Raw genomic sequence first — 72,089 nt, forward strand, 5'->3', positions numbered from 1 at the left:
TGCCGATTTTAAACAAGTATGTTCTGAGGTGGAAACATATTATTTGAAATGGTAGAATAAGTGAAGTTTATTATTTTCATCTGCCGCTTTGCCGTAAGCCAAAAATTTGTTTTATATTTTTTGAGTACATAATTTTTTTTGAGTACATGTATTTTTGGTACGTATAATTTTTTTGAGTACATGTATTTTTGGTACGTATATCTGAATACGTGCTGTACCCCTCCAAGTGTTCGTTATTTTTCCGTGCATGTGCGGATAAAATGACGAGCACTTCAGGATAAAATTTGGCGAGCAGAGAGGTTCAGCGCCCAGGCTGGGGCGCTAAAGATATCGGCGCCCAGCTGTGGGCGCTGAAAATTATTTCTGGGCGGATCTTTTTTGGTGCGCTAAATGCTCCTTTTTTCTTTTTAGACTAACTTTAGAGGCGCTTTGCAAAGTTCCCTTTTTATTTTTTATTACTTTTTTGTACTTTTCATTTGTCTTCATTTTTTTATTGGTGACTCAAGACGGTTTGAAAGATGGGTTGAATGCGATAGGATAATTTGTACAGGTATTGGTCAAGCATGAGGATTACATCCGCTAGGACTCACAATTTGCAGCCTCGAGCTAGTGTCATGAATTTACATCAACCAAGGCTAATGAGTAGCATGGGGACGGCTCAAGGGTATATCAACAGGGTGTATTCAAACAAGTTATATGGTCATTATGCTAATGGTGATGTAAGAGACGGTTTTGGAAATAATGGGTATGACGCACGTGTCAATTGCCGTGCGTGGTTTGCGGTTGACAACAAGTTCAGGAACAAGAGTCAAGGTAATGGTTTCTTGGTTTATGGCAATGAAAGCATGGATGGGTTAAATGAGCTGAACAGGGACCCCAGAGCGAAGGCGTCTAAGAACATAAGGATTGGAAAGGGTAGACATCGTAGAACTTTATGATTTGGATTGGTTGACTCAATTCTCTTCCTTCGTTTTACTTGTGTAAATTTCGCACTTTGGGAGGTACGGGCTAAGTATTTCATGGTTTGCTCTTTTCGCTCTCCCTTTTCTCTTTCTATTTTTTCCTTTTTTGCTCGGGATTTCCCCACTCAACATAAAAAATTTTATTTGGGCTAAAAGGTAGATGGTTGTGGTCTTTGAGTCACGAGGCGAGACTGAGTGAGCCTCGTTTGGTAGGCCTATAGTGGGCCTTTAACTTTAGTAGGCCTAGGGTGGACCTTTTAAATTGTCTTACTTTGCAAGCGTATTTAGTCGTTTCTTAAAATGTTCAAATAGCGTTGATTCAAAATGTTGTTTTTACCTTATTGAAATTTAACGAAAGAATTACATCGAAAATAATTGTTCGCTTCTTTTCAGGTTCCAATTTTCGGGATTTAATTAGGAGTTGTGATTTAGACTCGAACTTTCATTAATCTTTCTGATTATAACCCGTGTATGAATACAAGGAGGTGGCCTAGACTCAAAATAATGACGTGGCGTAAGCCTATAATACTTGACCAAGCAACTCTCAGACTTAGGCTAATTGGACCATAACTTTCGTTGGTTGACACTTTAGATTTTAACCCTTGGGTGTTCATTTGTCATGCGCCATTTTGCTTAATGTTGGCAAGGTAGTTAATTGGGGAGATCGAATTTTTATTTTTGCAAGACTAGAATCATTAGTGCGGCTTCTCTCTTAGTGTGTATTGCTTTACCCCAATGGTAGCCCTATTGGTATGCCGATTTGGGTATTTTCATGGTTGGTCACGTTGCATTCATGGAAAATCTTTTAGTCCGTACTTAATAGTATTTCAAGGAGTGAGTGACTCGAGAGGACTATGATAGTCGTGACCCCATGTGATTATAGGCCTTGAGGCCATTAATTTTGTGCTAATGGTATTGACACCTTAGGTTCACTTTGGGGTTGTGCGACTATGGGGGATGATTTCCAGAATGTGACTGTTTCCATTTTGCAAATACTATAGTATATTCTTTTTATTGGTGAGAGAGTATTGAGGCCGTGAATTCTTAGCAAGGGATGACAATTACATATGGGTGCTCATTGATTTAAATGTTAGGAAGGGAGGCTTAATATGGTTTAACCTTTTAACTTGCAGAACGACACCAAGCATTAGGACCGATTCTATGGATAAGACAACTAAGACTTAGGATTTAGATTGTACTTTGGCATAGCCTAGTCTAGACTCGGATTTATTTTTTTATTCGAACATTATTTTTCTTGAATACTCTATTTGAACATTATTTTTTGAATACTTTGCCCATGTGATATTCATAGTTATTAGCATGTTCGGTTTTGGTGCCGAGCATTGTTGTCGTAGGAGGCCTAACAACGACACAAAGAGTTATTTATTTTTATTTTTTAGTCGCTTTTAGAATCGAGCGCCTTTTCATACGCCCTCGCAGCAATTTTTTTCGAAAAGTTTTTTTGCTACGTATATTTTTTTTATGCGCGGGCACTAAGGCTGCTGTGCCTGACCAAAACGCCAGCGCCCAGCCAGGGGCGTTGATAATGCGTCCCTGGCTGGTTCTCGTTTTCTGTTTGCGTCTACTTTTGTTTATGCGACTTCGATTTTGCGTGCTTGCCTAATAACGTCCTTACACGTTGTGCAGCGTTTGTGGGATTCGTTACAAGCCATCCCGAGCGTCGCTTATTTTTGTGGCGATCGTTCGGGTTTGTGGAACACGTATTTTGGTATAACTCTTTGGCCAATTGGTTTATGAATGTTTGGGTAATTTTTAAGGTCGTTGGTTTTTCTAGGATTATTTGTCTAGCATTATTCGTATGCACAATCATAACATAGTCACATAGTTCGCTACACATAACTACATTACAAACATGGATTTGAAAATTTAAATATGTCACGTAGTTTATGATAGGCTTCTATGGGTAGTTATTTGCGCCTGGCTTGGTACCGCTTCTATCGTAGATCCAACACATGCCCCGGTCGAGGTAGTGTCTTCAACAGACGAATTTCGCTCAAGAGGCCAACCCGCAAGTGCAAGCCAAGGGGGCATGCAGGCGAGAGGGACCTAATGGACGAGCGATTGGGTTCGGGATAGGTGTACTACCTGTACAAGTACCGAGTGGGCAACATGCGCGGCGTATGCACCCCCCTATTGGCGGAAAAAGGTATCCTTAGTCCCAACTCCCGAGGGAGCCGAGATTCGTTATGATGTTCTGTCCGTTCACATTAACATGCTGATTTTCAGGTCGTCCCAACTTGATGGGAAAATAAACGCGGGGTAGGATCGTTTCACCCTTCGGCTATTTTGATTACCTACAAGCACGAGTATTTCCTTCACTATCCCTAGTGGAGTCGCCACTGTGAGGGGGTCGAAAAAGCGCGAGGCTAATGCGTGACCTTGTCCCTCGTGGGTGTGACGATTCTTTTTATTCAATCAAGTGTAATTGGATTTCCTGTGAGTATACACCCAATTGACTAGTAATATAGGAGTCGCCATTCAGTTTTTAACGACAATGAGAAAAACTGACAAAACCCGGTTATCGTGACATAAAGGGTGTGCAATTATGTTTGACCACGACGGCCGTAGGTTCCCTTGTGATCCCTGGTGTGGGGATCTCTCAATATACACCCGCAAGGTAGAGATTGAGGGTTCGGGGGACTGTAACTACCGAGAGGAGTAATTCGCTCGTCGATAACTCCAGAGGCAGGATATCCTTACTAGCTCAGCATAAATAATTGAAGGGACATGCGTTAACTATTAAACTAATCTGAATTGATTTTAGCAATATGCAACATATAATACTAATTCGATCGTGATTATCTGATTTAAGTAGTATTAAGGGACCTAGCATGATAATCCGATTCCCCCAAAAATATTATATTTGTTAGGCGTGATAGAACAATCAGATTAGGTTAGTTTAACAGTTCATAAAAAGGGCGAGGAAAGCAGTTAAATCATCGAAAAGGGACACACTACGACGCACCCTTGAGAGGTGCGTCACGGTTCTCAGAAAACTAACCACTTTGACTTTGCTATTTCTCCTTTTTATTTAACGAATCTCAATTATGGGACAGGATACGTTCTGTTCGATTTATGGATCGATTGCGATAGAACGCGTGAACAGTTTCGCAGCGAGAGGCTTAGGCTGAGGGTTGGAGTCAATACTCAGAGTATATTGTGTGTTGTTGTGTTGTTGTGTTGTGTTCTTTTCACGTCGAACTTAGGGGTCTATTTATAGGAAAAAGTGGCGTAGAAAGATAGTTTTTCAGGAATTTGAATACGAAACGGATTAGGAAAAGAATCCGTCCCAGGTACTTTCGGCGCCCAGTTCTGGGCGCTGGAATTTTCGGCGCCCAGGGCTGGGCGTTTAAAATAGGGTCTGGCAGAATTCTTTGGTCAGATTCGGATTCCTGAAATCCGTAGAGTTTGAGACTTAATCGAGTCTTTTAGCGCGTATCAATTTTATGACGGAATGCGTCTGGGCCCGTTACGAACTCTAGGCTCGTTAGGATTTTAATTAATACGTAACTCTTATTTCCGAATCATATTAGGAATAGGATTCTCGCGGCTTTCTATCTCATTTAGGATTTATGTTGGAATGCAACACCTAATTCTGACAGGTTTCTATCCTTTATGATTTGCCACTTTTAGAAGCTACCTTTTACGGCAGTTACTATTTTTAGCAGGTTTCCATAAATAGCAGGTTTCGGGTGAAATAAAATGGGGAATCAAGATTCGTTTATTGTATAGGAGATGCGTTGTCAAGTGGAGATTTACGCTTTCTTCATCGAACCTTTCCCTTGCGGGAACGGGGACAAAAGTAGGTGTCTACACTTGTTTTTCTTTCTTTCTCTCTCAATTATCGATTACTCTCCCCTTGATCTTGTTGTTCTTGCCTTGTCCATGTAAGTATTTCATGTTTTGTTGATGAAATAACTTCTAGGTTTGCATGTGGTTTAGATTTTTGTACTTTGAAATGTTTTGTTGATATGATGCTTGTATTGTAGTAGGCTTCTTGTATCTTATAGGAAGAAAATTGTTTGGTAGCCACTTGAACTTGAACTGTTGGAACTTTGTAGAATTTTGAACCTTTCTTTGAATTTTGTGCTTGGCATTTGTAGATAGTGACCCCATTGGTGATTTTGTTATGTCTCTTGTAAGAGAGTAGGTTAGGATGGCCTAGACGTTGTTGTAGAATTTTGAATGTCTGCTTCGGCATGGATAGCCTAGGCGTTGGTGTAGAACTTGAATACCTGCTTCGGCATGGATAGCCTAGGCGTTGGGTAGAACTTGAACACCTGGTTCGGCATAGATAACCTAGGCGTTGGTGTAGAAATTTTGTTCGAAGTAGAGGTCCCTGGCTAAACTTGTATTGCCACTGGGGATTTTTGGAATCTTGATTTTTATACGGGCTAGTATAAGATAGCCCCCAGGCTTGAATGTTGATTCTTGTATTTCGAATGCTTTAGCATGCCTCGCCATACTCGGAGGAAGTTCGCCGAACATTCAAAATTCCGAGCGGCTATTGAATCTTTCCTTGGGTTGATCTTTTCCCTTGCCTTTCCCTTTTTCATTTTCCCAGTGAGGGCAGTCTTTGATTTGATGGTCAGAATCATCGCACTTGAAACATCCTTGGTCAGACTTGGAACCGCTTGGTTTTCTCATTGAGTTCCTTCCTCTTTGATTTCCAGATTTAGAGTTCCTGTAAAATCTTTTCATTCTTCTGATCAACATAGCAGCTTCTTCATCAAGTTCTGAGTCCTCTTGTTCCTCATCCTTAATAAGAGCAAGGCCTCGGTTCTCGGGTTTCTCAGGAACCGCTGCTCCTAGATGTAATTCATGAATCATCAAGGATCCCGCCAATTGTTCAATGTTGAATTTGGTGAAGTCCTTTGTTTTAAACAATGCAGTGACCTTGGGTCTCCATCTATCATCCTGAGGCATGCTCCTTGGGATCTTCCTAACCTTTTCATCAGAGGGAATAATTATTCCAAGAGAAACTAGCTCATTAGCAATGTTAATGAAACGAGTAAAAATTTCCTGGATTGTTTCTCTTGGTTGCATTTCGAAGCATTCATATTTAGACATTAATAAATAAATTTTAGAACGTTTAACCTCGTTAGTTCCTTCATGAGTTATTTGAAGGAGATCCCAAATTTGCTTTGCACTCTTGCACCCCATAACTTTGTTATGTTCATGAGGTCCAAGGCCGCAATGCAAGATTTTCACAGCCATTGCATTGATTCATATTTCTCAAAATCTTCTTTAGTAAATTCAGACATATGTTTAGGAACTACCTCATTTTGAGCATTAATTGGTCGTTGTTACCTCGAAATCGCCAACTTCTATGACTTTTCAGACTTGATAATTCCCTACCTTGATATTGATCTCCATCTTGTTCTTCCAATAGGTGTAGAATTTTCCATTGAACATTGGTGGTCTTTGAGTGGAATAACCTTCCTCGAGTCACTAGTAGAAAAAACCCTTGTTGCAGCGGGCTTTTAGACCCCTGTTGCAGCGTACATCGTATGCTGCAACTGGGGGGCCTGCAACAAGTATTGACTTGTTGCAGCGTACAATGTACGCTGCGAAAAGTACTTTTTTGCAGCGTACATTTGCATGTACGCTGCAACAAGTGTGTAAAATTAGGCAAAAATCAAGACTTGTTGCAGCGTACAAAATGATGTACGCTGCAACAGACTGGTTTGTTGCAGCGGGCTTTTATTTGTACGCTGCAACAAACCAGTCTGTTGCAGCGTACATCATTTTGTTCGCTGCAACAAACCAGTCTGTTGCAGCGTACATCATTTTGTACGCTGCAACAAGTCTTGAATTTTGCCTAATTTTACACACTTGTTGCAGCGAACAAGTATATGCCCCCTGCAACAAAGCTGTGCTTTTGGCGGGAAAATTTTAGTTTTATTTATCTATACCTAGGGTGTCTTGCACCAAATATAGGAACCTGTCAACAACAATAAATAAAATATCGCAACCTGTAGAACAAATATAAAAAATAATAACTGGTGTTTTGTATACATATATATATATCCCAAAACCAAAGTGCACGTACTACATTCAAATATACGTTCCAATTTCAATGTACGCATACATTTTAATGTAAACGATTGTTCTATAACAACTAAACCACCTCGATCAAGCGCGCTCAAGCCAATAGTAAATACTTGCGGGTAAAACACTTAGCCCGTTGCTCACGAACCACATCAATTTCCTCACTAGTATAGGCGCATTCCTCGGAGTGTAGACCTTTACAAAAACAGAAATTTCAACTAAGCATTAGATTAAATTCAAATTAAATATCACACTTTAACATTCAAGCAACTAATAACAATGTCCTAATAGTCTTGGAAACTTAAAGCTAAGCATATTAATCATGTAAAAGGTATAAAATGAATTCTTAGGTTATGTAGCTCAAATTTGGGAGCGAAAATGTCATTTTAGCCTAAATAAAACCTATAACGACCCAATGAGCCTTAAATGTGCGTAAATAGATTGGAATGAGTCTTAGAAAGTTAAAATTATGCATATTAAACATGTAAAAAGTTTAAAATGAGTCATTAGGTTCTTTAGTTCAAAGTTGGGAGCGAAAATGTCAATCCAGCCTAAATAAGACCTATAACGACTTAGTGAGACAGGTGAGATCTTAGAGATAGGTTACCCATACAATATTTTATATCAAATTGCATTCACTTTATCTCTGTTGTTGAATGTAACGTATTTAAACAAATTCAGTTTTTGAGTGGCAACTTCCATAAACTTTACCATAATTCCATCCCAAGATGACAGTTATAAACTTGTAATGAGATGCTACTATAAGTTCCCATTTTGCACGCATCACTTTTACTACAGTTTACCAAGAGAAAAGATCTTACCTCCTGTGACATCTAAGGGTGTAACTCTTGCTTCATGTCCTGACAATGTCCTGATAAGCTTGAAGTCTCGAGATGACCATACCTGATGAAATAGGGCAAAATGAGACAAAACACTCCTTGTAACTTAACAAAACAGACTACTGAGAGTAATTGAGTGCCAAGTCTCATACCTTAACAGTTGTATCATATGAAGCAGTGACCAAATAATATCCCTCCTGAGGCTCAAATTTGACCTGTGAAATAAGCTTTGAATGGGCAGGAATTATGTACAATGACTTTTTCTTTCTCAAGTCCCAAATCCGACAAGTGTTATCCTCAGAACCAGTGGCCAAATGATAGCCATTAGGAGAGAAATCAACTCCATAAACCTGAGAGGAAAAAGAAAAAACCTGAGTCAACAATCAGAGTTAGCATCACAAAAATAAATGTTAATGACAAGAGAAGAAATTTACAGGTTTGATGTGGCCTTCCAAAGCAAGAATACTTCTCCCTGTTCGAAGATCCCAGACACGTGTAAGAGAATCCAGTCCACATGATGCTAACAATGATCCAATCGGATGGAAAGATATGGCATAAACACTCCTGCTATGGCCTTCTTGAAGAAGCAACTCAGCACCACTTTCGATATCCCACAAACGCCAAGTTTTGTCAAAACTTGTAGTGCCCAAGTACTTCCCAGATGGATGGAAGGCAATACGAGCTAGGCGGTCTAAATGACCTTCAAATGTTCTCAATAAAGTGCCATATGTGTTCCACAACTTTGCAGTACGATCAGCTGAGGCAGTTGCTACATTGTCACTTACAGGAGAAAATGCAACATATACTCCATATCTTGGCAACCCCACTAACAGAGCTAAAGAAACAAAACAAGCAATAAACATACCATTAGTACTCGCCTTCAAAAATGACAAACCAGTCTCATAATTTAGGGCAATGGCCCCGCAATCATGGCTAATTGAATGCACAGTTAAGCACCATGCTCTCCATATCTTGACAGATACAACAGATTAGTCAGCTCAATTGTCAATCTAACTCTCATAATTTATAAATCAAGTTGGACAAATCAACATACACGAATCTCATAATAGCATAACAGGAGACATAATCAGAAGATGGATCTAGTGTTGCTGGACTCAAAACACTCAATCCACCCCCACCCCGCCCCGGCCCCGGCCAGAACAAAAACAAAAAAGACAAAGACAAAGGAAATACACTGCATATCGTGTGCACATGAAGAAGTAAACAAACCACCAATCAGCTACCAAGCTCATCATACAACAAAACAGTAATCAAGAAATGCCAAAACAAACAAAAAATTTGACAAAATGCAAAGTTAAAACAGGTAGAATGGAAAAAGGCTAAATAAAGTTTGACAAAATGCTCAACAACAATAGATAATCTAGAATGGAAAAAGGCTAAATAAAGTTTGACAAAATGCTCAACCTAAAACAGGTAGAAGCAGCATTCGCTGCAGTTGCGTACCATTCTTCTCAAAAATGGATAACGCCAAATAAAAATTGGAATTTTCAACATACAGGTCTACCAGGAAATAGCAGCTTCAATCTTCCCCCATGAACAACTTGCCACAAAAAAAAAATTAATATAAATGAACAAACCCTAATTCTGAAAACGAAAATCAAGAGGGAAAGGGAAGAAAGTTACTTGCAGCGGTGAGGATTGACGGAGAAGAGGGTTCGCGAGCAACAATATCACTTGGAACCACCGGCCGAGGAAAGTAGCTTCGTTTTTCGAGCAAGCACCACTTCATTGGTGGTTTTTCGAGCAGGGAAGGTGGTTTTTTGAGAAAGGGACCACCGGTGAGGAGGCGAGGAAACAGACCCTTGCTGGAGTACCACCGGCAAAGGGAGAGACCCAGAGGCGACGGTGACTGGCGAGAACCACCAGCGACGGGCGAGATGCAGGGAACGCTGAGGGAAGAAGAAGGGAGTGGGCGCGTTTGAGATGAAATATTTGGTCTGAATTAACTTTGAAGCCGAAGAAAATTACTAACATGTTATTGCAGGGGGATTTTACACGTATGCTGCAAAATAAAGGGGTTATTGCAGGGGGGCTTTTACTTTGTACGCTGCAAAAAACTCTTTTGCAGAGGGCAATTCATTTGTACGCTGCAACAACCCTTTAAAGGGTTTGACCCGCGTTGACCTACTGGTTGTTGAAGCGTATTAATACATGTACGCTGCAACAAGGGGGCTGCAACAGGGGTTTTTTCTACTAGTGAGTTTCTCGTGAGTGTTCATACTTTCCAGGAACTTTTTCTCAAATGGGTTTCCTGTATTTTTGTGAGATCCTGCTCTGATACTAACTGATAGTTCAGTAGGAACACTTGACAAGAGGGGGGGGGGGGTGAATTGTTTCTTGGGAGCTTGGGTAAGTTTCTTGCGGAATTTAAACAATAAAGAAACTGTAATCAATAAGCGAGGAAAGATATTAAACTGAGGGATCTTCTTGACCCTAATCAAGAAGAACCTCACAACACTTTTATATTACAAATACGCTCTTTAACTCGAGTTCCTCTCGAACACGAGTTCCCCATAGCAATCCCCGTCGATTATTGTGCTCCTCTTTCTCATTCTTTCTCTCTCTGACTTGACTCTAAGTCACTCAAGGATCACTCAACCCTTAAACCCAAAATACAATTTGATAGAAAACTCTAGTACGTAATAAAGCTTATAGCAATAAGGAACTCAAGGAACACTCTTTTGTAAACTGATTCTCTTTAAAACGTTTAAGCTCTCTTAAGATATATTTTTTAAAGATCAGTTGTGTATTTGAAAAAGCAAAAGCTCTTTTCCTTTTATAGAGGATTTTTACCTAAGGTTGGATACCCATGTTTCCCTCAACTACCCACTAACTGTTACTACTCAGTAACATGGCCATAGTTTGAGAGAAACAGGGGAGACCAAATCAAACACTAATTTCACGTTTAATTGAAAAGTACTGGGGAGAGTTTTAAGGATCATGGGAAAACCTTTTGCTTGGAAAACAAGGAAAATGTAATTTAGAATTCTATGTTTTTATTTATTAAATTCATTTTATTTATTAACAAAATATTTTCTAGTTTAAAAACTCTTTTATAATTACAGTTAATATTATTCAATTAAAACGTACAAAAATACTTATGTTCCTTTCGTTCCAAACTACGTATAAACAATATTAAATACTTACATAAATCATAAACATAATCTCATATGTTATAGTCTTCATGCTTGCACCTTTAGGAAGCTTCACTTGAAGTCTTCACAATTTGTTCCTTCTCTGGAACATCGAGGATCCACATAATATATGAGGATCTCTCCTTAGGAACTCGCCTAAGGATCTCGCCTTTGTAAACTTGCTAAATGATTAATTCTTCAACGTAGTGTCTGGCATGGATAAAATACTTGCATATATTCCACGTTGCTTAGTTTATCCAACTCAGGATCTCCCTAACTTAGCATTATCCCTCAAAGGATCTTGGAACCTAATTTGCAACATAACTTAATCAATAGTCAGGAGTTTGCTTCGTCATCATCAAAACTTTAGGGTCAACAAGCTAGATGTTTGACTTGTCTGAAAGTCAAGATAGAGCATAGGAGACCTCAAGGAAAGATTCAACCATTGGAAATTCCGAGTTGGAAGTGGGACTGTATTGTAATGGACTTTGTCACTTGTTTACCCAAGTCGAAAAGCGGAAATGATACCATTTGGGTTGTGGTAGATAGATTGACCAAGTCAGCAGTGTTCATACCAGTGAAGGAGACCTGGAAGATGGAACAACTTGCTAAGGCTTAAATTAAACATGTTGTGAGACTACATGGAGTTCCTAAGGATATTGTATCAGATAGGGATTCAAGGTTCCTTTCAAACTTCTGGAAAAGTGTGCAGCAAAGATTTGGTACAACATTGAAAATGAGTACAGCATTCCATCCAGCCACAGATGCACAGACTGAGAGAACCATCCAAACACTTGAGGATACGCTTCGTGCATGTATAATTGACTTCCAAGGAAGATGGTAGGATAGCCTAGATTTGATTGATTTTTCTTACAACAATAGCTATCATGCCAGCATAGGAAAGGCACCATTTGAGGCCTTGTATGGAAGAAAATGTAGAAGTCCACTGTGTTGGAGCGACATTAGTGAGATAATTGTGTTAGGACCTCAAATGATAGAGGACACCATGAACCAAATTAAAACTATTCAATCCAATATTCAAGTAGCGCAAGATCGACAAAAGAGTTATGCAAACTTGAAACGTAAGGATAAAGAAATCCAAGTAGGTGACAAGGTGTTACTCAAGGTTTCGTCAATGGAAGGTGTGATGAGATTTGGAAAGAAGGGAAAGTTAAGCCCAACGTACATAGGCCCCAATGAGATCCTAGAACGGATAGGAAAGGTAGCTTATAGACTAGTCTTACCTATGGACTTGCATAGAGTGCATAATGTGTTCCACATATCTCAATTGAGGAAGTGTGTCACGTATAAGTCGCATGTGTTGCAACCGGAGACCATTGAATTAGACCAAAGTTTATCTTTCTAGGAAAGACCAGTCAAAATCCTATATAATAAAGTTCGTAGTACACGAACCAAGGATGTTAAGATTGTTAAGGTGATGATCTAATCAAGAATCAGAAGAAGCAACCAGGGAAGCCGAGGACAAAATGAGAAAGAAATATCCCGAGCTTTTCACAGAGGTTAGTTGAGTTACGGGGCCGTAACTCATGTCTTTTAAGGGGGTAGAGTGCGGTATAATTTTGCGCTCTTTACCTTATTTTCCCTTATTTTATGCTTGATTTAGTGCTTTCTGTTGAATTTGCACCCCAAGTTATCATGTCTAATCATTTAAAGAGTACAACAACTTAATTCTTTTTCTAAGTAATTAAGCAATAAAGTCTCAAGTTTTGAGCTTCAAGTTTGAGTTATCGTGCCCAAGTTTCGGGAGGAAACTTTTGTTAAGGAGGGTAGATTGTAATACCTCGTATTTTTCAAGTAATTATAAATGTATTTTATTATACATGTGAAGCATTTTGTGATTTTGTGAATTTAAATCCCATTTAAATAATCTATTTAAATGTATTTAATTAATTAAAAGTATTAATTATTTTAATTAATTATAAAGCGAATTTATTTTTCAAGGTTGAGTAGTTATTAGGGTTTTGAAATTAGAAATCAAGAAGCATAACTCAAAGCCCAATCCAAAAGCCCAAACTCCAAGTGTAGGAATTTCCAAGAAGATTCCTTGATCGTATCCTCAAGGACACCTCACTAGGATTAAGGAAACTCAACCTTAGTCAATTGAAATTTCTAGGAAACATCCTTAACCTCAATTCTTAAGATTCCTCTCACTATAAATACCCTTGGGAATCCCTTATTTTTCCTCACATTTTGGGATCATTTTCTCTCTATTCAATTTTATTTCTTCTCTCCCAAGTTTCCTCTATTCTCCCTCTCTTTCTATCTTCTTTTCCTTTCCTTCGGTGCAGCTGCTAGCGAGCTGCCCAATCCTCGCCCAACTTGCCTCTCGTGCCTCGCCTGTCGTCGTGGGCGTTGTTGCTGCCAACCTCGCGCGTGCGACCCTCGGCTTCCGCACCAGCGCTGCGCGCCCAGCCACCGCAAGCAAGCAAGGCATCGCTGCCCTATCACTTCTGTGTATTAGGGTCATACTCACCACCCCTGTCACTCCTAACTCTCTTGATATTTCTATCAAGTTGGTTTTCCACTTATGCCTTGTATTTGAGGAACATCTCCTCAACTTCATCTTTTGACCTGAGAAGATAAACCATGATAAATCTTGAGCAGTCATCAACAAAAGTAATATAATACCTTTTACCACCCTTGCTCTCATAAATTTAAAATCCCCCAAGTCACTATGAACAAGCTCTAGTACTTCAGTTTGTCTATCTATTTATTTAAATGACTTCTTTGCAAACTTGGCCTCAACACATACTTCACATTTTGCAAAATAGTTTTAAAAAAATTTGGAATCAAGTTAAGTTGTTTAAGTTCTTTAATTGAAGTAATTTTGAGATAACCCAACGTTGCATGCGAAAAATCAATAGACTCGAGAATATAAATAGAGGAAGTACTAGCATTCCTATTCATAATTTCAAGTTTGACTTCACGAGTAAATAAACCCCCATTACAAAAACCCTTTCCCGCAAATTCTCTATTGCGAGTAATAACAAGCTTATTGGAATCAAATGAAAGCTTCAGTCCAGCCTTCATGAGCAAGCTACCAGAAATCAAGTTCCTACACATTTCTTTAACATGCAACACATTTGTAATAGTAATAAGTTTTCCAGAAGTAAGAGTGAGAATGATCTTTCCTTTTCCTTGAACAGTTGCAGAAGCTGAATTAGCAATGAAAACATTTTCACCATCAATTTTTTCGTAGGTAGTGAACATGTCTTTGTTGGTGCAGATGTATCTCGTTGGTCCAGTATCAACGATCCATTCAGAAACATTACCTGTCGAGTTAGCTTCTGAAACAACATCAACAAAATGGTTAGGATCAGAAACTTCATTAGCTTCATTAAGGTTTGCTTGCACTCTGATTAGGCTTCTTCTTGGATCTGCAATCCTTAGACTTGTGACCAGCCTTCCCACATTCAAAACAATTCCCCTTGAACTTATGCTTCTGAATTTTCCCTTGGGGCTTGAAAGGACTGCCCTTTCCCTTGAACTTATCAGAATATGAATTAGGTTTGGTTCTACAAGGTTAGCCTTAGCGGAACCAAAAAACACAAAATAACCCTTATCCTTAATACGGTTCTCCTCCTCAATTTTTAGGTGACCTATAAGCTCCTCTAAGGTAAGGTCCTTTTTTATTAAGCATGAACTGATTACGAAAGTCTTTCCATGATGTGGGGAGTTTCTCAATCAACACAATAGCAAGAGTAATATCACAGATTTGAAGGCCTTCAATAGCCATAGCAATGCACACATTCTCATAATAAGTATGAATCTGATCTATAATTGGATTATCATCCTCAACTTGAAAGTCTAACCACTTACTAACACAATAACATTAGTACCAACATCATAATTTTCATACTTCTTATCTAATGCATCCCAAATATCCCTAGCATGATTATAACCCATATAGATATCAAGCAATGCATCCGACATATGATGCAGCAACATGCCCTTACATGTCCTATCATCTTTAGCAAATTTTAACTCAAAATCATGCAATTTAGTTTCATCAATAGGTTCGAAAACATCACCAATCACATAAGCAACGTCAATTTGTTCCAAATAAAATCACATCCTAACAGCCCAACGTATATAATTCTTGCCATCAAGAGGTTCTAACTTAGACATATCAAGAATTATGAATTTTGAATTCATACCCATAATAATCGCCTTTTAGATTGTTGCGATTAAACCAAAATTACAACAAACTTAGCTGATTTGATGAACAAATTGAAGGACAATTGAAGTGTGGTGGACACCCACTATCCTAAAAGACAATTCCGCACTACCTCTCGGTGCAGTAGAACATAATGCAGTCGCCCTCCATGACTAGCGCAACGCCGACTTTGTGTGCACTCACTAAACCGGATGGAACCAGAACATGCCGAAAACTAAGAGCAATTTTGTGAGAGAGAAATAGAATTTCTGGAAGTATGTTTGTTTGTATTGTGTGTTTTTGAATTGGACCGAAATTCTGATTAAGTAATCAGAATTTAGGAAAGCCAACTGTCATAAACGGCTGGAACAATAAAGATTGTAAAGGACAAAAAACGGACATAAAAAATACATGTTGTAACGGGCGTCATTAAGGTTAATTAATCTCACGGTTACGTAATCGATACAGATTCCCGTAGCAAGGAATTAACCAAAGCAGCCCGGTACCAAAAAGAATAGGCAAGGCCTGCAAAACTCACCCCCTGAGCCCGGCCTGGCCCGATACGCGCGTGTGTATTATGTGTCCACCCATACTATTGTCACACTTTCTCAAACGATAGTTACACTCACACCCCAATTAGTAAACAAAGAAAATATGAAGAGTTTTTTATAATGCGGGACTCTCTTATTTTACACTATTTTCTTTGTGTTTTCCAATGAGAACTTGCAACAAATAGTATAAAGTATTCAAACGTTGCTAGTAAAAATAAACTGAGGAAGTATAAGTTTAAATTTGCAAAGAAACCAAATCAAGATTAATGGATTGGCATGACGACTGACTAGTGACGACTACCATAAATTTTGGCATCAAGGATAATAATAAAACATAAAAAATAAACAACAAAAACCAAAGTTTGCCCTTGCTTTGCACGGGGCGATAGGAAGAGCCACGTGAGTCGTGAAATGGAGCGGGACAATTGCATTTGCGATTTTTTTCAATTATTATGGTTAATCTTTAATATCGACCATTAAAGTTGATGACAAAATAAAACCAGTTCGTACGACAAAGAGTGAAAAAAATCGACTATTGACTCCTAATTGTAACAGATGCGCACTTTTTGCTTATATAGATCTATACTGGTTGCATAATGTACTGTTAATGATTTAACGAAAATGTCGATGTTTGATAACAAAATGAAAAATAAACACCTAGTTATTTGAATCCATAAAAGTGCTATTAATATTCGTTCAACGTAGTAGAATTTAAATTGTCTTAACAAAATTTGTAGCAAATATGCTTTATTTAAATTGTCTTAACAAAATTTGTAGCAAATATGCTTTTAAATATCTCCATCTTTGGATATAATTTTTAATTTCATTTTTTGTAATGAACGTGTTAGATGAAGTGTTTAAATCTAGGATGATGTTCCTTTTCTTAAGAAAATATAAATTAAAATTAAACCTAGAACGTGTCACGTTCATTTATTTTACTAGTAGCTTTATGCAATTTTTTTTTTTAAAGTGGTCCTGTTATAAAATACAAAGTAGTTAAAAAACACAAATTAATGAAATGAAATCCGATTAACATTCCAACTAATTCCAAAGAGTTATAATTAATGTAATAATTTTTTTTATTGAAGAGTGCATAACTCAGTCGACAACTAGTCCGTACATGATAGCCTTGTTCTACAATATTTTTAACAAAAGTATGTTATTAGAATAAATCTATAGATTAGTTGGAATCTATGTTATTCCTAATCTTAAAAATAAAAAAATAAAAAAAATTGTGGAGGAATATATTGTTTTATTATTAAAGCTACCTATATAACAAGAAAGGGAGATACCCGTACGCCTCACCGCTCCCCATTCTCTTATATTCTTATTTTTAGCTTCAGTAGGTACTACTCCTTAGTTCTTCCCTTTTCTTATTTGTGATATCTGTAATTCTCATTTTTTTTTAGTGATCTAACTCTTAATTGGTTTCATAGCTTGCAGAAAAGGATCGAAGAGTGAAAACAAACCGGTAGATTTAAGATGGAAGCATGCCGAGTAAGTTTTATTTGGTTTCAGTTCCGATTATTATTAGTTTACAAGGAAGTCATTCTTAAGTCACGCTCTCCTTCTGGATTTAATGTTTACGTTGATAATATACTAGGACATATATATCAACGTGACAACTGAATTCGGGTGGAGGGAGTATTAATTTGTTTATGATCTGTTCATTCTATTGCATGTTCAACATATGTAAAGTTGGCCCCTTGATTCTTTTCTATTCCTTTTTGTTGTGAAATCTTTTTTGTTATTATATGAATTCGTTAATTAAGCATACTGAACTTCTAGATTTTACATATTGTTTTTACTATTAGATAATACTAATATTCTTTACTTATTCAGTTTCTTAAGGACTCGTTCGGTATTGTTTTTAGTTTCCAGTTCCTATTTTTTACCAAATTAAAAAACAAAATATGAAAATAAAGTAATTTTCTGTTTTTTGTTGTCAATTTTCAAAATCAATATGATTACTATAAAAATGACTATTTTTTAGTTCATGATTCAATTTAAATCACATAACTTTTAACAATTAACCGATGAGTGATCAATTAATTGTTAAAACACTCATCTATCTCGTGTGGATGATCATCTAATGCTTATTTCGAGGGAATAGGTTGGCCCTTGATGAATCATAAATAAAGTCACAGAAATTTTCTTCTTTAATTTCCTGTTCAGAATACAAACAATCGAGTCTTAATTGTTGCCCTAGTATATCAGAAGACCGAGGGGGACTAGCAGAGGAACAATACGGAAATATCAGCCCCGAATTTTGAAAGTTTTCCAACTCCCAAGACTTCAGGGAAATTATTTAACAGATCTTAGGTAGAGAATTAAAGTGCAAACGGAAGAGATTTCAGAAAGGGATGAATTCGATGTATTCCATAGAGTTTTTTTTATCTACTTTTTCCTTCATATCTGTTTCTGCGAAGAAAATGCTAAGTGTGAAAATAGGGGAAGCCTCTTCAACCAGGCTGTCGTTTTCCTCCAATCGGTTGTGGTTTGTCCTACAAAAACGGCAAACGTAAACTGGCTCGGGGGGGTTCCCGTGAAAACCCCCTCCGACGCTCAAGTCAGTTCTTGTAGAGAGAGAAAGTAGTGAGAGAGTCAGTGTGGGAATAATTGCATACCTGAGTAATGATTAGGTGAAGCATATTTATAGTAATGCAAGATGGCATTATTAGTAAATATAGGCAAGTGTAGGGGTATGGAATCTTGGGCCTGTAGGGGGCTGAGATATGGGCCCCTAACTTCTGATCTGAGCCCATCAAGAGGTTTGTGTTTGAGGGTATTTTCAGTAATTTCCCCTGAAAGGGTATCTTGGTAATTGGTGTAGAAAGTGGGTCCCACAGGGGGGGGCCCGAACATTAGCCCCACGCCAAATTTGCGAGTTCTGGCCAAAGACTCGGGAGTTTGGCGGAATGAACTCAGCCCTCCGGCTTTTGTTATGTATACATGGGTTCCTTGCCCGGCTGGCTAGCAATGTTTGTGAGCTTGGCGAAGGTCATGCCTAGTTGAGACATTCTACATTGGGCGGTTGCTTCAAATTTGTGCTGAGAGAGGTATGGGTGTGACGCGCGCGGCTTGGCTTTTGTTTTCCGCCACAAGGGCGCGGGCACAAGGCTAGGCTTGGCTTTTGTTTTTCGCCCCAAGGGCGCGGGCACAAGGCAGGGCTTGGCTTTTGTTTTCCGCCCCAAGGGCGCGGGCACAAGGCAGAGATTGGCTTTTGTTTTCCGCCCCAAGGGCGCGCGCACAAGGCTGAGCTTGGCTTTTGTTTTCCGCCCCAAGGGCGCGGGCACAAGGCTGGGCTTTGGCTTTTGTTTTCCGCCCCAAGGGCGTGTGCACAAGGCTGAGCTTGGCTTTTGTTTTCCGCCCCTAGGGCACGGGCACAAGGTTGGGCTTGACTTTTGTTTTCCGTCCCAAGGGCGACGGCACAAGGCTCGGCTTGGCTTTTGTTTTCCGCACCAAGGGCGCGGGCACAAGGCTCGGCTTGGCTTTTGTTTTCCGCCCCAAGAGCGCCGGCACAAGGCTCGGCTTGGCTTTTATTTTCCACCCCAAGGGCGCGGGCACAAGGCTCGGCTTGGCTTTTGTTTTCCGCCCCTAGGGCACGGGCACAAGGCTGGGCTTGGCTTTTGTTTTCCGCCCCAAGGGCGCCGACTCAAGGCTGGGCTTGGCTTTTGTTTTCCGCACCAAGGGCGTGGGCACAAGGATCGGCTTGGCTTTTGTTTTCCGCCCCAAGGGCGCTGGCACAAGGCTGAGCTTGGCTTTTGTTTTCCGCCCCTAGGGCACGGGCACAAGGTTGGGCTTGACTTTTGTTTTCCACCCCAAGGGCGCGGGCACAAGGCTCTGCTTGGCTTTTGTTTTTCGCCCCAAGGGCGCGGGCACAAGGCTGGGCTTGGCTTTTGTTTTCCGCCCCAAGGGCGCCGGCACAAGGTTCGGCTTGGCTTTTGTTTTCCACCCAAGGGCGCGGGCACAAGGCTCGGCTTGGTTTTTGTTTTCCGCCACAGGGCGCGGGCACAAGGCTGGGCTTGACTTTTGTTTTCCGCCCCAAGGGCGCGGGCATGGTTGAGCGGCGTGGCTGCTGTTATGACTCGACGTGGCTGCTCTTTGTTAATCGGGCAAGAGGCGCCGATTGGCGTGGCTGCTCCTTCTTTTTTTTTTTTTTTTTTTTTTTTTTGTTTTTGGCGAAGGCTGGCGGAGGAAGGGCATGCCAGGCGTGGCTGTTCCTTTCTCGGCGTGGCTGCTCCTGTTTTTTTTTTTTTTTTTTTCGACGTATGTACGTGGGTAGGGTGATGGCTGATGCTTTCTCTTGGCGTGGCTGTTGTTTTGTCGCCCGATGTCGGGTGCGGTGCGTGAGAGAGAGTCGCACATGATGGTGCCATGGCTTCTACTTTCCGCACATGATGGTGTCAAGGCTTCTACTTATGGTGCCATGGCTTCTCTTTGCCGCACATGATGGTGTCGTGGCTTTTACTTATGGTGCCATGGCTTCTACTTGCGCACATGATGGTGACAAGGCTTCTACTTATGGTGCCATGGCTTCTCCTTGCCGCACATGATGGTGTCGTGGCTTTTACTCGCCGCACATGATGGTGCCATGGCTTCTACTTATGGTGCCATGGCTTCTACTTGCCGCACATGATGGTGTCAAGGCTTATACTTATGGTGCCATGGCTTCTCCTTGCCGCACATGATGGTGTCGTGGCTTTTACTCGCCGCACATGATTGTGCCATGGCTTCTGCTTCTACTTGTCATACACATGACGGTGCCATGGCTTCTACTTATGGTGCCATGGCTTCTACTTTCCGCACATGACTTAGATAAATTTTGATAAGTATGGGAATGAGTTGTTGTTCTCCAAAGGAGCTAATGAGCCCCATGCTTGGACGAACGATGATGCGCCATTCTTGAAAATGACTTAGATTATTTTGCTAAGTATGGGAATGGGATTCTGTTCTCCAAAGGGGCTAATGAGCCCCATGTTTGGGCGAACGATGATGCACCATTCTTGAAAATGACTTAGATTATTTTGCTAAGTATGGGAATGGGCTGCTGTTCTCCAAAGGGACTAATGAGCCCCATGCTTGGGCGAACGATGATGCACCATTCTTGAAAATGACTTAGATTATTTTGCTAAGTATGGGAATGAGTTGTTGTTCTCCAAAGGAGCTAATGAGCCCCATGCTTGGGCGAACGATGATGCGCCATTCTTGAAAATGACTTAGATTATTTTGCTAAGTATGGGAATGGGCTTCTGTTCTCCAAAGGGGCTAATGAGCCCCATGTTTGTGCGAACGATGATGCACCATTCTTGAAAATGACTTAGATTATTTTGCTAATTATGGGAATGGGCTGCTGTTCTCCAAAGGGACTAATGAGCCCCATGCTTGGTCGAACGATGATGCGCCATTCTTGAAAATGACTTAGATTATTTTGCTAAGTATGGGAATGGGCTGTTGTTCTCCAAAGGAGCTAATGAGCCCCATGCTTGGGCGAACGATGACACGTCATTCTTGAAAATGACTTAGATTATTTTGCTAAGTATGGGAATGGGCTGTTGTTCTCCAAAAGGACTAATGAGCCCCATGATTGGGCGAACGATGAAGCACCAAAAATGACTTAGATTATTTCACTAAGTATGAGTTCATGTGCTTGACGTGTGCTTTCCTTTTGACGTGTGCTGCGCTTGCATGGCCAATGTTTGGCTTCTACTTACAACATTCTAGAAACAAAATTTGCTAAGTAATATTACTGGTCGAGTTCTTTACTATTGCCATGAAGATATAAAGCTTTGTTTACAATGATGAGATGTTATTTAGCCTATGGCGGGCTTACATGTATCTTACCCCCACTTTCATCGTTGAAAACTATGGATGTGAGCTATAAAGCTAAGTACTTTTGAGAAAGGGAGAAATTCTTAGGAGATTGAACATAAAACCTTCTAAGGTTGTCGGTGTTCCATGGGCGAGGGAGGGGCTTGCCTTCAGGAGTTTCGAGTCCCTTCTGGCTTGGCTTTCTTGGCCAGTGGCTGGGGGTACTTGTCCCTCTCTTGAGGCTGTTAACATAGCATCGCCTGCCCACTTGTTGATCCCCAAAGATTTTTCCCACGGAGCCATCTTCCAACTCAAACTGCATGAGAAGTTGGTACACCGAGATTGCGGATTTTATTTTGCTTAGTAGAGGTCGGCCTAAGATGATGTTGTATGGCAGGGAGATGTCCACGATAAGAAAGTCTACCAACAACCGTCTTCCCTTGTTTTTAGGACCCAACCTGACAGGTAGCTTGATGGTGCCTTGAGGATGGACGCCTTGACCTCCAAATCCAATGAGTGGCTGGGAGATGGTTTTCAGATCATCTTTGGAATACTTGAGCCCTTCTAGATACTTTAGAGTAATGATGTCGGCGGATGATCCACTATCCACTAACACTCGCCTTACCGTTGAGTTAGCGACTTTCATCTCGATGACCAGCGGATCGTCATGGGACTCTTGAATTGGATGACTAGTGTTCCCACCAAATGTCATCACCGGGGCTGTTTGAGAAGCCGATGCCACTTTTAGGACTTGATGTTCCAGTGCCCACAAGCTCTCCTTCGCCTTGCTCACAGAACCGCCTGTTGCCAAGCCTCCGGCTATCACTCCAATGTAGTCTCCCGTATCATCACTAAGAGACTCCTTTTCTTTGGCTTTTTCTTTTGGGGGATTCTTCCTTAAGTAATTATTCAGCTTGCCCTTGTCAGCCAAGTGATCCAGTGCCTTTTTCAGCTCCCTACAGTTCTTTGTGGTGTGCCCGCACTCGTGGTGAAACTCACACCAAAGTGACTTGTCTCGCTTTGCTTCGGGCGTACGGATTGCAGGTGGCTTAGGGAGGATGTCTTTTCCTTTGAGATCAAGGTAAATCTCCCGCCTATTGCGGTTATACCTCGGATCCTCACCATGGTCATCAACCATAACCGACTTTTTGAGGGAGGGCTGAGTTTGGTCGTGGCTGCCGTTAGGTCTTAGCTTTTGTTTTTGCCTTGTTCCACTCTCACCACCCCAATTGATCTTACAAATATCTGTGGCTTGAATGTGCATTTGGGCCTTCTCCATTGCTTCCTCGAGGTTGGATACCCCGGACTTGACCAATTCAAACTTGAAGTCATCTGGCTGAAGACCTGCCAAGAGGGCTGCGAACTTGGTCTCGTCCTTGAGATTGTGTATCTTTAGGACTTCTTCATTGAATCTCTTAATATAATTGCGAAGGGTCTCCGTCTCTTCCTGTCTGACTGCCATTAAGTTGACACTTGTCCTTTGGTGCCTCCGACCCGCCGCGAATTGGCTGATGAAAACCTTTTCAAGCTCACTGTAGCTCTTGATGCTTCCCTTCGGTACGTGCTTGTTGAATCATATAAGGGCAAGACCCTTCAAGGTGGTTGGAAAGTACCTGCACCAAGTAGCTCCGCATCCAGTCTGAACGTTCATTTGAGCCGCATAGGCGGCCATGTGTTCTTCTCGTTCCGTAGTTCCATCGAAAGGCTCGATGGTAGGGACCTTCACTTTGTCTCGGCGGGGGGTGTTCATTATTTCTTGGGAGAAGGGAGTGAGAGCCTCTTGCAATGACGAGGTATGTCTGTGCCTATCAGTTCTTGGTGGAGGGGAGTCCCATCTTCCTCTTGGGGAGGTATGTCTACAGTAGCGGATCCAGAATTTTGAGATAGTGGGGTCACTATTTAAAAATTGATGAAACTTTCACTAAAATTATTTATTTTTTAAAAAAAAATTGAAATTTTAACAATAAAAAAAAAATTCAAGTGGGGTCAAGGACCCCACTGAGGGCACCGTGGCTCCGCCACTGTATGTCTACCTCTACTCTCTGGGAGAGGCGAGTATGTTCGCTCACGGCGTGGAGGGATCCTTCCTATTCTTGAGGGTGAGTGATGCCTTGGGCGATGAGAAGATGAATGAGCCCCTAGCTGTTGATCGAGGGGTGAAACCCTTGTCCTGGGGGAACGGCCTCTAGCCCGGCTAGAGGGTGAGTGACATCTCCTTATAGGAGAAGGTGAGTGCCTCCTGAGAGATGTCCTTCGAGAGATGACCTCGATCGGTCTGACTTGTCTTGAAGGAGTGGGGTGGTCTCGTGCGAAGGCCGTAGTCTTAGCACTAGAGGGGGATAGACCTCGGGTGATCCTATCATTCCTGATGGCTTCTCTGGCTTGTTCGAGGCGCCTTCTGTGCAAGAGGTCTCGAGCATCAAGGTCTCATCTGTGCAATTGTCGATCTTCAATTACCCGGCGTGCATCTTGGCTGGCCCTTGATTGGCGAGGGCGAGGCTGTGCCCCACCCCTGTCACCTAGCCTGTCCTTCACACTTCGGGGCTGTGCCCTGTGGATGGTATGAGATGTTGTGCTCACCTTTGAGTTGGTAAGGTGGTTTGGATGTTTCCTTGAAGGTCTTTCTCCCATTCCTTGGAGGTTGTGGATAGCCTCATTGACTTGAGCAGCCAAATACTCTAAATCCTTTCGGGTGACCAAGTTCTCAGGGTGACCCTCAACATGGGGATGTTGATTCTCATGGTCCTGATCACCATCGTGATCATCTCCGTTCCTCGAAGTAGGCATCAACACGTAATTGGGATGGGACTCTGATCGATGAGAGGAGGAGTGTTGCCTGGTTCGTCGAGTGTTAACCATGGCTTGTAGTTGACTTCCCCACAGACGGCGCCAACTGTTTCTGCGAAGAAAATGCTAAGTGTGAAAATAGGGGAAGCCTCTTCAACCAGGCTGTCGTTTTCCTCCAATCGGTTGTGGTTTGTCCTACAAAAACGGCAAACGTAAACTGGCTCGGGGGGGTTCCCGTGAAAACCCCCTCCGACGCTCAAGTCAGTTCTTGTAGAGAGAGAAAGTAGTGAGAGAGTCAGTGTGGGAATAATTGCATACCTGAGTAATGATTAGGTGAAGCATATTTATAGTAATGCAAGATGGCATTATTAGTAAAAATAGGCAAGTGTAGGGGTATGGAATCTTGGGCCTGTAGGGGGCTGAGATATGGGCCCCTAACTTCTGATCTGAGCCCATCAAGAGGTTTGTGTTTGAGGGTATTTTCAGTAATTTCCCCTGAAAGGGTATCTTGGTAATTGGTGTAGAAAGTGGGTCCCACAGGGGGGGGCCCGAACAATATCTATACACCAATAGTACCCTCAGGTATACCCAATGCATAACATAAAGCACAGATAAGGAGTATATTTGACCAAAAGCATGTCAAGTTTCAACAAAGATTTCTCAGGTCCGGTCCTGACATTTTATAGGCCTTAGGCGAAACAAGGAAAAGGCCCCTTATTTAAAAATATTTACTAAATTTACAAGAATTAATTGCTACCGGAGATCATTTCCTTTAAAAATAACTAATTTTCCAATAAAAATATTTTGTACTATGATTAATTATGTTAATTAACCAAATAATAGGAAGTACGATCCCCTCAAAAGACATTAATAGAAATAACGAAGTACTGATTAAAAAATGTAGGCAATATTTTTTTTTTACAATCAATTTACTCTTAGTATATTGGTTGAGTCTCTTCTATTAACACAATCGTATCAAGTTAAAAGAGTAGAAAACAACAAATGTAGTAATAATATTTTATTCAAGAAAAATATTTACTAGTATATATTTTGATATTTTTATAATGTTTGAAATCTATGCACAAGAAAATTAAAATTAAAATAAGTGTGTTAAATGGGACACACATATCTTATAGGTAAGAAACACTAAGAAATTGTCATAAAAGACATACAAAGAAGTTAAAAAAAAACACTCAATTATCAAAGCTCAAACCTAGATTGCTGGGGAATCTGCTAGCAAAAGCAACCACTACGCCTCATTAGTCTTAACATCTACATATGTGCGGATTACTTTATATTATAGAAACGGGTGTGGATCAGTCAGTTATTTGGGCCCCTCCCGGCCTTGGGCCCTAGGCGATCGCACTCCTGGCATATGCCCAGGGTCGGGCTTTTCTCGATGACAATAATTTAGGTATATTCTCCTTATAATTTTTGGTTGCATCTCCCCACAAAATGCTTCTGGTTATCCCTTCACTAGAAGTATATATTTAAAACAATTTCACGTTAGTATAAACATTACCTCTTTTATGTCAAGCATCAACACAAATTTTGTCAGGCCATGACTAACTTAACCTTATGTTCCAGTTCTTTTTAAAAAAAATAGAAATAGGAAATATATTATAGGAGGTAGCTAAGACCTCATAAACCTTATGTTCCAGTTCTTATTGTTTCTTCTTAATTAGCTTCATTTTCCTTTCTCAAATGTAGCTCGCATCGTGTTGTTCTCATTTTAGAGTTTCTCTAATTAGCTTCCAACTCAACCCTTGCTTTCTTCCCGTGTTTGGTCAATACCGGGTGACCTTTACCTAACCCTGTGTATAACCTGGACGATGTCCAAACACTTATTTATAGGCCAGATCTACAGTAACATTGTCAACCGATTTCTCTCCGGCTTTTTTCTCATGCAACGTACTGTTTAAATACATTGTACTTAATTTCAGCCTCGTCATCGAATTTTCTATTTTTTTCCTATTGATAATAAAAGTCAGAAGAGGAAAATTTACAAATAACGGAAAGGAATATTGATTCTATGTAATGCATTTGACAATATTACCTCCTTTACTTGTCCCATAGCTTCAAATAGATATGTCACTATTAGCTTCTATTGACGTAGTTACATTTGAACTAGAATCATTCAATTCAATGACCTCATGCTCCAGATTCTCTTTCTGTGCTTCTGCCTCAAGCTATAGGAAATATACCACAAGAACATGATAATCATAGTACGTAAAAGTGTGATAGGACAACAATCATATTGTTCATTCTCTTAGTGTAAATATGTACTCTAAAGCTCACCAATTATCATAGATATTGATTTGGCACCATATGCTGATAAAATCTTCTTTGAAAAAGCATTTTCCCGATCGTTTTCCTCAGAATTACAACTTGGATATATTCGATTACTGAAGCGATAACAATGCAGAGATTAGCATTGTAATTACAAGTACATTCACAATACTTCCCCTCGGTTTAGGGAGGTTCGAATAGCTATATATAATTAAGTCGCCTCCATGAGAAAAGTCTATTATCACTAATAGAAATTGTACTGTTAACGACGGGAAATCTCGTCGCTAAAGACCAATAATTGGTAATTAACGACGAGATTTTCCGCCGCGAACCCGTCATAAAAGGGTGCCGTCGTTAATGGAAAATCCCGTCGTTAACCCGTCGTAAAAGACATTTGTGACGGTCGTTCCCGTCTTTATTGGGTTGTTATTCCCGGGATTTTTACCTGTCGTTATTAGGTTGTCATAAAAGATACAATTTTTTGTAGTGTATTGCAGGCCAGACACACTCCACCTCTTTTATATTTTTGCTCTTTGAAAAATAGTATGCCTTCAACCTTTCTCTCCAATGCCAATAAAAGGTAGACCATCGAGTAGACGTTGGGTGCTACAACTTTTTATTTTTTCTGGTAGAATAAAGCTTGATATCCGTCGGGATGTGGAGCTTTAAGAGACCCCATGAGCATCATGACTTGATCCATCTAACTTCTGGTGTACTGTATATCTAACTTCCTCTAGTTATCATCAGAAAACTTCGTACATATGTCACAATCTTGGTTCTCACCTTCATGTGTGAACAAATGTTCAAAATAACTAACCAGAAGATTTTTCACTTGATCCTTTTCATGTACCCATTGGTTTTCGCATCTTTTATAGCCATTGTTTTATTTCTCCATCGTCTAACAACCGTGCTAAGTTTGACGAAAGTGGTGTTTCGATCCCCATCCTTAATTCAGTCAACACGAGCTTTTCGAAACTACTGCAATTCCTCCTGATTCAATACTATATCAAATTCTTCGATGTTTATTTTCTAATTTGCGAAGACTCGAATTAAGAGATCTTGACATAACTGCTTGAATTAATGCCTGATGTTAATATTCATTCTTATATTCTGTAAAGATAGATTTTGTGTAATTATATAAATTATTGTTCTCCTAGAATTAGGGTTGTACACCTATAAATATTCATTAATGAGAACATCCCAAATCAGGGAGAATTACACTATTCTACAAGGTACCACATCCTATGAAATACTCTAGTTTTCTCTGATCCTACCCCTGTATTCCTTCGTGCACCATACTCCCTTCTCTCGCAGATATGGTGCAGTCCTCAAAGTCTTTGACCACTTCTGATGACGACTCTACAATTACCCCCCTCTTCCTCCTCCAACCACCTTTCACCTAACCTTTTCCGTCAACCATATCAAGAACGCAATACCCACGGTTCTGGACCAAGAAACTTGTCAATATGCAACATGGGTGGAGTACTTCCAAATTCATGTGTGTGCGTTCAACATCATTGATCACATCGACAATTCTGTTCCCCACCCTCCTGATGTCGATGATCTTGCATGGAAAAGGTTAGTCGCCATTGTTAAACAATGGATGTACGGAACAATCACTCAAGACCTTGCCTATACGGTCATGAAACCCATAGCTATGACACGAATTATGGAAACGACTGGAGGAATTGATTCACGACAATAAGACAACCAAAGCAGTTTACTTGGAGGATCAATATACAAACACTCGACTTGCAGGTTTTGCCAATATTCTTGAGTATTGTCAACAAATTAAATTGCTTTCCCATCAATTAGTGGATGTTGATAACCCGATCTCGGACAAACTTATGGTTCTGCAGATGGTTAAGAGACTCACCAAGGGTTAGTATGACATAATGGCCACCATGATAAAACGATCCAAGCCCCTACCAACCTTCTCCGAAGCTCGCTCATCGTTGCAGATGGAGGAGCAGCGCCGAAAAAATCAACATGACCATCTGGACACCACTCTTACTACTCCACAACTTGCGTCTTCTGGTAGCGGGGCACCACCGCAGACCCACCAACGTCAGCCCTCCCACAACAGAGGAAGCAACCGCAGTGGCAGGTCTAGGCACGGCTGTGATAATGTTCGTGGTGGCAAAGGAAAAGGGAGAGGAGGAGGGTGTGGTAACAATAATAATAACAACCACCAACCCTCCAACAATAAAAATAGCCAACCTCAACAGGCCCAAACATCAAACTCCATAGGCCTAATGGAAGCCACAATGGAAACAACAAGTAGCCTGTCCCAGACCAACTCAACAATGGGTTGAACAACCTTAATGGGTCATAGCCCCTTGCCCATATCCTTCTGCAGGCCCTACGACTCAGATCAAGCCAACTGCAGGTCTCCTTGGGCCTGGTCCGCGAGGCCTAACTCAACAACATGCTTATTCTTCCCAAGCCAACGAGTATGAGCAACCTATGTCCCTCAGCGATCTCGGAGCCGCATTTAACTCCGTGACTCTGCAACCACCCGATGATCAATCGTACATGGACACGGGGGCTCATCTCACCTCACTAGAAACTCTGGTAATCTCTCTAACATGTTGCATTCTAATAATTTTCAGTTTGTTCCAGTAAAAGGAATTGACACTACCACTATACCCCCACCACACCGACCCTTCATCACTAATCTTATTTCCGTTGGAAAATTTGCACCCAATATCATCACTAATCTTATTTCCGTTAGAAAATTTGCTAGTGACAATAATGTATCCATTGAGTTTGACCCTTTTGGCTTTTCTGTGAAGGATCTGAATACGAGGACAACTCTTACGAAATGCAATAGCGTGGGGGGATCTCTATCCATTAACAAAGTCTTCCAATTTCGACCAACCAATATCACTCTCTACTCTGTCTCCTTCCATTTGGCACAGTCGTCTTGGGCATCCTGGTGCTCCAATTTTTAGTGTACTTAGGAATAACAATTCTATTTCCTTTAATAAAAGACTCGATCATAAATCGTGTCCCTCTTGTCCCTTGGGGAAACATGTTAGACTTCCTTTTCATATTTCAATGAATAATATTGTTAGTGCCTTTCATATTATTCCATCGGATTTGTGGACATCTCCTATTTCAAGTAAATATGGTCACAATTACTATTTGTTGCTTCTCGATGACTTTACTCATTTCACGTGGGTTTTTCCACCCAAAATTAAATCTCAAGCATTCTCTTATTTCCTTAGCTTTCGAAATTATGTGAAAACTCAATTTGAAAAAGATCTAAAAGCCTTTCAATGTGACAACGGACAAGAGTTTTACAAAAAATCATTCTTTAAATTTGCATTTGATCATGGAATGATTTTCCGTTTCTCTTTCCTAAAAAATTCCTCCAATAACGGAAAGTAGAGAGCTTAATTCGAACCACAAATAATATTGTTCGGACTATTCTTATCCATGCAAATTTACATCCGTCTTTTTAGGTTCATGGTTTAGATATGGCCAGCTACCTCCTTAACATCTTGCCCCCTAGAACTCTAAGTAACAAAACTCCTATGAAAGTTTTATTCCGTAAAATGCCTTCTTATAATCTGCTAAGGTTCTTTGGTTGCTTTTGTTACCCAAATCTCACCTCTACCACTAAACACAAACTCGCACCACGGTCCACACCATGTATTTTTCTAGGATTTGCAACTAGTCACCGGGGTACAAGTGTTATGATCTTTCCACAAGTAAAATTATTCTATAGAGGCACATTACATTTGTGGAGAATGAATTCTCTTTCCGGAATTTGGCCACAATCAGCCCCTTTAACTTCCCAAAAGATTATGGATCATCCCCCCTTATCTCCCACTTGTCGGCCTAGTCCAATCCCACGTTACAGCCTGGCCCAGTGCCTCAAGCCCAACCGACCAATACCATTCTCTCCCCTACTGATGGTCTGTGAACTCCCCCTCCAAATCGCGGCCCACCAGCAATCCCTACGGCCCAACCGCAACAACCCCTACCCCTCTCCATTAGAAGCCTGTCCACACCAATGGTTCAGAGGCCTGGGCCAAAAAAGCTAATCAAGCCCAATTCAATATGGTCCCTCCCTCCCAATATTCCAATCTCTCAAATAAATCCCATGACTACACCACTACAACCGATCCAACTTATGGAAATCCTTGCAAGCGACGTGATTTTCAAACCCAAACAAATTTTCAACCTTTCCTCTGCAGCTTATCATTCCCCGTCTATCTCACTATTACCCAAATATCCCAAACTAGCCATGCTACACCTTAAGTGGAATGTGTCCATGACTGAGGAATATAATGCTACTATGTCACAACATAATTGGGATCTTGTCCCAAGACCGCTGGAAAGGGTCAATATTATTCGTTGCATGTGGTTGTATCATTATAAGTACATGGAAAATAAAGTTTTTGAATGACACAAGGCACACCTTATGGTGAATGGTAACTCTCAACAGGTGGGCATAGATTGTGATGAAATATTTAGCCTGGTCGTGAAACTGGCTACCATTCGCACTATTTTGAGTTTTGCTATGGGGAAGAATTGTCGTATTCATCACCTAGATGTGAAGAATTCTTTTCTTCACGGGGATTTAAAAGAAAATAGTTTACATGCATGAACCACCAGGGTTTGTAAATCGAGCAACACCAACTCATGTTTGCAGACTACGCAAAGCTCTTTATGGTCTCAAATAAGCTCCAAGAGCCAGGTACCAGCGGTTTTGCAAACTATATTCTTGGCATTGGGTTTGTCGATGCAAAAACAAACACTTCCTTATTTATTTATCGTCGGGGAAACGATACAGCTTATTTATTGTTTTATGTGGATGATATTGTTCTAACTACTTCTTCTGAGATTTTGAAAACACAATTTATCGATCTACTCTAATCCGAACTCGCCATGATCGACTTGGGACAGTTAAGCTATTTTTTGGGGATATTAGTCACTCGTACTCGCAAGAGTATGTTCCTTTTCCAACAAAAATGTGTTGAGGAGATAATTCATCAGGTGAAAATGGATAACTGCAAGCCCATGCCCACTCCCGTTGACGCCAAATCCAAACTCAGTGATAGTGATGGTGATCCTGTTCTTGATCCATCACTTGGAGTGTTGCAGGTGCTTTACAGTACCTCAGATCACTTTCACTCGCTTTGATATTGCATACACCGTGCAACAATGTTGCTTATTCATGCACGCACCACAAGAACAACACTTGAATGCTCTCAAACGCATCCTTCGTTACGTTAAAGGCACTCTTGATCTTGGATTACATCTTTATCCATCTGCACCTACCGGGTTAATCACTTATACAGACACCGATTGGGGCGGTTGTCTGGGCTATGAAGGGTCGATTAATAACAGTCAATGGCGCAAAACCATTAGTTGTGATCAATAGTCGACAATGATCCGATTGAATAGACGGTAAGTGCTTAAGTCGAGCCTTTTCAAATATCAATCCCCACTTTATATTGCACAACACTTGACCAAGTCTTGCACTACGTCTCGTTTCTACCGTTGTTCCTCCAGCCCAAGTGTGATCGACTTAGCTAGATAGTTCCACTTCTAGTAGTAGGTTACATTCAACCCAATGGTTAAACTGATTGCTTCATCTCGTGGTTTCATCAAAGCTAGCTTGAGTTTCTTTTCCAGCTAAACCTTGTCTTACTAAAGTCCCTTGCTAATAGCCAAGGTTTTTTGTTTCTATTTGCAAGCCGTGCATGGCACGAGTTCAATACTAATTTTTTTTCTTAATCTTAGGGTATAATGTTTTTTGATTTTCTTTTTCTTTTTGGGTTGGTTTTTACCGTTTATTAGATTGTAAATGATTTAAGTGTGATTTAGGGTAATTATAATGTCACAAGTCGATCAGTATAATTGGACAAGAAATGGACTAAGGTAGCAATAGCAATCACGTGATAGAAAACTAGGTACGTAGTAAATGATAATATTTTTTCAAAATCTACTACGTATGTCGTAATTAACAAAATCTTTTAGAGCAACTCCAACAACAATCTAATTGTCAAATTAGCTTGTCATACCACCTACGATTTTAAGCTAATTAACTTTCTAGCTAGTTTGATATTACAATGGTAAGATAATTTTACTATACTAGCTTAATATTTAAATAAGTCCACTCTTATAAATAACCATTCAGTTTTAGTTTATTTTAATTATTACCTAACTTTCTATTGGACCAAATTTTTACAAGCAAATTAGCTTGACTAAGCTAATTTATTAAAATCACTACAATAGTTAAACTAGTAGCTTGAAACTTTTGTAATCTGCAACCAAGTTATTATCTATAACCACTGGAGTTGCTCTTATAAGCTAGATAGTTCAAATTTTCCTTTTTCCGTGATATTCACAATTCACTCCACCCTTTATTTATTTTTTTTAAAAAAATTCTCACCCTTTCTAATGACCGTACTTTTGTCAGAGGAAGCAATTATTGTACCGAAATGTGTTGGGTAAATTGGGGATACATCGCGTTAGCTGATCGGAGAAGTTTTAATTCAGTTTTGAGAACAATTTTTAATTTTTAATTTTTAATTTTTAATCAGTTTTGATTTTTTTTGTTTTTTTTTTGTTTTTTTTACATAGGCTTAATTTTGCATAAATAAATGAAGTTTACAAATTACAATAACTAACTTACATAACAAACTAAAAATAAACTACTTAACATTACAAGGATAGTTAATTCTTCTCCGATGGCCCCCCGGTTGTTGACTTGACTTTGTTTACATTGCGAAAATACTAGGAGCATGCCAAAGCTATTCTTGATCGTTTCCTTGTAGAAACCGGAGATGATGGGAAAAAAACTGGAGGTTCCCTTAAGAACCTGAAACACTTGAGACCCAAAGAAAGAAGTAGAAGAGTAGTAATGACACGACCCGGTTGCAAGGGATCGGACTTGTGATTTGCTCACAAGCGGCATGAATCACTAAACGTGACTCAAAAAGCATGCTATGAATCCCCATAAAATGGGGAGCCACGTTAAAATATAAGGTTATGAAAGCGACAAACACAGTTATCGCTAACTTAAAATGAGAATTAACGTTAGTTAACCCCATAAATGACCTGACAACCATGACAACAGTAAACTCAAACCCCCTCCCACACATATCCCCTTCCCTTGACATGGCACCCAAAACATAACCTCCAGCTTTGCTTACACCACAGAAGGACAATCGTCCACCTAATGAACAAAATTGACCAAACCAGGAAATGCTATTAACAAGCATTACCTCCACAAACTTAACAACTAATCCCAACATTCCTATCCCAGGCTTCTGAATTAGGAACTCCCACATAAGAGTCCCTGAAACTTTAACCAATCCTTCAACAACCTCATATGGGGAAACAACCAAACTAAACACAGAGAAACAACACCAAGCTACCCAAAACAAGTTGACCCAAAACATACATACCAATGATCCAACAACTAAGATAATGAACAAACTAAGCAGGGACATAACAACTATGGTCATCCCTAAACCCAAAACCAACAAATTAAACTAATTAACTCAACAAATTAGAAGGTCAGAAAAAAGAGGAAAAGGTACACCACTTACAGCCACGCAATTTGACAGACATCCGTGACAAAGATCAGTGAAACCCTCAACTTGACTACTCCAAAACCAGAAGTAGAACCTCAACTCATCTTTCACCTTTTATTGTCAAGATCGGCGTTTTTCCAATACCACAAGACAACGGTGACCAGGTTGGCTCCAATTGATTCCCCTCCTCTCCTTTATCGTCAAGACCAGGGTTTTTCCTGATACCACGAGACGACGGCGACGAGAGTAGCTCCAATTTTTAGTGGCCGGAATCCCCTCCAAATCAGATCTGAATGCCGATAACCCCTAATATTCCCAAAATAGAAACCCTAGCTCGTACTTTACCTTTACCGGCGATTCCGACAGCGGCGTACGAGGTAGATTCGAGATTAGAGAGCCCACGACAACTGAAAACCAGATCGAAATTGATCTCCACCCTCTAAGTGCTAAGAACTATCCCCAAGCAAAGCTAAGCTTGGTTGAACACCTACCTACTTGAAAGAAAACCGGCTAGAGAGAAAACACTAAGAGAAATTGAAGATTCGATTATACAAACCTTGTTTTCCTCTTCTTCTTCTTTGCCGGAGACAACCTCACCAATCACTTCTACACTATGACAGCGGCAAGACGAACACCTGCGAGGACGAGCTCGCCCGCGACCCGAGGTGAGCGGTGCTCAGGCCGCCGACGAGCTAAGGCGACGGACTTAGGGTTTGGGAGAATGGGTTTCCTTCTTTGAGAGATTCTTAATTGTGTAATTTGTTTTTAAAAGTTAGTCCATGCGTTTCGATGTAATGGTTATATTTTACGTTTTCACACTCCCAATGTAAATGTTCGACCATTAATATTTCTTATTTTGTATTCTTAAAATTTATAAAAAATTAATATCCCGAAAGCATGTATATGTTGAGACGAATCAAATAAAATCCCACACGACTATATTTTCCTTACCCATAAATTACAAATGACAGTGAAATTGTATTTGTGAATAGTGTGAAAAGTTATCATTACTCCCTTCATATTTATTTAAGAGATACACTTGGACCAACACGTAGTTTTAGGAGGTTGAATTAAATTTAATAAAATAAGATGAAAGCGAGGTATTGAATTATTATTTATGGTAAGAAAGTGATAGTGGATAAATTATTTATTTTAGTAAAAAGAGAATGTGAGTAAATGTGGAGATTACAAGAGGGAGAGAAAGATTAATACAATTGGAATTGGTATGTATGTTTCTCTTAATAGAAAGTGAATCTCTTAATAATATACTGCCGAACAAGGAAAGTATATCTCTTAAATAAATACGGTAGGAGTAATATGAAATGGAGGGACTATATTGTTAGACGTTCCCCAAGATTTCCCCATGTTGTTGTCGTTGATATCATGCTAAATTAATCTCAACTCATAACTATATATCGGATCCGGATCCTCTAGAGTTTTAATAAAACTCTACAAGGTACAATTTTATCTAAACCATACACATTAAAATCAATGGCTCATATTAGTGAGAAGGGGAAACCAGATGATGGATATTGATGAGAAAAAATAGGGGGAATTTTGGAAAGATAATATATGAGCTATTGATTTTTCATTCAAGGGTTGATATTGCTCAAACTCTACCTTGTAGAGTTATTTTTCGACTCTAGAGGATCCAAACCATATATCTCATATGATACATCTCCATTTATGTTACAAATTAGATGTGCTACACATCGTAGGTTTCTTAAGTGTTATAAACTTCTATCACATATCATATACTCCCTCCGTCCCGGAATACTCGACCCGGTTTGACCGGCACAGAGTTTAAGGGACTTGAATTGACTTATTTAATTTAATAGGTAGTAGTTGATAGTGGGGTATTATTTTAATGTAGTTAGTGGGAAATGTGTAAAGGGGTGGGGTTGGGGGAGAGTAGGGGTTGAATTTTTAATTATTTTTTGTATGGAGTAGGGGGTAGGTGGGTTAATAGGGGTGGAGTGAGAAATAATATAATATTGTTAGAATATTTCCATTTTCAGAAACAGGTCAAGTATTAAGGGACGACCCGATAAGGAAAACAGGTCAAGTATTCCGGGACGGAGGGAGTAACACAACTTTATCTTATATTATATTATATCATTTAGGGTAACTAAGTTGTCCTCAACATGTCTGGTTACCTTGACACATCATAAGTAGTTTTTAAGATGTTAATATTTTATGTTGTAAACACATATTTATGATACGAATTTTTATTTTATGCTAGAGAAGCTTTTGATCATTTTTGGATAATTTTACATCCGTCTTCTAATATTTATTGTGCACCTACCTTATTTAAGAATTTGTGTTACTGTATTCGTAACATTTCTATATATAGAATGTAGCCTTAATTGTGAGAGCTGGTTTTAGATGACGTGATTTCTTTTTATGTTTTTGATATAAATAATTTTTTTTTTTGTTCCGTATAGTTTGTTATAAGAGGTAAAGGAAATGTTGAAGATGATACAGCCACCAGCAACGTTGGCGGTACGATTCTTAGTAATTCACTTCCAGAAATTGTGTTTAAGGTAGTCGATAAGACGATCCTCTTAAACATATATTGTGAGAAACAAAAAGGGACTTTGACGACAATACTTGAAGAGGTCGAGAATCATGATTTGAGTGTTGTTAATTGTAGCATGATTCCATTTGATAATTTTGCCTTGGACATTACAATTGTTGCACAGGTAAACTGTCTTCCATTTTTTTTAATTTTAAAATTAAAATCTAACCAAACTTCTAGCTCAACTTAACTAGACATTGTGGAACAGAAGATTTGAATCCAACATATAAAACCGTACAAACCCTAAACTTTCTATTTTAATTTATGCAGATGGAAAAGGGTTTCAACCTGAATCAGAAGAATGATCTTATGAAAACTCTTCGTTCGGCTCTTGTTGTGGCCAGCTCCGAACACTAAGAACTGTTATTGCTAGGACAAATCCATGGTTGATGAGTCATTATCTTCTTAATGACATCTTAGTTGTTGCATCCTAGTGAAAGTATGATAATTGTATTAGCTATATGTATAATAATGTATTCTGCAGTAGCAACTCTTTGAACGAAGTAATTTATAAAGAGTCTTGAACTTTGAAACCTATTTCTAAATCTAAATGATTTTCCGCGCCTAGAATGTAAGTATAATCAAATGTACGTTGTACGAGGTTGTACAATGACTATACACAGAGCTAAATCACATCACCCATGCCAGTCATGTTGGAAGTAAAGCTGGAAAAGGGGTCGTCCGATGAGACCGGGTGGAGGCGCTCGACCGGGCGCGAATGTGAAGAAAAACTGGGAGGTTAATTCGCCCGATAAGGCGGGCTTGCCTGACCGGGCGAATATACACGCTAATTTTTCGCACTCGCGCCCGACCGGGCAAATTTGGTGAAGTTTTGGTGAGTTGCACTCGCGTCCGACCGGGTGGGCTCGCCCGTTCCGATCAGGCGAAGGCCAAAAGTCACGATTGTTCTTTGCTTCCTTTGGATTCCTTTTGTAACAGACTTATTAAGTACGTTTTAAGGATGATAATCCTTTTGATTATGATGAGTTGAAGTAGTTTATGTTCCTCTTGATTATGGAGGTGGGAGGGGGGGGGGGGGGTTACTAACTCTAACTTCATTATCAAGGGTAATTGTGATGATTATGGCCATTGGATCTCATTAAATCTTTTGGCTTTCATGGTTGTTTTGATTCATCCACTAATCTTATATATATGCTTCATTTTTCTGGCTTGGTTGGTACAAAATCATTCTCTCTTCTTCTCCTCTTCCTTTCTCTCGTTTGGGTATAAGTTCTAGTAACTCAATCTCACACTCAAGATTGCCATTATGTGTTGAGAGTTTTGTAAATCTGAAGGAACAAAATGTTGAATAAAATTGTGCAACCCACTTGCACCGAATCTCGTTTACAATGGAGTGGTTGGTTACCACGGTACAAAAAGTTCCGTAAGTATTTCATATTTTATTGTTCTACATTTTTTCTTTGAAAGCACCCAAATAAAAAATTTGAAAACGAGATTCGGTCTATTGCCATGGATAACTCAGTGTTGAACAAGTCTATTCCCGACCTCTCTAAGTTGGAGCCCGTTGATGGAAAAAACTATAAGAGATGGTCACAAATGCGATTTATGTTTTTTGAGCAACTTGAAATAGATTATGCCCTCTATGAGGATGTGATCGAAGAAATTGAAGCAAGCAAGGCGATAGCTCCAGATTCCTCTGTAACCGCGGAGATATTGGGAAGGCGGCTGAAGCATTGACCAAGAAGGAGAAGACAACAAATTTGTTCGGATTCAGCTCACATTTTCCATCCTAATCACCAACCGGTCAAGCAAGTCCATTTGGGACACCTTGCAAAAGAAGTATGGAGCCGATGACGCCAGTAAGAAGAAGTAGTGGTTGGTAATTAGTGGTCAATTTCAAGATGACGGATGAGAAATCCATTATGGATCAAGTCCATGATTAAAGAAAATCGTTACCGACATCTTGGGTGAAGGAACGAAATATGTTAAACCCTTCAAGCCAATGTGCTCTTGGAGAAATTTCCAACATCATGGAATGACTACCGCAATCCATTGTCGCACAAGAAGAAGGATATGATCCTTCAAGAGCTCATTGCCAATATGAGGACCGAAGAGGCTAATATGGCTCAAGGATAAGTTTGAATCTCTCTCTTTGAATTCTTCTAAAGCTGACTTGGTTGAATCTAGTACTCCTTTGGCTAAAAATAGGTTCAAGGGAAAGAAGAAGAATCACTCAACCAAATGAAACTTCACTAATAACAACAAGACTCAAAAGACCAACAATGCTTTCTATGTGTGTGAGAAGATACGACACAAAGACTATCAATGTGACCATCGTCACAAAAGCAACTCCAATGGTAACTCACAAGCCAACCTCGTAGAAAAGAATAATGTGATAGCCGCGGTGGTGATACTGTAGGGGAGACACTTATTTAAAATGATTTAGGCATAGATATGTTCAATACAAGGATCTTTTTTCATGTAGAAAATCCTAGCATGATACTGTAGGGGAATACAGTTAAACATACATAACATGTGCGGAACATCCCCAAAGCCAGGAAACATGTATAAAGCACAGTTTAAGCATACTTACATTTGAAGCGTGTTTTCCCGAGTATAGTATCAACGAACACAAACAAAGAACTCCACTTGTCGTTCCCCTATTTGGTTCACCAACACGTTCAGATCCGTCTTGATTATTGTAGCTTAGACAATGCACAAGATAGTTTGCTTTTCGGGATGAACAATTTTTAAGTAGAGAGAAAAACTGAACAACGTAATTTAGGAATTAGGTTTAGGTTACTGGAATAAACTGAATGTATTGTGTGTGGCAAAAATATAACATAATTGTTATATTAAGTGTAACCGGCCAAGACGAAGGAGCCTTGACCGGCCACACTCCACACGCTCGCGCACAGCCCGCGCACAACACATGCACTGCAGGCCGAAGCCCAAAGCGCAGCCGAGCAGCATGGGTTGTGGGCCTTGCTTTGCTCGTTGCTGTGTTGCTGCGCCTTTGTGCATGCTGCCACGCCCACGCGGGCTGGCTTGCTTGCTGCGTTGCGAGCTCGCTGGCTCGTTGGGCCTTGCGCGCATGCGCGCTTGGCTCGACGGGTCGGCAGCTCCGATGCGGCTCGTATTCGCGACGAATGCGTTACGGCTATTATTTATCGTATCGTAGACGACGAATCACCGTCGTACGAAACGATTATTCGTTTCGCCCAGCTTACGAACATTCGCGATACGATATACGATTCCGACGCAAGGTCGTATCGTATAATAAATTTTTCCAAACTAATTCCCGAAAAGCTATTAAATGAATTTCCGATTCATTTAATCCAGTGGCCTGTTACATGTCATTGGTGTGACCTTATTGTTAGGTTATGATACATATGACAATTCATAAATCATGCGGAAAAACCATTTAGCCAGGAATACATATTATTTACACATAATCATATAGCATAGTTTAGATGCATACTCTTTGTTGCGTGCCTTCCCTAGCTACGCCCGAACCAAACAAGAACAAGTCTTTAGGACTCCAAGTGTCGTCCCTCCGTAGATAGTCCACAGCACGTCCGGATCCGCCTTAAGATTGACCAACTAGAATCGCCCTTAAGGTACTACAAATTTCGGCACTTTTGAGCAAGGAATGTGTCTGAATTTTTCTTTCAAAAACTCACTTTGAATACTTGAAAAACTTGTTATAAATTGTGAACCCAGGCCACATATTTATAGGGGTATGGAAAGAGAATTGGAATCCTATTAGGATACGAATTAATTAAATTAGAATCCTAATGAAACTCTTATTTAATTAATTTATCAAATAGAATTAGGAATTTAATCATTAAACGAATCCTGTACGTTTTAGGTTTCGTATGTGAACACAAACATCCACGCACGCACAGCAGCCCACGAGGGGCGCCATGCGCGCGCGCGCACAGCCCGAGCATCGCAGCCCACGACTGCCGCAGCCTTGGGCGCGCGCTGGGCCTGCCTTGTGGTGGGCCTGGCACAGCCTTGGGCTGGCGTGTTGTGGCGCGCGTTTCCCTTGCTGGACGTGGGCCTGGCTTCGTGCTGGGCCTTCGTCTAGAAAGCTCGTCCGATGCTAATTCGTACGACGCGCTTCCGATTAATTTTCCGATTCCGGAATTCATTTCCGATACGAACAATATTTAACATTTCCGATTCCGGAATTAATTTCCGTTTCGAACAAATATTTAATATTTCCGTTTCCGGAATTATTTTCCGATTTCGATAATATTTCCGATTCAGACAATATTTCCGTTTCCGGCAATATTTCCGATTCCGGTAATATTTCCGATTCAGACAATATTTCCGTTTCCGGCAATATTTCCGATTTCGGCAATATTTCCATTTCCGATAATATTTTCCGATACGTAATATGTTTCCGTTTCCGGTAACATCTACGACTTGGATAATATTTATATTTCCGATACGATCCATATTTCCGTTTCCGGCAATATCATCGTTTCTGGAGTATTCATTTCTTGCCTGTGACGATCTCAGCTCCCACTGAAACCAAGATCCTTCGATTCCGAATATCCATAGATGGAGTATTTAATGCCATTAAATACTTGATCCGTTTACGTACTATTTGTGTGACCCTACGGGTTCAGTCAAGAGTAAGCTGTGGATTAATATCATTAATTCCACTTGAGCTGAAGCGACCTCTAGCTAGGCATTCAGCTCACTTGATCTCACTGAATTATTAACTTGTTAATTAATACTGAACCGCATTTATTAGACTTATCATTGAATGCATACTTGGACCAAGGGCATTATTTCCTTCAGTCTCCCACTTGTCCTTAGGGACAAGTGTGCATTTCCTAATTCCTTTGTCGCTCGATGCTTGCTCTTGAACATAAGGTAAGAGTTGTCATCCTTATTATGTCCAGAGGTGTTTCTCGGTTTCAGAGTTCAACTGATCAAATAAACAGATAATCATAGCCTATGTTTCATCCGAACACGGCCATGTATTTCACAGTTTCTAGCTCTCCGAGTGGCCTTGTACAACTTTTAAGCATCTCATCCCGATTTATGGGAGGACAATCCCAATCTTGCGATCTTGAGATTAGACTTCGTTTGATAGGTGATTACCTGAGCGTTGCCTTTATAGCCTCCTTTTACGGTGCGACGGTTGGTCAACGTCAAAGCAACCAGTTCTCAAACAAGTAATCTCAAATCACTCAGGTATTGAGGATTTAGTGTCTAATAATTTTAATGAAATTTACTTATGACAGATTTTCATCTCTTACAGTAAAGTTTCATAGGTCTTGTCCGATACTAGTCTTCACAAAGTAAGTATCTATGCAAATGATTATGACATTGCCATGTCCACATAGTTCAAGAAACAGAACTACTAGTCATCTTGCATTCTAATCGTCTAACATTTTCTATGCGTCCAATTTTATAGAAAACTCCGACTAGGGACCATTTTCAACCTTTGACATTCAAGTTCACTTGATAGACATTTCTTAGTCACAGGACTGGTCCTGACAGTCTATCTTGAATATATCGTCAAATTGAAGGGACTCATCATTTAATAAACCACAAATTAAATGGAAAAATGAATTCTCTTCATTTATTGTGAATGATTAACCAATAATGTTTTACAAAGATTTAAACTCTAAAACTTTAAAACATTAAACAGAGACATCAAAGCCATTCTCCAATATGCTTGATTCCCATAGCTGCAGTGTGCGAGTTGTGCTTCGCCTGCGGCAGAGGTTTAGTCAATGGATCTGATATGTTGTCATGAGTTCCAATTTTGCTTATCTCGACTTCTTTTCTTTCAACGAACTCTCGTAGAAGGTGAAATCTACGAAGTACATGCTTGACTCTCTGGTGGTGTCTAGGCTCCTTTGCCTGTGCAATAGCTCCGTTATTATCACAATACAGGGCAATTGGTCCTTTAATGGAGGGGACTACACCAAGTTCACCTATGAACTTCCTTAGCCATATAGCTTCCTTTGCTGCTTCATGTGCAGCAATGTACTCCGCTTCAGTTGTAGAATCCGCAATGGTGCTTTGCTTAGCACTTTTCCAGCTTACTGCTCCTCCGTTGAGGCAGAAGACAAACCCAGACTGTGATCTGAAATCATCTTTGTCGGTTTGGAAACTTGCGTCCGTATAGCCTTTAACAATTAATTCATCATCTCCACCATAGACCAGGAAGTCATCTTTGTGCCTTTTCAGGTACTTCAGAATATTCTTGGCAGCAGTCCAATGCGCCTCCCCTGGGTCTGACTGGTATCTGCTCGTAGCACTGAGTGCATACGCAACATCCGGGCGTGTACATATCATAGCATACATTATTGAACCAATTAATGATGCATATGGAATCCCATTCATTCGTCTACGCTCATCAAGTGTTTTTGGGCACTGAGTCTTGCTTAGAGTCATTCCATGAGACATGGGTAGGTAGCCTCGCTTGGAGTCCGCCATCTTGAACCTATCAAGCACCTTATTGATATAAGTGCTCTGACTAAGTCCAATCATCCTTTTAGATCTATCTCTGTAAATCTTGATGCCCAATATGTACTGTGCTTCTCATAGATCTTTCATCGAAAAACATTTCCCAAGCCAAATCTTGACAGAGTTCAACATAGGAATGTCATTTCCGATAAGTAATATGTCGTCGACATATAATACTAGGAAAGCAATTTTGCTCCCACTGACCTTCTTGTATACACAAGATTCGTCTGCGTTTTTGATGAAACCAAAGTCACTGACTGCTTCATCAAAACGTATATTCCAGCTCCTGGATGCCTGCTTCAATCCGTAGATTTACTTCTTTAGCTTGCATACCTTTTTAGCATTCTTTGGATCCTCAAAACCTTCAGGCTGTGTCATAAACACAGTTTCTGTTAAAACGCCGTTTAAGAAAGCAGTTTTGACATCCATCTGCCATATTTCGTAATCGTAATATGCAGCGATTGCTAACATTATCCGAATAGACTTTAGCATTGCAACTGGTGAAAAGGTTTCATCGTAATCCACACCGTGGACTTGCCTGTAACCTTTTGCAACCAATCTAGCTTTGAAAACTTCAAGTTTCCCATCCTTGTCATTTTTCAGTTTGAAAACCCATTTGCTTCCAATGGCTTGGTAGCCATCTGGCAAATCGACCAAATCCCATACTTGGTTTTCAGACATGGAGTCTAATTCAGATTGCATGGCTTCTTGCCATTGCTTGGAGCTAGGGCTCGTCATAGCTTGTTTGTAAGTCGCAGGTTCATCACTTTCAAGTAATAGAACGTCATAGCTCTCGTTCGTCAAAATACCTAAGTACCTTTCCGGTTGAGATCTATATCTTTGCGATCTACGCGGGGTAACATTTCTAGATTGACCATGATTCTCACCAGATTCTTCTAAAGATCTCTGAGTTTCATCCTGAATGTCATCTTGAGCATTCTCTAGAGTTTGTTGTTCGACTCGAATTTCTTCGAGGTCTACTTTTCTCCCACGTGTCATTTTGGAAATGTGATCTTTCTCCAAAAAGACACCATCTTGAGCAACAAACACTTTGTTCTCATATGTATTGTAGAAGTAATACCCCTTTGTTTCCTTTGGATAGCCCACAAGGATACATTTTTCAGATTTTGGATGAAGTTTGTCTGAAATTAATCGTTTGACGTATACTTCACATCCCCAAATCTTAAGAAAAGACACATTTGGAGGCTTTCCAAACCATAATTCGTATGAAGTCTTTTCGACAGCTTTAGACGGAGCTCTATTTATAGTGAGTGCAGCTGTATTTAGTGCATGTCCCCAAAATTCTAATGGAAGTTTGGCCTGACCCATCATTGACCTGACCATGTCTAGCAAGGTTCTGTTCCTCCATTCCGACACACCATTCCATTGTGGTGTTCCTGGAGGAGTCAATTCTGATAGAATTCCACATTCTTTCAGATGGTCATCAAATTCATAGCTCAGATATTCACCGCCTCTATCAGACCGCAGTGCCTTAATCTTCTTGCCTAATTGATTCTCTACTTCACTCTGAAATTCCTTGAATTTGTCAAAGGATTCAGACTTATGCTTCATTAGGTAGACATAACCATATCTACTGAAGTCATTAGTGAAAGTGATAAAGTAGCTGAAACCACCTCTAGTATTTGTACTCATTGGTCCACATACATCTGTATGGATTAAACCCAATAGTTCATTTGCTCTTTCTCCAACTTTAGAGAAAGGTTGCTTTGTCATTTTGCCAAGTAAACATGATTCGCATTTACCATAATCCTCTAAGTCAAATGGTTCTAGAATTCCTTCCTTTTGAAGTCTTTCTAAGCGTTTCAAGTTTATATGGCCTAATCGACAATGCCACAGATAAGTGAGATCTGAATCATCCTTTTTGGCCTTTTTGGTATTTATGTTATATACTTGTTTGTCGTGATCTAATAAATAAAGTCCATTGACTAATCTAGCAGATCCATAAAACATCTCTTTAAAATAAAACGAACAACTATTGTCTTTTATTAAAAAGGAAAATCCCTTAGCATCTAAGCAAGAAACTGAAATGATGTTTTTAGTAAGACTTGGAACATGGAAACATTCTTCCACTTCCAAAACTAGCCCGGAGGGCAACGACAAATAGTAAGTTCCTACAGCTAATGCAGCAATCCGTGCTCCATTTCCCACTCGTAGGTCGACTTCACCCTTGCTTAACTTTCTACTTCTTCTTAGTCCCTGTGGATTGGAAAATAAGTGTGAGCCACAACCTGTATCTAATACCCAAGAAGTTGAATTAGCAAGTATACAGTCTATAACGAAAATACCTGAAGATGGAACGACTGTTCCGTTCTTCTGATCTTCCTTTAGCTTCAAGCAATCTCTCTTCCAATGCCCCTTCTTCTTGCAGTAGAAGCATTCGGATTCAGAAGTGGGTTGACTGACCTTCCTCTTTACAGATTTGGCGCCAGTTTGCTTAGTTGGGCTGGCCTTGTTGCCACCTTTCTTAGCATTCCTCTTCTTTCCAGATTTCTTGAACTTGCCCCCACGCACCATAAGCACATCCTGCTTATCACTTTTGAGCGTCTTTTCAGCGGTCTTCAGCATACCGTGAAGCTCAGTGAGCGTTTTGTCCAGACTATTCATACTGTAGTTCAGTTTGAACTGATCATACCCGCTATGAAGAGAATGGAGGATGGTGTCTATAGCCATTTCCTGAGAAAATTGCTGATCCAGCCTACTCATATTCTCAATGAGTCCAATCATTTTGAGAACATGTGGACTTACGGGCTCGCCTTTCTTAAGCTTGGTCTCAAGAATTTGCCTATGACTCTCGAATCTTTCGACTCGAGCCAGATCTTGGAACATGTTCTTCAACTCACTGATGATTGTGAAAGCATCTGAGTTGATGAACGTTTTCTGCAGATCCGCACTCATGGTGGCGAGCATTAGACATTTCACATCCTTGTTGGCATCAATCCAACGATTGAGGGCTGCCTGAGTGACCCCGTCGCCTGCGGCTTCGGGCATCGCCTCTTCTAGGACATACTCCTCTTCTTCCTGCATAAGAACTATTTGCAAGTTCCTTTGCCAGTCAAGGAAGTTTTTCCCGTTCAACTTCTCCTTTTCGAGAATTGATCGAATGTTGAATGAATTGTTGTTTGCCATATTAAAAACTACAATTGAAAAGAATAAACAAATAAATAACCATTCACAGTTTCTCTTAATAAACTTAAATTCTAGAATACATGCATAATTCAATGTTTATTAAGTATTTTATTCAAGTTATGTGTTCCGGCAGGTGTGAATAAAATGATTCCAAGATCCTAAAAACATTGAAGAACTAAGCACAGTTTGTCGACTTAATCCTAAAACATCTTAGTTAAGCAAAAGCCTTTTGCTAATAGTCTAGAAACTATTCTTGGTTGATAGGTACGTCTAAGAACTTATTAGGTAAACCTATCAATTTTGCCACGACATAAAAGGACTCCTTACTTATATCGTTGAGTTTCACAAAAACTAACATGTACTCACAATTATTTGTGTACCTTGCCCCTTTAGGACCAATAAGTAACACCTCGCTGAGCGAAAACTATTACTAGATTGATGTAAAGGATATCCAAGCAAGTGTATATTTTGGCATGGCACCTTTTAACTCAATTTTTAAGTTTGGAACTTAAGGCTCTTACTATGTTGGTTAGATTTTAAGTGAACTAAAATCCTTAATCATGCAACATAATCAAGCTTTTGATCTCATGCATTTTAAGACATATTTAAAAGCAATAAATAACTTAAAACATGCATAAGATAAATGTGATCTAGTATGGCCCGACTTCATCTTGAAGCTTTAACTTCAAAGTCCATCTTGAAAATCTCCGTGGGAGGCACCATTTTCTTCAAATAGGATAAGCTATAATTAAAACTAATTACAACTATTTGATGGTACGCAGACCATATTTGAATTGAAAAACAACTTTGGTACTTTAGACCAATTACATTCAAATTAATGGTACGCAGACCATATTTTCTATCCTATACGGGCCATACTAGTCACTTCATAACCTGCAAAACAGTACATATACAATATATACCATTCACCCATTCATTATCATGAATGGCCCACATAGCTGGTTAGTAAAACACATTATGCATCACGTAAACATTTGCAGCATTTAATCAAGGGCACCAATAATCTACCAATTATTCAGTCCTTATTAATTCTAATCAAGTTGTTTTAACCTTAATGATTTGTAGACCTAATCAAGAGTTTATGACTAAAAAGGGCTCCCACTCAAACCAATAAATTCATATGCTTTACTAATTTTAAACATAAAAATGTATTTCTAGTCTAACCGGAAACATACAAATTTAATTAAAATTTAAAGCTCATATAAATTTATAATTGAATCCAAAAAGTTTAATTTAATTTCAGTCGTATTTAAATTAATTCATGATTTTAATTTTAGTAAAATAATTAGAATAAATAAAATTTATTATAATTACAATATTCAAAATTAAAATCCAAGAAAATAATTTAAATTATTAATTTTAAAATTAATTAAAATTACGTAAACTAAAAATTTCAAATTAAACATTCAAAACGATCTAATAGCAAAACACCCTACGCATCGCACGCCCGTGGGCCACACGCACACAGCCATCGCTGGCCATGTGCGCGCAGCCCATGCGCTGCGTCGCATAGCTGCTGCTGCTTTCCTTCGCAAGCCATCGCACGAGTTGGTGCTCGCTGCGCGCGCGCCAGTGCTCGATGCACGCGAGCCATCGCTCGCTGTGCGCGCTCGCCAGCGCTCGATGTGCGCGCTCGCCAGCACTCGCTTGTGCGAGCCAGCGCTCGCTGCGCGAGGCATTGACGCTGGGCGCAGCAATCGTGGCACGCGAGCTTGCGCTTGCTGCGCGCGAGGCTGCGCGCGCTTGCGCGAGGCAGTGCGCGTTGTGGCGCAGCTCGCTTGCTGCCCACACGCGACTGCCGTGCCTTGCCTTCGCCCATGCCCATTCGTCCATTGCTCGTAGCCCACGACACAAGGCAGGGCTGCTGCCTTGTGCTCGTGCACCATGCCCTTGCTCATTGCATTCGTGCCGCATGGGCGACGAGCTCCCTTGCTCGTCGTCGCATGCCCGCACTATACAACACCCCTTAAGGGTAACACGTAGCGTCCATTGCTTTGTGCGTGCAAGTTATATGAACGAATCGCATAAAATTTTAAAATTTTATATTTAAAATTAATGACAAATTAATAAATTAATATTAATTTCATAATTTTAGGGCGAAAAATCGAAAATTTATTATTCAATTGATTTCCGATTAACATGGATTCAAGTCTAGGTCATAAAAATTTAAAATTTATCATAAATTTACAATTTTTATGGTGGTTTTTAATCATAGGTATCTAATTAAATTATAATTAATTATGAAAATCAAATTAATTCTAAATTATTCTAATTTTCAACAAATTAATCATAATTACAAATTAGATTGCATAATTAACAAGGCTAGGCATTCAAACTTGTTAAACATATACAGTAGGTCAATCAAAAATTCAAGATTTATCAACAAGAATCGCAAATATTTAATTTAACATCTTAAATTTACGAAATTTTGCATTCGAAAAACTAAAACCTTCGAAAACTAAAACAGCCCGTGCACAACACATGCACTGCAGGCCGAAGCCCACAGCGCAGCCGAGCAGCATGGGCCGTGGGCCTTGCTTTGGTCGCTGCTATGTTGCTGCGCCTTTGTGCATGCTGCCACGCCCACACGGGCTGGCTTGCTTGCTGCCTTGCGAGCTCACTGGCCCATTATGCCTTGCGCGCATGCGCTCTTGGCTCGACGGGCCTGCAGCTCCAATGCGGCTCGTATTCGCGACGAACGACTTACGGCTATTATTTATCGTATCGTAGACGACGAATCAAAGTCGTACGATACGATTATTTGCTTTGCCCAACTTACGAATATTCGCGATACGATATACGACTCGAACGCAAGGTCGTATCGTATAATACGTTTTTCCAAACTAATTCCCGAAAAGCTATTAAATGAATTCCCGATTCATTTAATCCAGTGATCTGTTACATGTCATTGGTGTGACCTCATAGGTTCAGTCAAGAGTAAGTTGTGAGCCTAATATAGATTAGAACTCACTGATCGGAAGCATTGCTCCAGCTAGCTGTTCCGATCACTTGATCTTACTGAAATAATTGTTCGCAATTAATCTGAACCTTGGTATTAGACTTGATGCACCTTAGGTGATGGATTTACTTGATGCACTTGCACATCCAATTTTCTAAGCTTGGTGATTCCTTCACTTTAATCAAATTAATGGGAACGTAAGCCGGTTTGTCTAAAGATTATCTTATTAAGCGTGATCTATTTTTGTAGGTTGTATTTAGCATGTGAGGTGATGAAAGAAATAAACAAGTAAGGTAAATCATCACAAAATAATGTAAAGGTGCATTAATGAAAATATACACCACCTAAAAGGAATAGGTGTAATTGAATGAATTTTAAGGTGCAAAAAGGGATTAAATAAGCAAGTTAAAGCATAAATAATCGAAATTGCATGAGAACTGAAACTTGCATGTTTGGGGACTTGGAATTCAAAGGAGAAATGATGAATTTCCCTTGAATGCTACCAAAATTGTATGATAATCTAACTTTAAAGTGAGGTTGCTCACTAAAAAGTATCATCGATTTTGAACTTGAAATTTTAAATTTAACTTGAAATTAAAACTTGAATTTAGAACTTGAACTTAGAGGGTTAATGTTGAAAAACAAAGGACGAGTCAACAATGGAAAACCCTACCTTTGATGCGATCCAAAAGTTGAAAATGTTTTAGTTTAAAGATAGTTTGGTCTTCTTTAAACATCCCTGAACTTGAAATCTTGAACATGAAACTTTGTGTTCATGAAACTTTGTGTTCATCAAACATCCTTGAACATTTGCAAAATTAGGGTTTTGAAAATTGTATGATAATTGTTGTAAAGAGGATTTTCAAGAATGAAACCTCACTTTGAAGGGAATTTCAATAGTGAAATCCCTCCATGGATTACTCTTTTATTACATATTCCTAGTTCATATGAGTTCATAACTCATATGAAAATCCTTGGAAATTTGCAAAATTGAATGAAATTAGTGGAACGAAGGATAGAAGTTTATAACTTGAGATTAGGGCATCAGAAATTTACCTAGATGTTTTAGGTGGTATTTTCTTTCTGGAGCTCCAATTGCTTGATATGTGAATTTGGATTGATGTTTGAAATTTTTAGATTTGTACTTGAATTTTGAGGAATTTTGTTATGATTGAAGAATTGGAAAATTTTGTATATTGAGAAAGTATTTTGGCAAATCACCATTGTTATTTTTCTCAGATTCCCCCCCTTCCATTTTGGCTGAAAAATGAGGGTATTTATAGGAAAATTTGATGGGGGGAAACTGCATAGGGGTGCGCCTAGAACAAGGGGCTGCGCCAAGAGCACCACTTGCGCCTGGCGTAAGGCCTGCGCGATTTCCGTCAACATCAGCCACGCCAAGGCTTTGATGGGTGACTAAGGGGTTATGCAATTAATGCAACGACCTTTGGTCTTTTCTTGGTTGGCAAGGTTTGAGAAGGTTCCGGCTTGGAAGTGATGTTTTTAGGAAAATGCAAATTCGGAAATCGGCTTCAGGTGTCGCCGTTTTTGCTCGATTTTGAAGGATCAGCTCCCGAGATGCTCGGTTTTGTGGTTCGGCGCCCGAATTTGCAATGCTTTATGTGATTTTTGGTGAAAACGTGCCTCGGAGACTAACCGTGGCGTCTGCTTCGCGAGACTGTACTTGGATTTTGAAATTGTGTTTGGAATTGGACTATGTGTTAGGTTATAACAATCCAATGTCATGCGGAATAAACTATAAATGCTTGAATCCAAATTAAATGCACATAATCAATTAGCATAATTTAATGAAGACAATTTGTGATGCGTGCCTTCCCTAGATGCTCCGGAACCGAACAAGAACACGTTAGCATGCTAAACGTCGTCCCTCCATAGAAAGTCGACAACACGTTCTGATCCGCCTTAGTTCTTACCAACTAGGATACAAAATAAGGTTTATGATTTCGAGATATCACTTTTAGGTGATAGGAAAAGTGTATTGAATGTTGTAATAATTCATGACCATAGGCCATGTATTTATAGGAAAATAGGAAAACCCTAGAAGCCAAAACCCTAGAGTATTTTACGCAGCTTTAGGAAAATCCCAAAACCCAAAACCCTCTAAGACAGCCGACTACTTTGTTTGCAGCAAGCCCTGGCCTGCATGCAAGGAGCCAACAGCACTGTCCCAAGCGCTAGGCACAACTGTGCTAGCCCTAGCGCTTAGCACAACAACGCTAGCCAGCCTTGTGGTTGCCATGCGCGGTGGCCCATGCGCTAGGTATAACAGTGCTGGCCTTGTGCGCTGGCTTGCTTCTGCGGCTCATCTAGCGATGGGCGTTGCTCGTACGATGGCTCGTTGCTCGTTTCGTTCTTCCGATTTGTTTTCCATTTCGAGAAAATATTTCCGAATCGAACAATATTTACGTGTCCCATATTATTTCCGATTCAGACAATATTTCCGATTTCGAAAATGTTTCCGATTCCGGAAATATTTCCGTTTCCGACAATATTTCCGATCCCAACAATATTTATTTTTCCGATAATATTTCCAATATGAACCATTTTTCCGTTTCCGTCAATATCTTCGACTTCGGTAACATTTATATTTCCGATATGAACCATATTTCCATTTTCGGTAATATCTTCATTTCCGGCAAAAAATCTTTCTTAGCCTTTTGACAGTTTGTTTAGCTACCACTGAAACCAACATCCGTAATTTCCGAATGTCCCGAATTAGAGTATTTACTGAATATAATATTCACCTAAATACTTGATCCGTTCACGTACTATTTGTGTGACCCTATGGGTTCAGTCAAGAGTAAGTTGTGGCATTAATAATATTAATTCCACTTGAACTGAAGCAACCTCTAGCTAGGCATTCATATGACTTGACCTAATCGAATAATTAACTCGCTTAATTAATACTGAACAACGTTTATTAGACTTAGCATTAAATGCATTAAATGCAAACTTGGACCAAGGGCATCATTTTTTTAAGTCTCTCGCTTGTCCTTAGGGAAAAGTGTGCATTTCCTAATTCCTTTGTCGCTCGATGTCTGCTTATGAACATAAGGTAAGACTGGTCATCCTTATTACCTTTAGAGGTATTTCTCGGTGTTAGAGTTCAACAGATCAAATAAACAGGTAATCATAGCCTATAATTCATCTGAGCACGACCATGCATTTTACTGTTTCTAGCTCTTCGAGTGGCCTTGTACAACTTTTGGCATCTCATCTCGATTTATGGGAGGACAATCTAAATCTTGTGATCTTGAGGTTAGACTTCGTTTTATAAGTGATTACCCGAGTCTTGCCGTTATGGTCTCGTTTTACGGTGCGGCGGTTGACAAAAGCAAAGTAACCGGCCAGTTCTCAAACAAGTAATCTCAAATCACTCAGGTATTAAGGATTAGTGTGTAATAAGATAATGAAATTTACTCATGACATATTTTCATTTCTTACAGTAAAGTTTCATAAGTCTGTCCGATACTAATCTTCTCAAGTACTACCTCCGTTTCAAAAAGATCTTTATAGTTACTATTTGCACGGACTCCTATGCAATATTTAACTACTAATATATCCAATTTCGTATGTGAAAAATTATAAAAATTTGACATTCTGAAAATACATCTCAAGACCAATCTAACAAGATCATACATGTAACGTTTTGATGTATATAATGGTGAGAATTTACGGTCAACGTTTTTAAACTTAATTTGGACACATTTTTCAAAGCGTTAAGAACTTTCAGAAACGGAGGTAGTAATTATCTATGAAAATGATTGTGACATTGCTATGTCATCATATTTCAAGAAACGGAACTACTAGTCATATTGCATTCTAGTCGCCTAGAGTTTTATATGCGTCCACCTTCATAGAAAACTTCCGACCAGGGACCATTTTCAACTTTTGACTTTTCAAGTTTACTTGATAGACATGTCTTAGTCACAAGACTGGTCCTGACAGTCTATATCTTGAATTTTGTCAAATTGAAAGGATTCATCATTTAATAAAACCATAAAATTGAAAAATAAAACTAATTCATTTCTATGAATGGTTAACCAGAATGTTTTACAAAGTATCTATAAACTTTAAAACATTGAAAGACATCAAAGCAATTCTCCAATATGCTTGATTCCCATAGTTGCTGTGTACTAATTGTGATTTTCTTGCGGCAAAGGTTTTGTCAATGGATCTGAGATGTTTTCATCAATTCCAATCTTGCTTATCTCGACTTATTTTCTTTAAACTAAGTCTCGTAGAAGGTGAAGTCAACGAAGTACATGTTTGACTCTTTGGTGGTGTCTAGGCTCTTTGGCTCGAGTAATAGCTTTGTTGTTATCACAATAGAAATCTACTTGTCTTTTAATGGAGGGAACTACACCAAGCTCATCAATGAACTTCCTTAGCCAAATTGCTTCCTTTGCTGCTTCATTTGCATCAATGTACTCCGCTTCAGTTGTAGAATCCTCAATAGTTCATTGCTTAGCACTTTTCCAGCTTACTGCACCTCCGTTGAGGCAGAAGGCAAGCCCAGACTGTGATCTGAAATCATCTTTGTTGGTTTAGAAGCTTGCGTCTGTATAGCCTTTAGCAATCAATTCATCATCTCCGCCATAGACCAGGAAATAATCTTTGTGCCTTTTCAGGTACATCAGAATGTTCTTGGCAGCAGTCCAATGCGCCTCACCTGGGTTTGACTAGAAAGGTTATATTTCTCGGTTTCGATACACCATTCCATTTTAGTGTTCCAGCAAGAGTTAATTCTGACAAGATTCAACAATCTTTCAGATGGTCATCGAATTCGTAGCTTAGGTATTCACCGCCTCTAGCAGACCGCAATTAATTTTATTGCCTAGTTGATTCTCCACTCCACTATTAAATTCCTTGAATTTGTTAAAGGATTAAGACTTGTGCTTAATTAGGTAGATATAGCCATATCTACTAAAGTCGTTCGTAAATGTGATAAACTAGCTGAAACCACCTCTACCATTTGAACTCATTGGTCCACATACATCGGTATGGATAAATCCCAATAGATCACTTGCTCTTTTTCCAACTTTAGGAAAAGGTTGCTTTGTCATTTTCCCAAGTAAGCATGATTCTCATTCACCAAAATCCTTTAAGTCAAATGATTCTAGAATTCCTTCTTTCTGAAGTTTTTCCATGCATTTCATGTTAATATGGCCTAATCGACAAAGCCCCAGATATGTGAGATCTAAATCATTTATTTTGGCCCTTTTGGTATTTGTGTTACAAATTTCTTTGTCGTGATCTAGCATATAGATTCCATTAACTAATTTTGCAGATCCATAAAACATTTCTTTAAAACAAAACGAGCAACTATTATCTTTTATTTTAAAGTTAAAGTCATTAGCATCCAAGCAAGAAACAGAAATAATGTTTTTAGTAATCCTTGGAACATGGAAACAATCTTCTAGTTCCAAAACTAGCCTAGAGGGCAACGAAAAATAATAAGTGCCTACAGCTAATGCATCAATCCTTGCTCCATTTCCCACTCGTAGGTCGACTTCTCCCTTGCTACGCCTTCTACTTCTTATTTGTCCCTATGGATTGGAACATAAGTGTAAGCCACAACCAGTATCTAATACCCAAGAAGTTGAATTAGCAAGTTTACATTCTATAAAGAAAATACCTGAAGGTGGAACGAAAGTTCTGTTATTCTGACCTTCCTCTAGCTTCAAGCAATCTCTCTTCCAATGCCCCTTCTTCTTGTAGTAGAAGAATTCAGACTCAAAAGTGGGTTGACCCACCTTCTTATTTTCAGAATTGGCGCCACCATTTTTCTTAGCTGGGCTGGCTTTCTTGCCACCCTTCTTAGCATTCCTTTTCTTGTTAGGTTATGATACATTTGACAATTCATAAATCATGCGGAAAAACCATTTAGCCAGGAATACATATTATTTACACATAATCATATAGCATAGTTTAGATGCATACTCTTTGTTGCGTACCTTCCCTAGCTGCGCCAGAACCGAACAAGAACAAGTCTTTAGGACTCCAAGTGTCGTCCCTCCGTAGATAGTCCACAGCACGTCCGGATCCGCCTTAAGATTGACCAACTAGAATCGCCCTTAAGGTACTACAAATTTCGGCACTTTTGAGCAAGGAATGTGTCTGAATTTTTCTTTCAAAAACTCACTTTAAATACTTGAAAAACTTGTTATAAATTGTGAACCCAGGCAACATATTTATAGGGGTATGGAAAGAGAATTGGAATCCTATTAGGATACGAATTAATTAAATTAGAATCCTAATGAAACTCTTATTTAATTAATTTATCAAATAGAATTAGGAATTTAATCATTAAACGAATCCTGTACGTTTTAGGTTTCGTATGTGAACACAAACACCCACGCACGCACAGCAGCCCACGAGGGGCGCCATGCGCGCGCGCGCACAGCCCGAGCATCGCAGCCCACGACTGCCGCAGCCTTGGGCGCGTGCTGGGCCTGCCTTGCGGTGGGCCTGGCGCAGCCTTGGGCTGGCGTGTTGTGGCGCCCGTTTCCCTTGCTGGACGTGGGCCTGGCTTCGTGCTGGGCCTTCGTCTAGCAAGCTCGTCCGATGCTAATTCGTACGACGCGCTTCCGATTAATTTTCTGATTCCGGAATTCATTTCCGATACGAACAATATTTAACATTTCCGATTCCGGAATTAATTTCCGTTTCGAACAAATATTTAATATTTCCGATTCAGACAATATTTCCGTTTCCGGCAATATTTCCGATTCCGGCAATATTTCCATTTCCGATAATATTTTCCGATACGTACCATGTTTCCGTTTCCGGTAACATCTACGACTTGGATAATATTTATATTTCCGATACGATCCATATTTCCGTTTCCGGCAATATCATCGTTTCCGGAGTATTCATTTCTTGCCTGTGACGATCTCAGCTCCCACTGAAACCAAGATCCGTCGATTCCGAATATCCATAGATGGAGTATTTAATGCCATTAAATACTTGATCCATTTACGTACTATTTGTGTGACCCTACGGGTTCAGTCAAGAGTAAGCTGTGGATTAATATCATTAATTCCACTTGAACTGAAGCGGCCTCTAGCTAGGCATTCAGCTCACTTGATCTCACTGAATTATTAACTTGTTAATTAATACTGAACCGCATTTATTAGACTTATCATTGAATGCATACTTGGACCAAGGGCATTATTTCCTTCAGTCTCCCACTTGTCCTTAGGGACAAGTGTGCATTTCCTAATTCTTTTGTCGCTCGATGCTTGATCTTGAACATAAGGTAAGAGTTGTCATCCTTATTATGTCCAGAGGTGTTTCTCGGTTTCAGAGTTCAACTGGTCAAATAAACAGATAATCATAGCCTATGATTCATCCGAGCACGGCCATGCATTTCACAGTTTCTAGCTCTCCGAGTGGCCTTGTACAACTTTTAAGCATCTCATCCCGATTTATGGGAGGACAATCCCAATCTTGCGATCTTGAGATTAGACTTCGTTTGATAGGTGATTACCTGAGCGTTGCCTTTATAGCCTCCTTTTACGGTGCGACGGTTAGTCAACGTCAAAGCAACCAGTTCTCAAACAAGTAATCTCAAATCACTCAGGTATTGAGGATTTAGTGTCTAATAATTTTAATGAAATTTACTTATGACAGATTTTCATCTCTTACAGTAAAGTTTCATAGGTCTTGTCCGATACTAGTCTTCACAAAGTAAGTATCTATGCAAATGATTATGACATTGCCATGTCCACATATTTCAAGAAACAGAACTACTAGTCATCTTGCATTCTAATCGTCTAACATTTTCTATGCGTCCAATTTTATAGAAAACTCCGACTAGGGACCATTTTCAACCTTTGACATTCAAGTTCACTTGATAGACATTTCTTAGTCACAGGACTGGTCCTGACAGTCTATCTTGAATATATCGTCAAATTGAAGGGACTCATCATTTAATAAACCACAAATTAAATGGAAAAATGAATTCTCTTCATTTATTGTGAATGATTAACCAATAATGTTTTACAAAGATTTAAACTCTAAAACTTTAAAACATTAAACAGAGACATCAAAGCCATTCTCCAATATGCTTGATTCCCATAGCTGCAGTGTGCGAGTTGTGCTTCGCCTGCGGCAGAGGTTTAGTCAATGGATCTGATATGTTGTCATGAGTTCCAATTTTGCTTATCTCGACTTCTTTTCTTTCAACGAACTCTCGTAGAAGGTGAAATCTACGAAGTACATGCTTGACTCTCTGGTGGTGTCTAGGCTCCTTTGCCTGTGCAATAGCTCCGTTATTATCACAATACAGGGCAATTGGTCCTTTAATGGAGGGGACTACACCAAATTCACCTATGAACTTCCTTAGCCATATAGCTTCCTTTGCTGCTTCATGTGCAGCAATGTACTCCGCTTCAGTTGTAGAATCCGCAATGGTGCTTTGCTTAGCACTTTTCCATCTTACTGCTCCTCCGTTGAGGCAGAAGACAAACCCAGACTGTGATCTGAAATCATCTTTGTCGGTTTGGAAACTTGCGTCCGTATAGCCTTTAACAATTAATTCATCATCTCCACCATAGACCAGGGAGTCATCTTTGTGCCTTTTCAGGTACTTCAGAATATTCTTGGCAGCAGTCCAATTCGCCTCCCCTGGGTCTGACTGGTATCTGCTCGTAGCACTGAGTGCATACGCAACATCCGGGCGTGTACATATCATAGCATACATTATTGAACCAATCAATGATGCATATGGAATCCCATTCATTCGTCTACGCTCATCAAGTGTTTTTGGGCACCGAGTCTTGCTTAGAGTCATTCCATGAGACATGGGTAGGTAGCCTCGCTTGGAGTCCGCCATCTTGAACCTATCAAGCACCTTATTGATATAAGTGCTCTGACTAAGTCCAATCTTCCTTTTAGATCTATCTCTGTAAATCTTGATGCCCAATATGTACTGTGCTTCTCCTAGATCTTTCATCGAAAAACATTTCCCAAGCCAAATCTTGACAGAGTTCAACATAGGAATGTCATTTCCGATAAGTAATATGTCGTCGACATATAATAATAGGAAAGCAATTTTGCTCCCACTGACCTTCTTGTATACACAAGATTCGTCTGCGTTTTTGATGAAACCAAAGTCACTGACTGCTTCATCAAAACGTATATTCCAGCTCCTGGATGCCTGCTTCAATCCGTAGATTGAATTCTTTAGCTTGCATACCTTTTTAGCATTCTTTGGATCCTCAAAACCTTCAGGCTGTGTCATAAACACAGTTTCTGTTAAAACGCCGTTTTAAGAAAGCAGTTTTGACATCCATCTGCCATATTTCGTAATCGTAATATGCAGCGATTGCTAACATTATCCGAATAGACTTTAGCATTGCAACTGGTGAAAAGGTTTCATCGTAATCCACACCGTGGACTTGCCTGTAACCTTTTGCAACCAATCTAGCTTTGAAAACTTCAAGTTTCCCATCCTTGTCCTTTTTCAGTTTGAAAACCCATTTGCTTCCAATGGCTTGGTAGCCATCTGGCAAATCGACCAAATCCCATACTTGGTTTTCAGACATGGAGTCTAATTCAGATTGCATGGCTTCTTGCCATTGCTTGGAGCTAGGGCTCGTCATAGCTTGTTTGTAAGTCGCAGGTTCATCACTTTCAAGTAATAGAACGTCATAGCTCTCGTTCGTCAAAATACCTAAGTACCTTTCCGGTTGAGATCTATATCTTTGCGATCTACGCGGGGTAACATTTCTAGATTGACCATGATTCTCACCAGATTCTTCTAAAGATCTCTGAGTTTCATCCTGAATGTCATCTTGAGCATTCTCTAGAGTTTGTTGTTCGACTCGAATTTCTTCGAGGTCTACTTTTCTCCCACTTGTCATTTTGGAAATGTGATCTTTCTCCAAAAAGACACCATCTTGAGCAACAAACACTTTGTTCTCAGATGTATTGTAGAAGTAATACCCCTTTGTTTCCTTTGGATAGCCCACAAGGATACATTTGTCAGATTTTGGATGAAGTTTGTCTGAAATTAATCGTTTGACGTATACTTCACATCCCCAAATCTTAAGAAAAGACACATTTGGAGGCTTTCCAAACCATAATTCGTATGAAGTCTTTTCGACAGCTTTAGACGGAGCTCTATTTATAGTGAGTGCAGCTGTATTTAGTGCATGTCCCCAAAATTCTAATGGAAGTTTGGCCTGACCCATCATTGACCTGACCATGTCTAGCAAGGTTCTGTTCCTCCGTTCCGACACACCATTCCATTGTGGTGTTCCTGGAGGAGTCAATTCTGATAGAATTCCACATTCTTTCAGATGGTCATCAAATTCATAGCTCAGATATTCACCGCCTCTATCAGACCGCAGTGCCTTAATCTTCTTGCCTAATTGATTCTCTACTTCACTCTGAAATTCCTTGAATTTGTCAAAGGATTCAAACTTATGCTTCATTAGGTAGACATAACCATATCTACTGAAGTCATCAGTGAAAGTGATAAAGTAGCTGAAACCACCTCTAGCATTTGTACTCATTGGTCCACATACATCTGTATGGATTAAACCCAATAGTTCATTTGCTCTTTCTCCAACTTTAGAGAAAGGTTGCTTTGTCATTTTGCCAAGTAAACATGATTCGCATTTACCATAATCCTCTAAGTCAAATGGTTCTAGAATTCCTTTCTTTTGAAGTCTTTCTAAGCGTTTCAAGTTTATATGGCCTAATCGACAATGCCACAGATAAGTTAGATCTGAATCATCCTTTTTGGCCTTTTTGGTATTTATGTTATATACTTGTTTGTCGTGATCTAATAAATAAAGTCCATTGACTAATCTAGCAGATCCATAAAACATCTCTTTAAAATAAAACGAACAACTATTGTCTTTTATTAAAAAGGAAAATCCCTTAGCATCTAAGCAAGAAACTGAAATGATGTTTTTAGTAAGACTTGGGACATGGAAACATTCTTCCAGTTCCAAAACTAGCCCGGAGGGCAACGACAAATAGTAAGTTCCTACAGCTAATGCAGCAATCCGTGCTCCATTTCCCACTCGTAGGTCGACTTCACCCTTGCTTAACTTTCTACTTCTTCTTAGTCCCTGTGGATTGGAACATAAGTGTGAGCCACAACCTGTATCTAATACCCAAGAAGTTGAATTAGCAAGTATACAGTCTATAACGAAAATACCTGAAGATGGAACGACTGTTCCGTTCTTCTGATCTTCCTTTAGCTTCAAGCAATCTCTCTTCCAATGCCCCTTCTTCTTGCAGTAGAAGCATTCGGATTCAAAAGTGGGTTGACTGACCTTCCTCTTTACAGATTTGGCGCCAGTTTGCTTAGTTGGGCTGGCCTTGTTGCCACCTTTCTTAGCATTCCTCTTCTTTCCAGATTTCTTGAACTTGCCCCCACGCACCATAAGCACATCCTGCTTATCACTTTTGAGCGTCTTTTCAGCGGTCTTCAGCATACCGTGAAGCTCAGTGAGCGTTTTGTCCAGACTATTCATACTGTAGTTCAGTTTGAACTGATCGTACCCACTATGAAGAGAATGGAGGATGGTGTCTATAGCCATTTCCTGAGAAAATTGCTGATCCAGCCTACTCATATTCTCAATGAGTCCAATCATTTTGAGAACATGTGGACTTACGGGCTCGCCTTTCTTAAGCTTGGTCTCAAGAATTTGCCTATGAGTTTCGAATCTTTCGACTCGAGCCAGATCTTGGAACATGTTCTTCAACTCACTGATGATTGTGAAAGCATCTGAGTTGATGAACGTTTTCTGCAGATCCGCACTCATGGTGGCGAGCATTAGACATTTCACATCCTTGTTGGCATCAATCCAACGATTGAGGGCTGCCTGAGTGACCCCGTCGCCTGCGGCTTCGGGCATCGCCTCTTCTAGGACATACTCCTTTTCTTCCTGCATAAGAACTATTTGCAAGTTCCTTTGCCAGTCAAGGAAGTTTTTCCCGTTCAACTTCTCCTTTTCGAGAATTGATCGAATGTTGAATGAATTGTTGTTTGCTATATTAAAAAACTACAATTGAAAAGAATAAACAAATAAATAACCATTCACAGTTTCTCTTAATAAACTTAAATTCTAGCATACATGCATAATTCAATGTTTATTAAGCATTTTATTCAAGTTATGTGTTCCGGCAGGTGTGAATAAAATGATTCCAAGATCCTAAAATCATTGAAGAACTAAGCACAGTTTGTCGACTTAATCCTAAAACATCTTAGGTAAGCAAAAGCCTTTTGCTAATAGTCTAGAAACTATTCTTGGTTGATAGGTACGTCTAAGAACTTATTAGGTAAACCTATCGATTTTGCCACGACATAAAAGGACTCCTTACTTATATCGTTGAGTTTCACCAAAACTAACATGTACTCACAATTATTTGTGTACCTTGCCCCTTTAGGACAAATAAGTAACACCTCGCTGAGCGAAAACTATTACTAGATTGATGTAAAGGATATCCAAGCAAGTGTATATTTTGGCATGGCACCTTTTAACTCAATTTTTAAGTTTGGAACTTAAGGCTCTTACTATGTTGGTTAGATTTTAAGTGAACTAAAATACTTAATCATGCAACATAATCAAGCTTTTGATCTCATGCATTTTAAGACATATTTAAAAGCAATAAATAACTTAAAACATGCATAAGATAAATGTGATCTAGTATGGCCCGACTTCATCTTGAAGCTTTAACTTCAAAGTCCATCTTGAAAATCTCCGTGGGAGGCACCATTTTCTTCAAATAGGATAAGCTATAATTAAAACTAATTACAACTATTTGATGGTACGCAGACCATATTTGAATTGAAAAACAACTTTGGTACTTTAGACCAATTACATTCAAATTAATGGTACGCAGACCATATTTTCTATCCTATTTGGGCCATACTAGTCACTTCATAACCTGCAAAACAGTACATATACAATATATACCATTCACCCATTCATTATCATGAATGGCCCACATAGCTGGTTAGTAAAACACATTATGCATCACGTAAACATTTGCAGCAATTAATCAAGGGCACCAATAATCTACCAATTATTCAGTCCTTATTAATTCTAATCAAGTTGTTTTAACCTTAATGATTTGTAGACCTAATCAAGAGTTTATGACTAAAAAGGGCTCCCACTCAAACCAATAAATTCATATGCTTTACTAATTTTAAACATAAAAATGTATTTCTAGTCTAACCGGAAACATACAAATTTAATTAAAATTTAAAGCTCATATAAATTTATAATTGAATCCAAAAAGTTTAATTTAATTTCAGTCGTATTTAAATTAATTCATGATTTTAATTTTAGTAAAATAATTAGAATAAATAAAATTTATTATAATTACAATATTCAAAATTAAAATCCAAGAAAATAATTTAAATTATTAATTTTAAAATTAATTAAAATTACGTAAACTGAAAATTTCAAATTAAACATTCAAAACGATCTAATCGCAACGCAAACACCCTACGCATCGCACGCCCATGGGCCACACGCACACAGCCATCGCTGGCCATGTGCGCGCAGCCCATGCGCTGCGTCGCATAGCTGCTGCTGCTTTCCTTCGCAAGCCATCGCACGAGTTGGTGCTCGCTGCGCGCGCGCCAGTGCTCGATGCACGCGAGCCATCGCTCGCTGTGCGCGCTCGCCAGCGCTCGATGTGCGCGCTCGCCAGCGCTCGCTTGATGCGAGCCAGCACTCGCTGCGCGCGCTCGCCAGCACTCGCTTGTGCGAGCCAGCGCTCGCTGCGCGAGGCATTGACGCTGGGCGCAGCAATCGTGGCACGCGAGCTTGCGCTTGCTGCGCGCGCTTGCGCGAGGCAGTGCGCGTTGTGGCGCAGCTCGCTTGCTGCCCACACGCGACTGCCGTGCCTTGCCTTCGCCCATGCCCATTCGTCCATTGCTCGTAGCCCACGACACAAGGCAGGGCTGCTGCCTTGTGCTCGTGCACCATGCCCTTGCTCATTGCATTCGTGCCGCATGGGCGACGAGCTCCCTTGCTCGTCGTCGCATGCCCGCACTATACAACACCCCTTAAGGGTAACACGTAGCGTCCATTGCTTTGTGCGTGCAAGTTATATGAACGAATCGCATAAAATTTTAAAATTTTATATTTAAAATTAATGACAAATTAATAAATTAATATTAATTTCATAATTTTAGGGCGAAAAATCGAAAATTTATTATTCAATTGATTTCCGATTAACATGGATTCAAGTCTAGGTCATAAAAATTTAAAATTTATCATAAATTTACAATTTTTATGGTGGTTTTTAATCATAGGTATCTAATTAAATTATAATTAATTATGAAAATCAAATTAATTCTAAATTATTCTAATTTTCAACAAATTAATCATAATTACAAATTAGATTGCATAATTAACAAGGCTAGGCATTCAAACTTGTTAAACATATACAGTAGGTCAATCAAAAATTCAAGATTTATCAACAAGAATCGCAAATATTTAATTTAACATCTTAAATTTACGAAATTTTGCATTCGAAAAACTAAAACCTTCGAAAAGTCATAGTTAGGCTTCGAATTTGAGAATTCTGGGTTCGGCAGAAAAATTCTATTTTTGTCAAAATTTTAGAATGCCTTTTACATGCGGAATTGACACAAAAATCACTCGATTTGGATGAGTAACGAAGAAACTGCCGAAAAACTGCGTACGTATAATTAAATAAACGCAATTTGCAATTAATTAACAATTACGAAAATTAATCACCCCTTTTAATTCTTGCAAATTTGTAATATTTAACCATGTTCATGCAATTTAGATTATGAAAATAATAAGAGGCTCGTGATACCACTGTTAGGTTATGATACATATGACAATTCATCAATCATGCGGAAAAACCATTTAGCCAGGAATACATATTATTTACACATAATCATATAGCATAGTTTAGATGCATACTCTTTGTTGCGTGCCTTCCCTAGCTGCGCCCGAACCGAACAAGAACAAGTCTTTAGGACTCCAAGTGTCGTCCCTCCGTGGATAGTCCACAGCACGTCCGGATCCGCCTTAAGATTGACCAACTAGAATCGCCCTTAAGGTACTACAAATTTCGGCACTTTTGAGCAAGGAATGTGTCTGAATTTTTCTTTCAAAAACTCACTTTGAATACTTGAAAAACTTGTTATAAATTGTGAACCCAGGCCACATATTTATAGGGGTATGGAAAGAGAATTGGAATCCTATTAGGATACGAATTAATTAAATTAGAATCCTAATGAAACTCTTATTTAATTAATTTATCAAATAGAATTAGGAATTTAATCATTAAACGAATCCTGTACGTTTTAGGTTTCGTATGTGAACACAAACACCCACGCACGTACAGCAACCCACGAGGGGCGCCATGCGCGCGCGCGCACAGCCCGAGCATCGCAGCCCACGACTGCCGCAGCCTTGGGCGCGCGCTGGGCCTGCCTTGCGGTGGGCCTGGCGCAGCCTTGGGCTGGCGTGTTGTAGCGCGCGTTTCCCTTGCTGGACGTGGGCCTGGCTTCGTGCTGGGCCTTCGTCTAGCAAGCTCGTCCGATGCTAATTCGTACGACGCGCTTCCGATTAATTTTCCGATTCCGGAATTCATTTCCGATACGAACAATATTTAACATTTCCGATTCCGGAATTAATTTCCGTTTCGAACAAATATTTAATATTTCCGTTTCCGGAATTATTTTCCGATTCCGATAATATTTCCGATTCAGACAATATTTCCGTTTCCGGCAATATTTCCGATTTCGGCAATATTTCCATTTCCGATAATATTTTCCGATACGTACCATGTTTCCGTTTCCGGTAACATCTACGACTTGGATAATATTTATATTTCCGATACGATCCATATTTCCGTTTCCGGCAATATCATCGTTTCCGGAGTATTCATTTCTTGCCTGTGACGATCTCAGCTCCCACTGAAACCAAGATCCGTCGATTCCGAATATCCATAGATGGAGTATTTAATGCCATTAAATACTTGATCCGTTTACGTACTATTTGTGTGACCCTACGGGTTCAGTCAAGAGTAAGCTGTGGATTAATATCATTAATTCCACTTGAACTGAAGCGGCCTCTAGCTAGGCATTCAGCTCACTTGATCTCACTGAATTATTAACTTGTTAATTAATACTGAACCGCATTTATTAGACTTATCATTGAATGCATACTTGGACCAAGGGCATTATTTCCTTCATTTCTTACTAGATTTCTTGAACTTGCCCCCACGCACCATAAGCACATCTTGCTTATCATTCTTGAGCGTCTTTTCAGCGGATTTCAGCATACGTACTGTGAAGCTCAGTAAGTGATTTGTCCAGACTATTCATGTTGTAATTCAGTTTAAATTGATCATACCTGCTATGAAGAGAGTGGAGGATTGTGTCTACAACCATTTCTCGAGAGAATTGCTGATCCACCCTACTCATATTCTAAATTAATCCAATCATCTTGAGAACATGTGGACTTCCGGGCTCGCCCTTCTTGTGCTTGGTGTCAAGAATTTCCATATGGGTTTCGAATATTTCGACTCTAGCCAGATCTTGGAACATGTTCCTTAACTCAGTAATGAACGTGAAAGCATCTGAGTTGATGAACGTTTTCTGTAGATCCGCTCCCATAGTAGAAAGCATTAGACATTTCACATCCTTGTTGGCTTCAATCCAACGATTAAGGGCAGCCTAAGTGACTCCTTCGCCAGCGTCTTCGGGCATCTCCTCCTCTAGGACATACTCCTTCTCTTCCTGCATAAGAAGTATTTGCAAGTTCCTTTGCTAGTCAAGGAACTTTTTCCCGTTCAACTTCTCCTTTTCGAGAATCGATAGAATGTTGAATGAATTGTTGCTATCCATAGTTCAAAAATTACAATTGAAAAGCATAAACAAGTAAATAACAATTCATATATTCTCTTAATAAAATAAAATTCAAGCAATCATGAATAATTCAAAGTTATTAAGAATTTTATTCAAGTTATATGTTCGTTAGGTGTGAATAAAATTAATCCAAGATCCTCAAAATCATTAAAGAACTAAGCGTACTTTGGCTTTGACATAATTCTAAAATATTTTAGGTAAGAAATTCCATTGTTAATAGTCTAGAAACTATATATTCTTGGTTGAAAGGTACGTCTAAGAACTTATTAGGAAAACCTTTCCCATTGAGTTTAACGAAAATCAACTCACAATTAATGTGTACCTTACCCCAATAAAATCAAGAAATAACACCTCGCTTTGGCGGAAAACTATTACTTGCTTGACATAAAGGTGAGAAGTAAGTTTTATTTTGGAATAACACCTTTTAACTCAATTTTAAAGCTTGGAACATAAGGCTTTTACTATGTTTGTTAGATTTTAAGTGAACTAAAACTTTAATCATGCAACATAAGCAAGACATAATCTCATGCATAATATCAAGATATATTTAAAGCAATAAATATCTCAAAGCATGCATAAGATTAAATTTGTGATCTAGTATGGCCCGACTTCATGTTGAAGCTTAAACTTCAAACTCTCTCTTGCAAAAGGATTGGAAACTACGTTCTTGTATTTCACCATAGGGGGTGCCGTTTTCATCAAATAGAATTTGCAATAATTAAACTAATTACAACAAATTGATGGTACGCAGACCATATTTAAATAAAAACCATGGTTCTTTAGACCATATTTTACATTCAAATTTAATGGTACGTAGACCATATTTTCTATCCTATTTGGGCCATACTAGTCACTTTCCGCAACCTGCAAAAGAATATATTTACAATATATCATTCACCCATTCATTTATCAATGAATGACCCTGTAGGGGTTTTTTTTTCATCCATTGTACTTTTCTTTTCGTAAAATTGTATATGTCGTATTTTTGAATTTCGAAATGCAAGTTAAGGGAATTTGATGAACCCCGATTAGGACTCATCAAAGACCTAAACTTTTCCCGGTTTATGGAAGAGGAAAACTCGTAGTTCTGACTTGGTTTATCAAAGGGAGCCAAAATCTAGTATTGTCCTAATGACATTAACCGATTTTGAACATTTGAAATATCAAAACTCAATATATAAAAGTCTACGTAAAGACCCCTACGACTTTCAAATATTGAACTTTGACGGAGTCGCCACAAAACATATTAAGGGCCCCGTTTGGAAGGATCAAAGTGGACTCTTTTTGGACAAGGCATTGAATCTTGAAACCGAATATGTGAGATTCGGGTTCGGGAACGAAGGTGAAAATCAGTTTTTTGAGAAGGTGAAAACACCTTCAATGACTCTGTGAGAAGGTGAAAATCAGTTCAACAAATTTCAAATGACATATGAGGAGAAATGTTGATATTCCAAGTGATGACCCTTCAGTCAAATGTAATCAATCGGGGGCTCGTGAGACCCTCGCATCAGAAGATAGTTCATTTAAGTCTAGATTTTCAAGCACACCTCGGCTAACAATAATTTGGTGATCGTCTTAACCTGACTCAATCAAAGTGGGGTCTAATTGTAGACGCCTACATTTGACCCTCATCCTGTGTCAGAAAGTTTAATGATGAAACTACAACCAACTTGACAACAACGCATTCCTGATTAAGCAAACGAGTGTACCTTCAACTTATTGAAAAGATCGTCCAAATCAAAACTTCTATTTATACTAATTTCCATAAATTGGGAGGTAAAAAGTATGAAAAGAAAAGGCAAATCTTTATCGCACCTTCAAAACAAAAGAAAAACAAAGGTAAACACTTACGGGCTAATCCCTGAGTTCTTCTAGAAAAGCAGGGCATATGCGGAAGGTCCTTTTTGCAAATCCCCACATACTCATGAGGCATATCCCTCGTAACGCTGCATCCTACAGGCACTCTCTATTCCTGCACATCTAAGCAAAAATCCGGTGGGCCACCCTGCGCACTATACTCTGCAAATAACCGTTAACCTCGATCCTTCCCTCTTCGCAGGAAAGTTTACAACTTTTCACAAAATACATAAAGTTTTTCCTCTTTCAAAAAATGAGTTATTCCGCAAAAATAAAACCTCGTACTTTGCATCCCGCACTCCGCAAATTTCAAACTATAATTTTGCCATATTTATATCCTGTCATTGTGTCGGGTTTCATTCATTCCCTTTAAAACTGTTTCATTATATCCTACCATCCTGCCATGCATTATATTCTTCCATCCTACCATTCTTTCATTTTTATATCTTGTCATCTTGTCATTCTGCCACGTTTTGTTCATTCCCTTTTAAAAAAGTGTTTATATTCTTCCATTCTGCAATTATTTCGCTATTATGCCGTTATATTCTTCTGTTATCTAGCTATTTTTCCAATCCTGTTATTCAGTCAAAAGATTTCTTACATATATTCCGTTTTCAAAAAAATGCCACTATTAAAAAAAAATATTCCACTCTACTAAATTTTTTAAAAAATTCTCCTGTTTTTGGAAACTCCGCTCCACAAGTTACCATCTACCCATGTTTTCAAAAATATCTTGTTTTTGAAAAGTTCCCTTCACCATATGAACACCTTCAATGACTTTGTGAGAAGGTGAAAATAAGTTCAACAAATCTCAAATGACATGTGAGGAGAAAAGTTGATATTCCAAGTGATGACCCTTCAGTCAAATGTAATCACTCGGGGGCTCGTCTTAACCTGACTCGCATCAGAAGATAGTTCATTTAAGGCTAGATTCTCAAGCGCACCTCGTCTAACAATAATTTGGTGATCGTCTTTTCCTGACTCAATCAAAGTGGGGGCTAAATGTAGACGCCTACATTTGACCCTCATCCTATGTAAGAAAGTTCAATGATTAAACTACAACCGACTTGACAACAACACATTCCTAATTAAGCAAACGAGTGTACCTTCAACTGATTGAAAAGATCGCCCGAAGCAAAACTTCTATTTATAATAATTTCCATAAATTTTAATTGTTAAGCATAGTAGCTTCTAATAATAAAGCCTTAACATGATAGATTTAGATCTGATTAAAAGATGAATTTTCCTTCAACACATCTTTCATACAAACTGAAATCGTAAAACTGGATAAATATTCAGAAATAAACCGAAAGATCCAGAAGCCATAATTTTCTTGCACTGGAAGGCAGGCGCTAGACTTTTCTAGTGCCAGTTTTCGTTAGAAATCATGCTTCACTGAATACAAAGGCTACAGATCTTATGCCACTCGCATGAATCTGGCGATTGGAAGCGGGGTCCAGAACATTTCAGCGCCGCCGAAGCTGTCATTAGAATTTTCTAGCGCCTGCTTTCAAGTTTCAACAATTCTATAATTATTTTCGTCTATATTTCCCATCCACTTTTCACCATAAATACAAGCCTCTAAGCCTCCAAATTTGATAACCAGTATTCACCAATTACCATGAATTATCAGCCTTAAGTATTGACATAATTATGATTTCCTTCTCTCCTCTCTGTATTTCTGTTTACATCTATTAGCACCTGGTCTCGAATCTATGTAATCCTAATTTCATTCTAAGCCTATCACATAGCTGAATCTCAAGCCATAATCTAGGGAAATAATTGGGACACTAGGCCTATAGTAAGTTTACTCTAGAGGATCAAACTAAGACTCAGGATCTTTCAGTCAGCCACTAAGGAGCTCCAAGCCTAAAAGGAGATCTAGCAAAGACAAGTGGTAAGTTCTTGAGAACAACAATATAATCTCAATTATTATTGTAACATGCATATGTTTTATTTCTTTCACCGCCTCTAAGAATATGCTCATATAATCTGAGTATATTATAACGCCTAATAAGATAATCTCTAGACAATATATATATATATATGGATTTTGCTAGATCCATTCTTGACAAAAGAAAGGTTATGCCTCTGGAAATTGCACCACTTGTCGACCCCCTCACAGTTAGGGTTTATGATTCATGAACAGTAAAAAATATGAAGTTTGGTCTTAGCAACTTGCCTCTATTTGGACTTTATCTGAAATATTTATAATTAGAGTTAATATTAGGTTAGAGTAATATTTAGGATTAATCTTAGTTTTTTCTGGTCTTTTTTAAAAATTATTTGAGGAGGATGGGAGCGGTTGCGCCATCGTTGAGGGGGAGGGGAGCGGTGGCTCTAACGTTGAAGGGGAGGGAGAGGGTGAGGGTTTATTTTTCTTTATTATTTATTAATTACTTTATCCCCTTCACAAAAATTAACACTCACAATCATTGTCTCTTACAAACTCTTCACATTTCTTAATACCCGTATTTTTCACCAAATATGACTAGTGTTAGAAACGGAAGGAGTATGTAGATCAGACTCATTGGGAATAAGGCAGAATGACAACGAAATCCATGTCCTAAAGAGCCCCTAGCTAATTTATGTAATTACGGGAGAGTAAACCTTTACCATTAGCTTTGTTTGGTGTTTTTGTACAACAAACCTATACTAATATTTTAAAACTCAATGTTTTACTTGCCACATGTCCACTTCTTGAAATTTTAGTTTTCTTAAATTGATTTACTCTTGAAATCCTAATTTTACTTTGAAAAAGAAAAACAAAAAGTTGCATGACTCTCCATATGTTTTTCATTACTAATGTTATTTACATTCATAATATCCTATTTCATCATTGGTAGAATAAATCGATTAGTTTATTGTCCATTCAACTTCTACATCAAAGTAAATTATAGATTTGACAAAATATATACCCATCCATAGCACAAGCTAAAAACTAGTTTATTTTGTTTTTGAGTGTAAGAAAATCATTGAGAATGAGAAAGAATGACATGAAAATCTAATCCCAAAGAGCCCCCTGAATAATTTATCAAATAACGAGAGACTAAAATTTTACCAATAGATTATGTTTTCATTTTTCAGTCTAAGCAAGAATGGGGAGTTGTATACTTCACAACGTAAAATAGATGATAACAAAGTATTCTTCTCAATACCAATTGTCTGTTGGTTTAGTGGTGATTAGGGCTAAACTTGGTAGGGAGGACTGCGTGTTCGATCCCCCTCAATAATTGGGAGGGGACTGGAACCTATCCACCCAGAACTCGCCCCGAATCCGAATTAACCCTAAAGGTTGGATCGGGTGATAACACCAAAAAACAATAGTATTCTTCTCAATATATTAAAATAAAAGCTAGCTAACCATTTTAAGTGCGTAAACTAAAATCAATTGAGCTGTTGATTTTTAAAAGGATTAAGATTGGTAGAGTCTGTAGACGAAAAAATTATACTTCGTATTTTTCATCCCAAGATATGGATCAGTTGTATTGTACATGTATACACCTAAAAAGTGTCTCTCTAAAAGTTTGTTATGGTGGGACTTAATTCAAGGTTGTTTATTTGGCCCGACTTTAATCATGTGAGTCCACACACAAAAAAGGGTAACATTGCCATTTCAAATCTTCATTAAACATCAAATGTATTTCATAAACATTTTCAAAACGATTTTTGGCTTGGCCCGTACCTAAAACCCTAAACCCCAACACATTAATGACTAACCTAATTTTAATCGTCGTCATTAATATTCTGTAGAATCTTCAAATTATCTCAAATCAATTCAAGCGACATGTGCTAGCTTCCAACGCTCAACGCAAACCATTCGATCTTGACCGCTACTTCATTTTAATTTAATTCTACTATTTTTCTATAAATACTAAAAACTTTACCCTCATTTCTTATGCTTAACAAAAATATAAACTCATCTTCTTCAACTCAATTCTCTTAAATACTTCATTTTCATTT

At 39.2% G+C, this 72,089-nt stretch overlaps 2 protein-coding genes across 3 annotated transcripts; one reads left to right on the forward strand and one right to left on the reverse strand.

The window, feature by feature from the left end:
- Positions 1 to 7,655: 7,655 nt before the first annotated feature.
- Positions 7,656 to 14,785, reverse strand: LOC110781635 (U4/U6 small nuclear ribonucleoprotein PRP4-like protein). The gene is made up of 7 exons (XM_056832529.1): positions 14,701 to 14,785; positions 14,322 to 14,336; positions 13,998 to 14,204; positions 13,523 to 13,620; positions 8,308 to 8,844; positions 8,026 to 8,223; positions 7,656 to 7,937 (listed from the first exon to the last, which is right to left on the reverse strand). Exons 1-7 carry the CDS (start codon positions 14,783 to 14,785, stop codon positions 7,827 to 7,829), a joined length of 1,251 nt encoding a protein of 416 aa, XP_056688507.1. The 3' UTR covers positions 7,656 to 7,826.
- Positions 14,786 to 17,004: 2,219 nt separating this feature from the next.
- LOC110804525 (transcription factor bHLH19) lies at positions 17,005 to 37,314 on the forward strand. Of its 2 annotated transcripts, none has more exons than XM_022010124.2 (4): positions 17,005 to 17,102; positions 17,193 to 17,253; positions 36,644 to 36,901; positions 37,048 to 37,314. In XM_022010124.2, the coding sequence occupies exons 2-4, from the start codon at positions 17,239 to 17,241 to the stop codon at positions 37,132 to 37,134; spliced, it is 360 nt and encodes a 119-aa protein (XP_021865816.1). In that variant the 5' UTR covers positions 17,005 to 17,102; positions 17,193 to 17,238; the 3' UTR covers positions 37,135 to 37,314. The 2 variants fall into 2 exon arrangements, with proteins under 2 accessions (XP_021865816.1, XP_021865817.1); XM_022010125.2 differs by having other exon boundaries at positions 17,014 to 17,098.
- The last annotated feature ends 34,775 nt before the right edge of the window (positions 37,315 to 72,089 follow it).

The sequence above is a fragment of the Spinacia oleracea genome, chromosome 6 (genome assembly GCF_020520425.1).
Source record: "Spinacia oleracea cultivar Varoflay chromosome 6, BTI_SOV_V1, whole genome shotgun sequence".
NCBI classification, from domain to species: domain Eukaryota; kingdom Viridiplantae; phylum Streptophyta; class Magnoliopsida; order Caryophyllales; family Amaranthaceae; genus Spinacia; species Spinacia oleracea.

What these genes read in the sequence shown, in the direction of transcription:
- LOC110781635 (XM_056832529.1), bottom strand. Translation starts at nt 14,785, where the DNA reads ATGGCTATTGAAGGCCTTCAAATCTGTGATATTACTCTTGCTATTGTG. An exon ending in AGTTAGGAGTGACAGGGGTG is followed by an intron (nt 8,845 to 13,522) that starts GTGAGTATGACC and finishes GTATCTGTCAAG; the next exon opens with ATATGGAGAGCATGGTGCTT. An exon ending in TGGAAGGCCACATCAAACCT is followed by an intron (nt 8,224 to 8,307) that starts GTAAATTTCTTC and finishes TTTTCCTCTCAG; the next exon opens with GTTTATGGAGTTGATTTCTC.
- LOC110804525 (XM_022010124.2), top strand. An exon ending in ACATTACAATTGTTGCACAG is followed by an intron (nt 36,902 to 37,047) that starts GTAAACTGTCTT and finishes TAATTTATGCAG; the next exon opens with ATGGAAAAGGGTTTCAACCT.